A 72,089-nucleotide genomic window follows, 5' to 3' on the forward strand; every position below is an offset into this window, starting at 1 on the left:
TGACAGGTTAGAATTGAATAGATAGAATGGATATACAAATAGAATACAGAGATATGCAGATGTCAGTGACACATATATATATATATATATATATATATATATATATATATATATTGACAAAGGCTCAGTGTGAGCCGAAACGTCGCCCAGACTTGTGGGTCTGAATAAAGTTCATCTTTTTTCCACATTGGAAAATATGGAGTGCTGCCTTCATTTCAAATTTTTGCTTATATGTATATATATATATATATATATATATATATATAAAAGCCGGCAATTCATCTGCCGTGTATTGTAAAATCACCGCAGGAGCCGGTAGGATAGAACAGATGCATTACATACAGTAAATACAAATAGAAGAGGTAGATTTAATTAATAAAAGATTATTTTTAGGGGAAAAAATTTACATGGGCTTCCGCGCAATTTTCGTAACCAGCAGAGAGAAAGCGGGCATCTTGGGGCACATGTTTATAGCCTGGGAAGCGAGTAATACCCATGGAGCTTTCCAAGCTATTAATATCAGCTCACAACTGTATACTTAGCCTTTACTAGCTATTAAAATGGGGGGACCCCACCAAAAGATGACGTGGGGTCCCCCTATAATTAAATAATAACCAGCAAAGGCTATGCAGGCAGCTGGGGGCTGATATTAATAGCCTAGGAAGGGGCCAGGGATACTGGCTTCCCCTCAGGCTAAAAACATCAGCTCTCAGCTGCCCCAGAAAAGGCGCATCTCTAAGATGCGCCAATTCTGGCACTTAGCCTCACTCTTCCCACTTGCCCTATAGAGGTGGCAAGTGTGGTGATAGTTGGGGGGAGGTTGATGTCATCTTTGCATTTTTAGGTGACATCAAGCCCCAAAGTGTTAGGAGTCGAGTTTCCTCTGCTGCACAGGGGGAATCTCGATCCGTGTCTGCTGCGGTCTCCCATTCGGTATCGGCCGCAGTGGGCTCTGCTCAGCTGAGACGTCTCTCCCAGCGTCTCGCTGGGGCTGATTCGGTGCATAGGGTCACTACTGCCTTTTCTGGCTTTCCTATGGTACCCTGCACTGATCTGCGGCGAGCGAGCCTCTCTGGGACTAAGTCCTTGTTTACTCACACTGAGCATGCCCAGGGCAGGGTCTCCCATTGGAGGTCGAGGGCCACATGTTCGGTCACATGCTCAGGTGCTGCAGTACATTCCATTGGTCCTTCTGGAAGGTCCTGAAAGGGCAAAACATGCTCAGGTACTGCAGCACTTTCCATTGGTCCTTCTGGAAGGTCCTGAAAGGGCAAAAACTTCAGTAGCAGCTTCCTGTGCTGCAACTATATAAGCTGCACATGACCGCACGGCCATGCGCTAGTATTGTCTTATGTTATGTGCTTTGCGCCAGTGTGGTCACATGTATGTGTGTTCAGGGACCCGGCTGAAATAAGCCCCTAGAATGCTGGCTCCTCCGGCGAGGAGATTGAGTCTGAGTGTATTCAGGGACCCGGCTGAAATAAGCCCCTAGAATGCTGGCTCCTCCGGCGAGGAGTTTTGTGTGTTTGTGTGACCACTGACTGCTCTCTGTTTGGGCAGTTAGCCTGTGCCTCTGTGGAGTCTAACAGGGCACAGTGCTTTCCTTTCACGGCTACTCAGTGAATTAACTGAGTTAGTCTATACCGCCATATAGCTCCGCCGTTTGCTAGCAGCAGGTACTCCTGCACGGTGGACCCCGGGCTGCGAACGCACCAATATCAATAAACATCTCTATTTACTCGGTGCGTTCCGCTAGCCTTAACTGAATACTAGCGCCAGGGTCTGGCTAGTAAATGGCGGACATTCAGCAATCTTTGCGGTATATCCAGCAGCTGGAGGGTAGGTTGGCGGCTCTCGAGAGCTCAACCTCAGCTGTGGATGTTACCGCAGTTGCTGTACAGGCTGCTAGCGTGGCTGCAGCAACCTTGTCCACTGCCACCCCTGTTCCGACGTTATCTCGCCTCCCGCTGCCAGAAAAATTTTCTGGAAATAGCAAAACTTGTAGGGGATTCGTGAGTCAGTGCTCTATTCACCTCGAGCTCCTGGCTGCACGTTTTCCTACAGAGCGGGCTAAGGTGGGATTTATTGTGTCTCTTTTGTCGGACAGGGCGTTAGAGTGGGCTACGCCGCTGTGGGAGCGTGCTGATCATGTGGTGCAGAGTGCTCCGTTGTTCCTGAGCACTCTGAAAAAGGTCTTTTTAGGACCTCAAGTCACCCATGACACAGCGCTCCAACTACTGGCATTAACTCAGGGTGAGTCCTTGGTCAGCCATTTTTCCGTCCGCTTCCGTACTTTAGCTTCCGAGCTGGAGTGGTCGGATAAAGCCCTTATCCCCATATTTTGGAAGGGCCTGGCTGACCACATTAAGGATGCTCTGGCCACTAGGGAGATTCCTGCCACACAGGAGGAGTTAATAACTGTCTCTACTCGTATTGACCTCCGTTTTAACGAGCGGAGGTTGGAGCGAGCCCAGTGTAGGCAGAGGTTTCGGCTGGCTCCCACCTTTACCAAACCTTTGGAATCCCCAGTCCAGGCATCCGAGTCACATGAGGCCTTAGAGGTGACACGAGCGGGATCCAAGTCTCAGTCTGCCCGTGCACATCAGGTCCGTCATGTTTGCCAGCAGTCAGGACACCTTGCCTCCAAGGGTCCTCAGCGGTCGGGGAAACGTCAGCGTCTAGTGGCAGTTGGAGGAGGTACACTAGACACGGCGACGTTTGCCTCAAAGTTGTCCTTCAAGGGGACAATTACCATAGGCCCATCCACTCTTATGGTCGAGCTATGCGTGGATTCTGGGGCAGAGGGTAACTTTATGTCTTCCGCTTTTGCCCAGCGTCACGCAATACCCTTGGTGATGCTCGCCAAGCCGGTAACCGTTCGAGTGGTAAATGGGTCAACACTACCTTCACAGATTACCCACCAAACCATTCCTTTCACGCTATCTGTGTCTCCATCACATCAGGAGATAATCTCCCTATTAGTCATTCCTGAGGGAATTGATGAGGTCCTGTTGGGGATACCATGGCTTCGCTACCATTCTCCTCATATTGAGTGGTCCTCTGGGAGAATTTTGGGATGGAGTAAATCTTGCGAGGGTAGATGTCTGAGGGAGTGCGTTCAGGTTGCTACTACACAGGTACCCGCAGATCTTTCCTCTCTCCCCAATCACTATTGGCCCTATGCAGACGTGTTCTCCAAAAGAGCTGCGGAGACCCTTCCGCCTCACCGCCCCTATGACTGTCCTATTGACCTCTTGTCTGGTGCTGAGCCTCCCCGGGGTCGAGTCTATCCGTTATCTCTCCCGGAGACGGAGGCAATGTCCCAGTACATCCAGGAGAATCTGGCAAGAGGATTCATTAGGAAGTCAGTGTCACCGGCAGGGGCAGGGTTCTTCTTCGTACAGAAGAAGACTGGAGACTTACGTCCATGCATAGACTACAGGGGTCTTAACGCCATCACCGTTAAGAACAAGTACCCACTACCCCTGATATCTGAGCTGTTTGATAGGCTACGTGGAGCGAGGGTATTTACAAAGTTAGATCTGCGGTATGCTTACAACCTGATTCGCATCCGTGAGGGGGATGAATGGAAGACGGCTTTCAACACCAGGGATGGGCACTATGAATATCTGGTGATGCCCTTCGGGCTCTGTAATGCCCCAGCCGTTTTCCAAGACTTTGTGAACGACATCTTTCGGGATATGCTCACCACCTCGGTCGTAGTCTATCTGGATGATATTCTCATCTTCTCTCCAGATATTGACTCCCATCGGAGAGATGTTCGCAAAGTCTTCGACCTCTTACGGGCAAACCCCCTCTACGCCAAGTTGGAGAAGTGTGTGTTTGAGCAGGAGTCCTTGCCTTTCCTTGGTTATACCATCTCTGCCCAGGGTTTGGCTATGGATCCTGCCAAGCTACAGGCTGTAATGGACTGGCAGGAACCCCATTCTCTTAAAGCGGTGCAGCGCTTTATGGGGTTCATTAATTACTATCGCCAGTTCATTCCACACTTCTCAACTTTGGTAGCTCCCTTGGTTGCCCTCACTAAGAAGGGAGCAAATCCCAATTTGTGGTCAGAGGAGGTCTCCAAAGCCTTTCTCTCGATCCAGTCACACTTCGCTAGCGCTCCCATCCTACATCGCCCCGATGTTGATAAGCCATTTATCTTGGAGGTGGATGCCTCATCCGTTGGTGCTGGAGCAGTCCTTTTCCAAAAGGATGCTCAAGGTCGGAAGCATCCTTGCTTCTTCTTCTCCAAGACCTTCACACCAGCGGAGAGGAATTATTCCATCGGGGACAGGGAGTTGCTGGCCATGAAGTTGGCTTTTTCGGAGTGGAGACATCTCTTGGAGGGAGCTCGCTTTCCCTTCCAAGTCTTCACTGACCACAAGAACTTGGTGTATCTGCAAACGGCCCAGCGGCTGAATTCTCGCCAGGCTAGATGGTCCCTGTTCTTCTCCCGGTTCCATTTTACTCTCCATTTCCTCTCCGGGGAGAAGAACGTTCGTGCTGACGCTCTCTCCCGCTCCATGGTGTCATCGGAGGAGGAGGAGGAGGAGCCTCGGCTTATTGTCCCTTCTGAGAGCCTGAGAACTGTAGCTCCGGTTTTGCTAGAGTCTGTGCCCCCGGGTAAGACTTTCGTACCAGCTAACTTGCGACCGGAGGTTCTCTCTTGGGCTCACTCCTCCAGAGTGGGTGGGCATTTTGGGACCAAGAGGACATCTGAGCTTCTGGCGAGAACATACTGGTGGCCGCATATGGCCTGAGATGTCAAGGACTATATTCAGGCGTGCGTTTCTTGCACCCAGAATCGGTCTCCTCGGCAACGGCCTGCTGGGTTGCTTTACCCTCTACCGGTGGCAGACAGGCCCTGGGAGATGGTCGGGATGGACTTTGTGGTGGGTCTACCCAAGTCGCGTGGCTGCTCCATTATTTGGGTTGTCACCGACCATTTCTCCAAGATGGTGCATTTGGTGCCGCTTCCTCGGTTACCCTCAGCACGGGCCTTGGCGGTGTTGTTCATTAAACACGTTTTCCATTTGCATGGTATGCCTGATAAGATTGTCAGCGATCGGGGTCCCCAGTTCGCATCTCGGTTTTGGAGAGAGCTCTGCCGTTTACTCAGCATAGAGTTAAACCTCTCCTCTGCATACCATCCCGAGACGAATGGGTTGGTGGAGAGAACTAACCAGACTCTGGTGACATATTTGCGACATTTCGTCTCTGCTAGGCAGGATGACTGGGCATCTTTGCTACCTTGGGGCGGAATTTGCCCTGAACAACGCCGTAGCCGATTCCACTGGTCAAACTCCTTTTCTCCTTAATTACAGCCAGCATCCGCGTGTCCCTGTGCCCATGCCCGTGTCATCCACCGATTCTAGGGTGGCAGACTGGGCGGTGGAGGCACGTGACATCTGGGACCGCACACAGGATGCCATCCGGGCCTCCAAGGAGAGAATGAGAGTTTCGGCTGATACACACCGGCGCCCCGCTCCGGTCTTTGCTCCTGGCGACTTAGTGTGGCTCTCCGCCCGTAACATCAGGCTGCGAGTTGAGTCCACTAAGTTTGCTCCTCGCTACATTGGCCCGTTTAAGGTTCTGGAACAGGTCAACCCTGTGGTCTACCGTTTGGCTATTCCTCCACGCCTTGGTATCACCGATACTTTCCACGTTTCCCTCTTAAAGCCCGTTCATTTGTCCCGGTTTTCCGAGTCATCTGCTGGGACATCGGGTTCATCCACGGATGAGTTTGAGGTGAATGCTATTGTGGGGTGCAAGGTAGTACGTGGCAAGAAATTTTATCTGGTGGACTGGAAGGGTCACGGCCCAGGGGATAGAACCTGGGAGCCTGTGGAGCACATTCGGGCTCCGCTGCTTATCGCAGCTTTTGAGCGTAGTGAGGCTCAAGGGGGGGGGGGGCCCTAGGAGGGGGGGTAATGTTAGGAGTCGAGTTTCCTCTGCTGCACAGGGGGAATCTCGATCCGCGTCTGCTGCGGTCTCCCATTCGGTATCGGCCGCAGTGGGCTCTGCTCAGCTGAGACGTCGCTCCCAGCGTCTCGCTGGGGCTGATTCGGTGCATAGGGTCACTACTGCCTTTTCTGGCTTTCCTATGGTACCCTGCACTGATCTGCGGCGAGCGAGCCTCTCTGGGACTAAGTCCTTGTTTACTCACACTGAGCATGCCCAGGGCAGGGTCTCCCATTGGAGGTCGAGGGCCACATGTTCGGTCACATGCTCAGGTGCTGCAGTACATTCCATTGGTCCTTCTGGAAGGTCCTGAAAGGGCAAAACATGCTCAGGTACTGCAGCACTTTCCATTGGTCCTTCTGGAAGGTCCTGAAAGGGCAAAAACTTCAGTAGCAGCTTCCTGTGCTGCAACTATATAAGCTGCGCATGACCGCACGGCCATGCGCTAGTATTGTCTTATGTTATGTGCTTTGCGCCAGTGTGGTCACATGTATGTGTGTTCAGGGACCCGGCTGAAATAAGCCCCTAGAATGCTGGCTCCTCCGGCAAGGAGACTGAGTCTGAGTGTATTCAGGGACCCGGCTGAAATAAGCCCCTAGAATGCTGGCTCCTCCGGCGAGGAGTTTTGTGTGTTTGTGTGACCACTGACTGCTCTCTGTTTGGGCAGTTAGCCTGTGCCTCTGTGGAGTCTAACAGGGCACAGTGCTTTCCTTTCACGGCTACTCAGTGAATTAACTGAGTTAGTCTATACCGCCATATAGCTCCGCCGTTTGCTAGCAGCAGGTACTCCTGCACGGTGGACCCCGGGCTGCGAACGCACCAATATCAATAAACATCTCTATTTACTCGGTGCGTTCCGCTAGCCTTAACACAAGGTTAGTAATGGAGAGGCATCAATAAGACACCCCCATTACTAACCCCATAGTCACATTGTAAGAAAACAGACACCCAGAAAAAAAATCCTTTAATTGAAAGAATGACACAGACTGCTTTAATATTCTTATTAAACCATACTTATTACCTCGCCCCTTCCCCCGATGCCTTCAAATCTGCAAAAGAGGTGAAAAAGACATTTTCCAGTAAGGAGGGAAATAGGATAGCAGGGCAGGCCAGACAGGTGCTGGTAGTGGGGGACTCAATTATTAGGGGAACAGATAGGGCAATCTGTCACAAAGACAGGGATCGTCGAATGGTGTGCTGCCTACCTGACGCTCGAGTCCGACACATCGCTGATCGGGTGGACAGATTATTGGGAGGGGCTGGTGAGGACCCAGCTGTCATGGTGCACATTGGCACTAATGACAAAGTTAGAGGTAGGTGGAAGGTTCTTAGAGATGATTTCAGGGAATTAGGCTGCAAGCTGAAAGCAAGGACCTCCAACGTGGTATTTTCCGAAATATTGCCTGTACCACGTGCCACGCCAGAGAGGCAACGGGAGATTAGCGAGGTTAATAAGTGGCTAAAGAATTGGTGTAGGAAGGAGGGGTTTGGGTTCCTGCAGAACTGGGCCGACTTCTCAGTTGGCTACAGGCTCTACAGTAGGGATGGGCTGCACCTCAATGGGGAAAGTGCAGCTGTGCTGGGGGAGAAAATGGCTAGAAGGTTGGAGGAGTGTTTAAACTAGGGATTGGGGGGGAGGGTATTCAATTTATAGGAGGGGAAGATAGTGCAGACAGAGACCTGGGCACAAATAAGGAAGTTGGGGGTGGCGGTGGCATGGGGGGTGGGATTAGAACAGTTAATAATTTAAGAAAGAATAGAGGTACAGAGAGGAACATCAAGTGCATGTATACTAATGCCAGAAGCCTCGCCAACAAAATGGACGAATTAGAACTAATGTTGTTGGAGCATAATTATGACATGGTGGGGATATCTGAAACATGGCTGGATGAGAGCCATGACTGGGCTGTTAACTTGCAGGGCTATAGCCTGTTCAGAAATGACCGTACAGATAAGCGAAGGGGTGGGGTGTGTCTATATGTAAAACCCATCCTGCGTGATAATATAGGTGAATTTAATGAAAATGTAGAATCCCTGTGGGTGGAGATAAGGGGAGGGGAAAAAATAATAAATTACTGATAGGGGTTTGTTATAAATCTCCCAAAATAATGGAAGCAATGGAGAATATCCTTGTAGAGCAAATTGATGAAGCTGCAACTCAAGGAGAAGTCATTATTATGGGGGACTTCAACTACCCTGAAATAGATTGGGGAACAGAAACCTGCAGTTCCAGCAAAGGTAATCGGTTTTTGACAACTATGAGAGACAATTACCTTTCACAACTGGTTCAGGACCCAACAAGAAGGGGGGCACTGCTAGACCTAATATTAATCAACAGGCCAGACCGCATAGCAAATTTAAGGGTTGGGGGTCACTTGGGAAATAGCGATCACAAAATAATAATTTTTCATGTATCCTTTAAAAAGATGTGTAATAGAGGGGTTACAAGGACACTAAACTTCAGGAGGACAAATTTCCAACGGATGAGAGAGGATCTTGGTGCAATTAACTGGGACGATATCCTGAGACACAAAAATACACAAAGAAAATGGGAGACGTTTATTAGCATCCTGGATAGGACCTGTGCACAGTATATACCGTATGGGAATAAACATACTAGAAATAGGAGGAAACCAATATGGCTAAATAGAGCTGTAAGGGGCACAATAAGTGACAAAAAGAAAGCATTTAGAGAATTAAAGGAAGTAGTTAGTGAGGAGGCATTAAATAAATACAAAAAATTAAATAAATTCTGTAAAAAGCAAATCAAGGCAGCAAAGATTGAGACAGAGAGACTCATTGCCAAAGAGAGTAAAAATAATCCCAAAATATTCTTTAACTACATAAATAGTAAGAAACTAAAAAATGATAGTGTTGGCCCCCTTAAAAATAGTCTGGGTGAAATGGTGGATGAGGATGAGGAAAAAGCCAATATGCTAAATGACTTTTTTTCATCAGTATTTACAAAAGAAAATCCCATGGCAGACAAAATGACTAGTGATAAAAATTCCCAATTAAATGTCACCTGCCTAACCCAGCAGGAAGTGCTGCGGCGTCTAAAAATCACTAAAATTGACAAATCTCCGGGCCCGGATGGGATACACCCTCGAGTACTGCAGGAATTAAGTATAGTCATTGATAGACCATTATTTTTAATCTTTAAAGACTCCATAATAACAGGGTCTGTACCACAGGACTGGCGTATAGCAAATGTGGTGCCAATATTCAAAAAGGGGACAAAAACTGAACTCAGAAATTATAGGCCAGTAAGCTTAACCTCTACTGTGGGTAAAATCCTGGAGGGCATTCTAAGGGATGCTATACTGGAGTATCTGAAGAGGAATAACCTCATGACCCAGTATCAGCATGGGTTTACTAGGGACCGTTCATGTTAGACTAATTTGATCAGTTTCTGTGAAGAGGTAAGTTCCGGACTGGTCCAAGGGAACCCAGTGGATGTAGTGTATATGGACTTTTCAAAAGCTTTTTATACGGGGCCACACAAAAGGCTGACACAAAAAATGAGAATAATGGGCATAGGGGAAAATATGTGTAAGTAGGTTGAGAGCTGGCTCAGGGATAGGAACCAAAGGGTGGTTATTAATGGAGCACACTCAGACTGGGTAGCGGTTAGCAGTGGGGTACCACAGGGGTCAGTATTGGGCCCTCTTCTTTTTAGCATATTTATTAATGACCTTGTAGGGGGCATTCAGAGTAGAATTTCAATATTTGCAGATGACACTAAACTCTGCAGGGTAATCAATACAGGGGAGGACAATTTTATATTACAGGATGATTTATGTAAACTAGAAGCTTGGGCTGATAAATGGCAAATGAGCTTTAATGGGGATAAATGTAAGGTCAAGCACTTGGGTAGAAGTAATAAGATGTATAATTATGTGCTTAATTCTAAAACTCTGGGCAAAACCGTCAATGAAAAAGTGCCACCAAGGTATCTGACCCTGGATCTCTTGACTACTCAGCCTAATTATAGCTGATGGGTTAGCTCAACAGAGTGGAGTTTGGGCTGGAGCTGAAGAGAGGTATTTGTTTGGTGAACAGTTTTATACTCCTCTAGCTGATACTGCCTGGAATGCTGAGATGGTGTGACGCAAGTCACTACTCATGGACAAGCCGTGAGGCTGGGTAGACATGGAGTCGGGGTCAGATTCCAAGATGGCTAGTCATAAAAAGAGGTAAGGCAGATGTGCAGTCAGGTCACAGTCCAAGGTCAGAATTCCAGGAAGGCAGCTGATCAAGACAAATGGCTAGGCAAGCTGATGGTCAGAGACAAGGTCCAAGGTCATGCAGAGTAAAGGGACCGTCACACTAAGCGACGCTGCAGCGATACCGACAACGATGTCGATCGCTGCAGCGTCGCTGTTTGGTTGCTGGAGAGCTGTCACACAGACAGCTCTCCAGCGACCAACGATAACGAAGTCCCCAGATAACCAGGGTAAACATTGGGTTACTAAGCGCAGGGCCGAGCTTAGTAACCCGATGTTTACCCTGGTTACCGTTGTAAATGTAAAAAAACAAACACTACATACTTACATTCCCGGTGTCTGGTCATGTCCCTCTCCTTCAGCTTCCCGCACTGACTGAGCGCTGGCCGTAAAGTACAGCGGTGACGTCACCGCTGTGCTGTGCTTTACGGCTGGCTGGCGCTCACAGTCAGTGCGTAAAGCTGACGGCGAGGGACCTGACCAAACACCGGAATGTAAGTATGTAGTGTTTGTTTTTTTACATTTACAACGGTAACCAGGGTAAACATCGGGTTACTAAGCGCGGCCCTGCGCTTAGTAACCCGATATTTACCCTGGTTACCAGTGAAGACATCGCCGATTCAGCGATGTCAGCGGGAGATCCAGCGACGAAATAAAGTGCTGGACTTTCCCCAGCGATCTCCCAGCAGGGGCCTGATCGTTGGTCGCTGTCACACATAACGATTTCGTTAACAATATCGTTGCTATGTCACAAAAAGCAACGATATCGTTAACGATATCGTTATGTGTGACGGTACCTTAACTGAGATAAAAGACTGAAGAACAAGGAAAACATGCACCACCGAGCTAAGGCTGCAACTGGCACTAGTCAAAGGCAGCCAGCCAGCTAAATAGCCAGGGAATAGCTCAGAACAGGAGAGATCTGTAGGAAACCCAGCATGCCCCGAGCCTGATTGGGCGACTGGACTGTCACTAACAACACTGACAGCTCAGCATGCCCCTGCCCCAGATTGGACGGCTGAGCAGTCTATCACAATACTGATAGCTCAGCACACTCCAGTCTCAGATTGAATGGCTGAACTGTCTATCACAATACTAGCAGCTCAGCACGCCCCACACTCAGATTGGAAGGCTGAGCTGTCTATCAAAATACTGGCAGCTTAGCACACTCCAGCCCTAGATTGGATGGCTGAGCTGCAACTCCCCACTCTAGTAACATAGTAACATAGATAGTTAGTAAGGCCGAAAAAAGACATTTGTCCATCCAGTTCAGCCTATATTCCATCATAATAAATCCCCAGATCTACGTCCTTCTACAGAACCTAATAATTGTATGATACAATATTGTTCTGCTCCAGGAAGACATCCAGGCCTCTCTTGAACCCCTCGACTGAGTTCGCCATCACCACCTCCTCAGGCAAGCAATTCCAGATTCTCACTGCCCTAACAGTAAAGAATCCTCTTCTATGTTGGTGGAAAAACCTTCTCTCCTCCAGACGCAAAGAATGCCCCCTTGTGCCCGTCACCTTCCTTGGAATAAACAGATCCTCTGAATGAAGGAATCATGATATATGGCTTGTTTTTTGCATTATAGAGCTTTTATATGAATTTGTAGATTCCATGGTGAACTGTGTTCACAGACAGTGGGTGCTGCAAGTATTCCTTAGCTCATGTACTGATATGCATGACTAAATCATGCCTCATTTTAAATAAGTGCTGCCTGAGGGCCGTAGATCACGAGCATCCAATATTAACATTCAGCCTTGTCCCTTGTACACATGGAATTCTCCAGAATCTCTCAATCATTTGGTGATATTATGTACTGTAGATGGGGGGATAGTCAAAGACTTGGCAGTTTTTGATTGAGGAATGTTTTCTGAAATTTTTAGACATAGCTGTTCACAGATTAGTGAACCTCTGATCAACCTTGCTTCTTACAGACTCTGTCTCTCTAAGGCTAGTTTCACATGTGCGTCTATCTACGCAGCGTATCATCCACAACCGCAAACACATGCAAAAACGCATTCAAACGCATACTAACGCAGCGTTATTTATCCGCATCAGCTTACGCATGATGGCAAAAAAACGCAACGTTTGCATGCGTTTTTGCTTGCGATTGTGATTTTTATGCACATGCGTTCAATATTTCCAGGAGGGCGTGTCTCAAAACAGTTCCTGGACATGCACAGTCCAAAGTATGCAAGCGCATTGAACGCATGCGTACGCATGTTCTTGCGTACGCATTGCATTCCCATAGACAGTAAGGGTGGTTTCACATTTGCGTTTTTTTTTGTGTGTGTTTTTGCGGTAAAAACGCAGAAAAAGCATGTGTTTTTTTCCCTATATTTAACATTAAAAACGCATGCGTTTTTTTGTATGCATTTTGACGCGTTTTTGCAACGCATGCGGTTTTTTCTGCATGTGTTGTGTTGCAGAAATGCAACATGTAGTATTTTTAGCGGCGTTTTTTTGCCGCAAAAAAATGCATGCTTTTTTTTGCGGCAAAAAAATGCATTGCTGTCTATGTAAACGCATGCGTTTTTAACCACATGCATTTGCATGCGTTAAAAACGCATGTGTTTAAAAAAAAAAAAAACACACTGATAAACCACCCCACACCATAAAATTGATAAAGGGATCCTAACCCTAAACCTACCCCTAACCCTACCCCTAACCCTACCCCTAGCCCTACCCCTAACCCTACCCCTAACCCTAATCCCTTTAAGGGTAGGGTTAGGGGTAGGGTTAGGGTTAGGATCCCTTTAGGGGTAGGGTTAGGGTTAGGATCCCTTTAGGGTTAGGGTTAGGATCCCTACCCCTAACCCTAACACTAGCTCTTTCTGTTTATAGTGGGTTTTTTACTTTATTTTGATGATTGGCAGCTGTCACACATTTATCTGCATACATTTAAAAAACGCAAACGCATGAAAAACACATGTAAATGCGTCAAAACGCCGCGTTTTTTTCACCACATGCAAAAACGCAGCGTTTGCACGCGTTTACATGCGTTTTTTCACCATGCGTTTTTTTTAAACGCATGCGTTTTGAAACGCAAGTGTGAAACCAGCTTTATACGTTTTTTTAATGCACTCATCCGTATGCGCATGCCTGCGCATATTTGACTGATTTTTGACGCTTCCAAAAATGCAACATGTTGCGTTCGCCACGCCCCGCCTCACACCTTGAAAAAACCCATGCGTACACCATGTTAAAGATAGGTACGCATAACTATATAATTGTCTAAGGGTCACTTCCGTCTTTCTGTCTGTCTGTCTTTCTGTCTGTCTGTCACGGATATTCATTGGTCGCGGCCTCTGTCTGTCATGGAAATCCAAGTCGCTGATTGGTCGTGGCAAAACGCCCACAACAATTGCCATGACCAATCAGCAACGGCCATAGTCTGGCAGCGAAATGGCCGCTGTTACTGCCCTGCTGTCAGCGCTGAGTGGTCACACAGGGTTAATGCCAGTGTTAACGGACCGCGGTGTAACCCACTCCGTTAATGCAGCTATTAACCCTGTATGACCAACTTTTTACTATTGATGCAGCGTATGCAGCATCAATAGTAAAAAGATCTAATGTTACAACTAATAATAATAATAATAAAAAAGGTTATTCTCACTCTCCGACGTGGTGCGCTGTCCTCGGCAGTGCAAGCGGCAGGTTCCGGTGCTAAGGATGCTATGAGAGAGGGACCTGCCATGACGTCACGGTCATGTGACCGCGAGGTCATCACGGGTCCTGTGCTCATACCATCCCTGGGACCGGAAGCTGCCACGTGCACCGCACACAGGCGCCAGGACTTCAAGGGATCTTCGGAAGGTGAGTATATGATTATTTTTTATTTTAAGTCTTTTTTAACCACGCATATAGTGCCCATGTATATACTACATGGCTGTGTTACATAGTGCATGGGCTCTGTTATATACTACATCTCTGTGCTATAACGATCAATACACAATTCCCATGAATTCCCAGGGAAAGATGAAGGCATACAAAGTAAATAAAATGTAATATTTTATTGAAGAAAAATGATAAAGTTTAAAAAGACCAAGACATCTATACAAGACTAGATAAATCCCAATAAAAACAAAGGCGGATACAAAGCAGTGATAAATGTACAAAATGTACAAAATTGACCTACTATGCAAATATTGCCAAAATAAATGCAAAAAGATTGCCAAAACAGGCTAATATAAGAGCACAGTATATACGGATAGATGTACATAGAAACCATATATTAATAGTAAAGTGCAAAACAGTGCTAAAGACATATACTGTAGCCATATGAAGGCCAAATAGTCACAATACTTATACACTATATATGGAAACTACTGAAGCACAGTACCATAGTATATAATCCTATAAAAATCAATGAACTATAGGTACCTATGTGTAATACAAATGAAATAAAGGGCCCAGTCCTATATCTATATTACTATCTACACATCTGTGCAGCAACTGCATATACGTACTATACTAATAAGGCATAGAGCATGAGGACAAATGGATGAATAACTTACATGAATGATAGCAAACTATGTATCACGCTTGTACCGCCACCCCGACAGCGCCGTTTCGCCTATCCGGCTTCTTCCATATGTTACTGCCCTGCTGTCAGCTCTGAGCGGTCACACAGGGTTAATGCCAGTGTTAACGGACCGCGGTGAAACCCACTCTGTTAATGCAGCTATTAACCCTGTATGACCAACTTTTTACTATTGATGCAGCGTATGCAGCATCAATAGTAAAAAGATCTAATGTTACAAATAATAATAATAATAAAAAAAAGGTTATTCTCACCCTCCGACGTGGTGCGCTGTCCTCGGCAGTGCAAGCGGCAGGTTCCGGTGCCAAGGATGCTATGCGAGAGGGACCTGCCATGACGTCATGGTCATGTAACTGCGACGTCATCACGGGTCCTGTGCTCATACCATCCCTGGGACCGAAAGCTGCCACGTGCACCGCACACAGGCGCCAGGACTTCAAGGGGTCTTCAGAAGGTGAGTATAAGATTATTTTTTATTTTAAGTCTTTTTTAACCACGCATATAGTGCCCACATTGCTATATACTACATGGGCTGTGTTACATAGTGCATGGGCTCTGTTATATACTACAAGTGGCAGATGAGGTTTAACAATGATAAATGTAAGGTTATACACATGGGAAGAAGGAATCAATAACACCATTACACACTGAACGGGAAACCACTGGGTAAATCTGACAGGGAGAAGGACTTGGGGATCCTAGTTAATGATAAACTTACCTGGAGCAGCCAGTGCCAGGCAGCAGCTGCCAAGGCAAACAGGATCATGGGGTGCATTAAGAGAGGTCTGGATACACATGATGAGAGCATTATACTGCCTCTGTACAAATCCCTAGTTAGACCGCACATGGAGTACTGTGTCCAGTTTTGGGCACCGGTGCTCAGGAAGGATATAATGGAACTAGAGAGAGTACAAAGGAGGGCAACAAAATTAATAAAGGGGATGGGAGAACTACAATACCCAGATAGATTAGCAAAATTAGGATTATATAGTCTAGAAAAAAGACGACTGAGGGGCGATCTAATAACCATGTATAAGTATATAAGGGGACAATACAAATATCTCGCTGAGGATCTGTTTATACCAAGGAAGGTATCTCTGGAGGAGAGAAGGTTTTTCCACCAACATAGAAGAGGATTCTTTACTATTAGGGCGGTGAGAATCTGGAATTGCTTGCCTGAGGAGGTGGTGATGGCGAATTCAGTCGAGGGGTTCAAGAGAGGCCTGGATGTCTTCCTGGAGCAGAACAATATTGTATCATACAATTATTAGGTTCTGTAGAAGGACGTAGATCTGGGGATTTATTATGATGGAATATAGGCTGAACTGGACAAATGTCTTTTTTCGGCCTTACTAACTATGTTACTATGTTACTATGTTACATCTCTGTGCTATATACTATGTAGCTGGGCAATATACAACGTGACTGTGCAATATACAACGTGACTGTCCAATATACTACATGGCTGTGCAATATTCTACGTGCTCTGTGTTATATACTACGTAGCTGTGCAATATATTATGTGGCTGTGTCGGTTCTGTTATATACTACGTGCCTCTACAATATACTACGTGGCTATGTTATATACTACGTGGCTCTGCTATATACTACGTCGCTGACAAATCTACTATATAATTGTCTAAGGGTCACTTCCGTCTGTGTCTTTCTGTCTGTCTGTCACGGATATTCATTGGTCATGGCCTCTGTCTGTCATGGAAATTCAAGTCGCTGATTGGTCGTGGCTAAACACCCACGACCATTGCCACGACCAATCAGCGACGGCCATAGTCTGGCAGCGAAATGGCAGCTGCTTTACTGCCCTGCAGTGTAATGCATTCCGTTAATGCTGCTATTAACCCTGTGTGGTCATTTCTTGAATGGGTTCTCTTATTTTTTTCTTCTGAACTCCTGATATTCACCAAATTAGACCTCAAGTCTGCATTGTACATTCAATCTTGATCCCTGTTACAGTGGGGAAAGTACAGGTAAGTAGGAGCAGTGTCTGAACGTCAGCAGAGTAGCCCGCCTGTGAAACTAACTATACCACCTGTGCTTCTCAATTTTTACGGCATCTAACCCAGTTAATAGTTTGGGGCCTAGGAGCAGTGTCTGCACGTCAGCAGAGTAGCCCGCCTGTGAAACTAACTACACCGCCTGTGTATCTAACTTTTTACTGCATCTAACCCAGTTAAGAGTTTTGGGCCTAGGAGCAGTGTCTGCATGTCAGCAGAGTAGCCCGCCTGTGAAACTAACTAAACCGCCTGTGTATCTCTATTTTTACTGCATCTAATCCAGTTAATAGTATTGGGCCTAGGAGCAGTGTCTGCACGTGGGCCTTGAACCACAGTTTGGCCACTCAGTTCTGTTCGGTTTTCATCCATCGGTTGTTGTGCCAACAACTGCAGATACAATAATGCAGTAATGCAGTTCAAATTTCGTATTTCAAGTTTGTATGTTCTAGCGCTGCAGTGTGCTGCCTTATTTACTTAACTATATACGAGTTGGCGACTCTAGGTTCAGCACCTGTTCACACTGTGTCTATGTTTGGATGTGCAGGTCAGGTTTTTGAAATGTATTCTATAGCCTTCTGATCGTGCACTCCGCCTCCTAGCCTACAGGTGTTTTAATTACAGCAAGTCCAATACCCCTCCATAGATAGAGAGAATTTTAGTCTAGGAAGAGGTTTCACATGTACCCATTCAGATGGAGACGTTTATTCTCAGCGAGGTAACGCAAGCGTAGGACCTGGTATAAGAGAGATGCCGTAAAGGGGCTACCAGGTACACATAAAATTGGCCATTTTTATGCGCTAAACGCTCTCATTTTTCATATTTCTAGTGCAGTAATGCAGTTCAAATTTCGTATTTCAAGTTTGTATGTTCTAGCGCTGCAGTGTGCTGCCTTATTTACTTAACTATATACGAGTTGGCGACTCTAGGTTCAGCACCTGTTCACACTGAGTCTATGTTTGGATGTGCAGGTCAGGTTTTTGAAATGTATTCTCTAGCCTTCTGATCGTGCACTCCGCCTCCTAGCCTACAGGTGTTTTAATTACAGCAGGTCCAATACCCCTCCATAGAGAGAGAGAATTTTAGTCAAGGAAGAGGTTTCTCTGAGTTCTAACTTGCCAACCATGGGACTATCGAGTCATCACTCAAACTGTAACAGTAACATCGTATCTGGTGGTAACAGCAATTTTTTCCAATCGTTTCAAGATTTTTTTAGACCATCCTTTGCAAGGCCACAGGAGACAAGAAGTCTGACGCACAGCCAACGCCTAGAGAGGATGGTACAAGAGTATCTCCAAGTTAACATTGATGCCATGACTGTGGAACTGGACCCTTGCTCATTTTGGGCTTCCAATCTTGAAAAATGCCTGAGGTCGCCACTCACGCCTTGGAGATCTTGTCGTGCCCCACAGCCAGCGTTCTCTCTGAACGTGTGTTCAGCGCTGCTGGTGGTGTGCTGACAGATAAGCGCACGCGGCTGTCCAGTGACAATGTAGACAGACTAACGTTCATCAAGATGAACAAATCCTGGATCCACAAGGACTTTTCAACCACTGTGTCATCTTAGGGAGACTAAAAGCTTGATGATTTTTGAAAATCACCTCACCAACTGTTTTAAAAAAAACTATGGCGAAATTGATGCCACTTAAGTGGTGTCTGTGGCCGAATTTTTGGAAAAAATGGAGACTCTTTATTTAGTCCCCTTGCTGAGTTTTACATGACGTTGCCATCGTCAATTCCAGGTGGGTGGGGTCGTCTGCAGTGTTGTTTCCTCATACTATGGCCTGGGATTCAGAGGTCTGCTCCAAAGCTTCAGTGTCTGCTAGTCAGCAGAGTAGCCCAGCCACCCACCGCCTGTTTACCTAAGTACTATTTTTAACGGCATCTGGCCCAGGAAATCCTTTTGGGCCTAGTAGAATTTGGTGCTACTCAGCAGCGTACCCCACCCATGAAGCAAGCTACACCGCTTGTTTACCTATCTACTATTTTGTAACGGCATCTAGCCCAGCAAATCCTTTTGGGCATAGTAGAATTTAGTGCTACTCAGCAGCGTACCCCACCCATGAAGCAAGCTACACCGCCTGTTTACCTAAATGCTATTTTGTAACGTCATCTAGCCCAGGAAATCCTTTTGGGCCTAGTAGAATTTGGTGCTACTCAGCAGCGTACCCCACCCATGAAGGAAGCTACACTGCCTGTTTACCTATCTACTATTTTATAATGGCATCTAGCCCAGGGAATCCTTTTGGGCCTAGTAGAATTTAGTGATACTCAGCAGCGTACCCCACCCATGAAGCAAGCTACACCACCTGTTGATCTAATTACTAATTTTAACTGCATCTAGCCCAGGAAATTGTTTTGTACCTAATAGCATTTTGTGCCACTCAGCAGAGTATCCCACCATCATGTCCTCCCTCTATCTGAAACTAAACCTGTCAAAAACTGAACTCCTCGTGTTCTCTCCCTCTACTAACCTACCTTTGCCTGACATTGCCATCTCCGTGTGCGGTTCCACCATTACTCCAAAGCAACATGCCCGCTGCCTTGGGGTCATCCTTGATTCTGACCTTTCATTCACCCCCTACATCCGATCACTGGCTCGCTCTTCTTACCTGCATCTCAAAAACATTTCTAGAATTCGCCCTTTTCTTAATTTCGACTCTGCAAAAACTCTGACTGTTTCACTTATTCATTCTCGTCTGGACTATTGTAATTCTCTACTAATCGGTCTCCCTCTTGCAAAACTCTCCCCGCTCCAATCTGTCCTGAATGCTGCAGCCAGGATCATATTCCTCACCAACCGTTACACCGATGCCTCTACCCTGTGCCAGTCATTACACTGGCTACCCATCCACTCCAGAATCCAGTACAAAACTACTACCCTCATCCACAAAGCACTCCATGGCTCAGCACCACCCTACATCTCCTCCCTGGTATCAGTCTACCACCCTACCCGTGCCCTCCGCTCCGCTAATGACCTCAGGTTAGCATCCTCAATAATCAGAACCTCCCACTCCCGTCTCCAAGACTTTACACGTGCTGCGCCGATTCTTTGGAATGCACTACCTAGGTTAATACGATTAATCCCCAATCCCCACAGTTTTAAGCGTGCCCTAAAAACTCATTTGTTCAGACTGGCCTACCGCCTCAATGCATTAACCTAACGATCCCTGTGTGGCCTATTTATAATAAAAAAAAAAAAAAAAAAAAAAAAGGTTCCTCGCATCATGTTCTCATACACTTTATCAGTATTAGCCCTCTGTGTCTGTACTGCTACATACTTAGGCAGGTAACTGGTTCATGCAGCTTTACATGAACACCTGAGCCTTACACTATAGCTGGTCCGAATAACTAAAGCAATTGTTACCATCCACCTCTCGTGTCTCCCCTTTTCCCCATAGTTTGTAAGCTTGCGAGCAGGGCCCTCACTCCTCCTGGTATCTGTTTTGAACTGTATTTCTGTTATGCTCTAATGTCTATTGTCGGTACAAGTCCCCTCTATAATTTGTAAAGCGCTGCGGAATATGTTGGCGCTATATAAATAAAATTATTATTATTATTATTATTATTATGAAGCAACCAACACCGCCTGTTGATCTAATTACTAATTTTTAATTGCATCTAGCCCAGGAAATTGTTTTGTACCTATTAGCATTTTGTGCTACTCAGCAGAGTACCCCACCCATGAAGCAAGCTACACCGCCTGTTTACCTAACTACTATTTTGTAACGGCATCTAGCCCAGGAAATAATTTGGGCCTAGTAGAATTTAGTGCTATTCAGCAGCGTACCCCACCCATGAAGCAAGCTACACTGCCTGTTTACCTAACTACTGTTTTGTAACGGCCCCGGAAGAAGCAGAGGGCGAAACGCGCGTCGGGGCGCCAGAGGAGGACATCCACTAGACGGGCACTTTCCTGGTAAGATGCGCACGGCTTTATATATCATCTTGGGCTGTTAATACACCCTAGTTTAGGCACATGTTATGATCCCCGTCGGTCCAGTACTATGGAGATGCGGTTTTCTGCACTCATTATAGATTAAGTACCGATGGGCATGGTATGCTTATATGTATAGGTGCTTCGGCCTGTGTTTACCATATGTGATCGCTTTCTTTCCAGTAGATCTACAGACTATTCTTGTGTATATTTACATGTGTATTGGCTTGTGGGTGGATGTTCCCCTCTGATATGGGGTTATTGTTTGTGTCCTTATATGTGGCCTTTTGGATCTTTTTAAATATTCCTCAATAAATGTTACATTTTAATAAGTAATTTTTGATTGGTGAGCTTCATTGAGTTGACCATATTTTACGGTCGCTCAGGTGTGTTTTGTATTGAGAAGTACCAATATCTCTATGTAGTAGGACATTTGTGGTGATTTATGTTTTGTAACGGCATCTAGCCCAGGAAATCCTTTTGGGCCTAGTAGAATTTAGTGCTACTCAGCAGCGTACCCCACCCATGAAGCAAGCTACACCGCCTGTTTACCTAAGTACTATTTTTTAACAGCATCTGGCCGAGGAAATCCTTTTGGGCCTAGTAGCAATTTCTGCTACTCAGCAGAGTACCCCACCCGTGAAGCAAGCTACACCGCCTTCTTTCTTTCTCAATCTAACCCCTCGGCTCTGGGGTGTCCACTCTCCCTCCAGCTCTCTCCTTCTCACAGATGGACTACCGCGTGTTTTCACACTGTTGCGAATCTTTTCGGCCCAGGCATAAGAAGTCATCGAGGTAATGGATAATATGTGCCGCCTTACAAACGTCCATTACGACACATTCGAGGAAGCAACTAAACGCCTCAAATAGTGAGCAGGATATGGAGCACCCCATGGGCAAACAGCGATCTATGTAGTATGCTCCTTCACAGAAGCAGCCCAATGGGAGGACACTATTTGGAGGCACAGGTAGTAACCGGAACGCCCCCTCAATGTATGTTTTGGCCATTAAGGTGCCCCTTCCCAACTTCTTGACCTGCCTGATTGCCTCGTCAAAGGAGGTACAGTACATAGTACTGTACTTGGTTCCGCGTCGATGTTGACGTTTACTGATTTGCCCCTTGGATATGACAAATGATGGATTAGTCTGAATGTATTGGGTTCATTTTTTGGCATAACTCCCAACGGGAGTACCACTACATCTTCTAAGGAAAGTGTTCTGAATGGACCCGCCGCCATTCTACCTGAAGATTTTTTTTTTTTGTCAAGAAGTCTGGGTGATTTTAGATTTTTACTCCAGCCTTTCTTGACTTTAGAAGGGCATGACATGCCTATATCTGTGTCTCCTCCTCCTTTTACTCCTCCACCTCTTTTCTTTTCGCATGACTATATGTAGTTGTGACTTTTCCATGTGTTTGTTGTGTTTTCTGAGCAGTTTGTCAGCTTTTGGACACCTTTTAAGGTGTTTTCTATGTGTTTTCCATGTGTTTGTATGTGTTTGTGTTTGCCTGCCATTGGTTTCAAAGGGGTTCGACGGTGTTCAATGAACGTTCGACGAACATTCGTCGAACACGTCCCTGTTCGACGAATTGAACCGAACCCGAACACTAGGGAGGTGGCTCAACACTATTTATAATATGTTGGATAAGTTGTGTGAAAAACTTCAGGCTAAGAAATGGTGTTGTATTAACATGGTAAAACCAAATTTTATTAATTCATTGATATGTGTACGCTTTCAAGCAGGGCCGGACTGGCCATTTGGCAATTCTGGCAAATGCCAGAAGGGCCTGTCTGGTTGTGGGCTGCCTTGCTGCTGCATTGTTAACAAAATCTGTGTTATCAGGACACCCATATAGTTAAGAGTGGTGATGGAGCACCAAGTCGCTGATTCCTTTACTTACCCCAGCAGGCCACGGGTATCATGAGACATATTGGTCTTGTAGTAAATCTTGTTTTCCCTCTATCCAGGGTATTATTAGTAATATGTCCCATCTGGTGCTTGGTGATGGGGACAACATGGGCCTGTGTGATTTCAAATGCCAGGGCTGAATTTCAGCCCCAGTCCGTACCTGCTTTCAAGCAATCCTTAATGCAAAGGCCATGTTTTCTATTGCTGGTTTGTCATTGGCAAATTGTATCTTTTCATATTCCCCTTTTATAACATATTCTGCATTTTTTCTGTGTTCTTCCCTTCCTTACAGTTTGGTGGACCTAACCTGGGAATTGTTGCCCTGGTACAATATGGGCACATTTACTTTTAGAAGTACTGGAACCTTCAGCTTCTTGACTTCCAAACATTAGGTCCTTGATAACTTTCTCTTGAAACTTAAGAAAGGTATGTGTATATCGTCCGAGACTCACCAATGCAAGCCTATGGGTGCAAGAAAAACTCGGATACCACACGGACCATCCATACAGTGTGCAACAATTACGCACACATTTTCCTGAAGCCAGGAAATTCCATCAGTCAAGAACAAGAAGCTTGGCATGTAGATTCTCCTGTCAACATATAAAAATCCTTGATTAGGTTTTTATTCATTTCAGACCATTGAGCCAGTTAATTTAATGGGACTGTACATAGGGAAAATCATTGAGAATTTGAAAGCCATACGGATAAATGGCTGAGAGACAATCGCATAATCGCATTGCAAACGCATTACACACAGTTTATCATACAGAGAACACTTGTGCGACTCTCGGCAGTGAGACTCGGACCGATTTTTATACATTTAGTGTGAATCCAGGCTAACAATGAGGATGTTTACAACAACTGCTCTGCATGTCATTTCTGAGTGAAATATAGCGTGCCGAACAGTGATCATTAATATACATGAACCCTTTTGGTTCCAATTGGTCATTCAGTATTTTACCACTGCTTTGAGGCACATATAAATTACTGGGCAATTTATATACCATAATCTTTTTGAAATGTAAATATTGGAAAAAGCCATTTTTTTGCTCATATATTCTGTTGTCCATGATTTACACAAAAAAACCTGTTGAACATGTTGTAGTTTTTTTTCTTGCATGTATGTAATAAAATGTATTTTACATAGAATATAAAAAAAATCTGTTTTTTTTCCATATTTTTTGCTGAGGGGACTTTTTGCTTTTTATTATCCTTTATATATATATATGTTTTACATAATTTGTTCCCCTAGAGATCATCAAAGATTTCTGTAGAACATTTGATTTTTTTTTACTTTATTGATTTTATTTTTTCCCCTATAACTGGGTCATTCATAGCAATCCCAGTTACAGTGGTAACCGCACAATATAGTGACATAAGTCACTGTCAGAGCTATTCTGCTTCTACTAAAACCCGGCAGCTATGCCAGCAGACACCCAGTAATCATGTGATCGCCAGGTCCTACAGAAGCATTAGGGGGCGGGTGCCATTCAACTTACCTATTTTCCCTCCATGAGGAGATTGTGAGATGACAATTGCATTTGCTGAAGACTCCCATGCCTGCCATCACAGCATTCAATTAAGAGCCTGGGCATCAGAGGAGATTGTAATTTTTGGTATATTCAGCCATACTGTAATATCTAGTATAGTCAATCAGACACTCGCAGGTTAAAGTCCCCTGAGGAGGCTTACAAATGCAATAAAAATAAAATACATTTTTTTCAAATCACCCTCTATTTTCCCTATTAAACACTTAATGACCAGGGGTAATTCCATTTTTGCGTTTCCATTTTTTGCTCCCTTTCTTCCCATGGCCATAACTTTTTTATTTTTTGGGCAAAATGGCCATGTGATGGCTTGTTTTTTGTGGGACGAGTTGTACTTTTTAAAGACACCATTGGTTTTACCATGTCATGTAGTTGAAAACGGGAAAAAAATTCCAAGCGCGGTGAAATAGCAAAAAAAGTGCAATCCCACACTTGTTTTTTGTTTTGCTTTTTAAAAGGTTCACTAAATGCTAAAACTGACCTGCCATTATGATTCTCCAGGTCATTACGAGTTCATGGACACCAAATATGTCTAGATACTTTTTTATCTAAGTGGTGAAAAAAAATTCCAAACTTTGTTAAAAAAAAGTCCCATTTTCTGATACCGTAGGGTCTCCATTTTTCGTGATCTCTGGTTGGGTGAGGGCTTATTTTTTGTGCTCTGAGCTGACGTTTTTAATGATACCATAATGGTGTAGATACAATTTTTTTATCGCCCGTCATGTTGTTGAAAACGGGAAAAAAATTCCAAGCGCGGTGAAATAGCAAAAAAAGTGCAATCCCACACTTGTTTTTTGTTTTGCTTTTTAAAAGGTTCACTAAATGCTAAAACTGACCTGCCATTATGATTCTCCAGGTCATTACGAGTTCATGGACACCAAATATGTCTAGATACTTTTTTATCTAAGTGGTGAAAAAAAATTCCAAACTTTGTTAAAAAAAAGTCCCATTTTCTGATACCGTAGGGTCTCCATTTTTCGTGATCTCTGGTTGGGTGAGGGCTTATTTTTTGTGCTCTGAGCTGACGTTTTTAATGATACCATAATGGTGTAGATACAATTTTTTTATCGCCCGTCATTGCATTTTAATGCAATGTTGTGGTGACGAAAAAAAACGGAATTCTGGCGATTTGACTTTTTTTTCTCTCTAAGCCTTTTAACGATCAGGTTAATCCTTTTTTTATTGATAGATTGGGCGATTCTGAACATGGCAATACCAAATATGGTGTATTAATCCAGAAATAAGAAGAAAACAGCCACACAACTCGAATCTTCTGTGAAATAAAAAACCTTTGTCCTTTATTTCATTTGCACAATGTGGACAAGGTTATAGGGAAGAGACGTTAGCAGAACATGCAGAAAAAACAAAAGAGGACTACGGCCTTTTTGCATCTTAAACGCTTCAACGGGTCCTATGATAGGACCCGTTGAAGCATGTAAGACGCGAAACGGCCTTAGTCCTCTTTTGTTTACTTCACATGTGTTTTTCAGCAAGCACCTCCATACCCCGTGAATATACCGTGAAGGGTGTCATTGATTCAGAGACCATCATCTCCACCAGTAAGTCGATTTTTTTTGGCTTTGTGCCATTCAATGTTTTCTTTTTTTCTTTGTGATTCCAAATATGTGTATATTTGATTTTATTTTAACTGTTTTATTTTGAATGGAGCGAAAGGGGGGTGATTTGAACTTTTATATATTTTTATATTTTTTAAAACTTTTTTTTTACCTTTGGCATGCTTCAATAGGGAGACTAGAAGCTGCCATATCTCGATCGGCTCTGCTACATACAGGTGATGAGCAGATCACCTGTATGTAGCAGAAATACACACTTGCTATGAGCACCAACCACCGGGCAGCACTCACAGCAATCCGGCACTGACAACCATAGAGGTCTCCAAGAGACCTCTGTTTGTCATGCCGACCCATCGGCGACCAGCGGTCATGTGACACGGGCGCTAATGGGAGGAGGTAATGATGTGCTTCCTGCGCGTGCATGTTAAATGCCACTGTCAAAGTTTGACAGCGGCAGTTAACAAGTTCACAGCCACGGGTGGATTGCGATTCTACCCGCGGCTGTTAGGGGCACATGTCAGCTGATCAGATCAGCTGTCATGTGCCGGAAAAGGTGCGGGCTCATCACCAGAGCCTGCACCAAATGGGGGTAGGCATACAATGAAGGTCTCTGTCCGTCATTGGACGTTAAAGGGTTAAAAATAAAAGTATTAAAAATAAATATATTTTGTGTCACTGCATCTATAAAAGTCCAATCCATCAAAATATAATCCATCAAAATAAAAACGTATGCTTTCCCCATTAAAAAAATTCCTCAATCAGCTCCATAGGATGAAAACATCACAGGTCACGGAAAATGTCAACACAAGCACTCTCCTTCCCGATTTTTTTCACAAGTTTCCTTTTTTTTTCACCTCTAAAATAATGAGAAAAAATGGACAATTTTGGTATCTCTGACTCATACTGACTTTAATAATTATGAGAAAAAAGGAGAAAAACCGAACTACAAAGATCAACACAGTAATAGAAAAAACCACAAAATGATGTATAAAGTTGTCCAAAAAAAGTATTTTTATTGGTAACAAATAGGGACAAAAAAAGAAGAAAAAGGATGGCAAAGTGGCGCTAACCACACACAATGTGTATCAGCCCACACGAACACCGCATATGTTGTATAAAAATATATAATACTCAAATGTACATAGTGTTACAAAGAATAACAAAAACAATAGCATATATCAAATACTATATATGTATAACCCGTAGAATGTACTAGAGGGGCAAATACATGTACATAGAGGTACATCAGGAAACCAAAGAACCGCAATGATCAGTGCACATATATCTAAATAGAATCAATTGCTTAATGTAAGACCGAATCAATTGCTTAATATAGGACCGAAACATATCGTGTTCTGCAGCTGCATGGATTATCAGTCACAACATGTGACTGTAGATACCATGGTTTACGTAATGTAGCGGTGAGTGTGAGCAGACGCGCCCCGAAGCGCGTTTAGGATCAGAAAACGAAGGATTTCTGATCCGAAACGCGCATCGGGGCGCGTCTGCTCGCACTCACCGCTACATTAGGTAAACCATGGTATCTACAGTCACATGTTGTGACTGATATTCTATGCAGCTGCAGGTCACGATATGTTTCGGTCCTATATTAAGCAATTGATTCGGTCTTACATTAAGCAATTGATTCTATTTAGATATATGTGCACTGATCATTGCGGTTCTTTGGTTTCCTGATGTACCTCTATGTACATGTATTTGCCCCTCTAGTACATTCTATGGGTTATACATATATAGTATTTGATATATGCTATTGTTTTTGTTATTCTTTGTAACACTATGTACATTTGAGTATTATATATTTTGATACAACATATGCGGTGTTCGTGTGGGCTGATACACATTGTGTGTGGTTAGCGCCACTTTGCCATCCTTTTTCTTCTTTTTTTGTCCCTATTTGTTACCAATAAAAATACTTTTTTTGGACTACTTTATACATCATTTTGTGTTTTTTTCTATTACTGTGTTGATCTTTGTAGTTCGGTTTTTCTCCTTTTTTCTTGTATTCCTTATTTACCGAATGGTCTGCCATTTTTTGTTTTTTTATCTTTTCCTTTATCAAGCTTTGCGATATACTGTTGTCTTTACGTATTCTACTACATTGCTTGTGAAGTGTGCATTTCCTTTTATCTTTAATAATTATGATGGCAGGTATTTTTTTTTACCTTACAATGAACATTGTAAAAACAAAATCCAGAAAACTAACTATGAATTGTGTTTTTTTTTTAAATTTTACCACTCTTGGAATTCTTCTCCATTTTTTTCAGTACATTATATGGTAAAATGAACGATGCCATTCAAACATACAACTTGTCACTCAAAAAACAATGAGGTCAGATGTAAAAATAAAAACATGATGGCACTTAGAAGAAGAAAACTCAAAACCGAAAATTGATCGTGGTGGAAAGAAGTTAATATAGCTGATGGCTATCAGTCTTGATGCCAACAATAATCATGTAAAATCAGCTATGCATGAGATGTGCCTATGAAGGAGAAGGGGTAAATGGAAATGAGTAAGAGGAGATATGGGGACCAGCTAATGAAGGTGGGGCTTATAAGTTGTGATTTTAGGCATTAGCCAATCATCTAATCCTTGGATTATACCTGAAGCATGTTGAGTAATAGGTTAATTATGGTTCCTTTCCAATAGCTTTTTGAATTATCTTAAACACCTGGATCATGTTTTATTTCCACTAGCTTCCTGTTGGTAATATAAAATCTATTTATACTGTGTGGCTTTGTTGACACTACTTAAAAGGTAGACTGTGGTAACTATATCTTGTCTGTCTTACACCTTCCCCTAATGCACCTGTGCTGACAACTATATCAAGACATCAGAAAAGAACTATGTGTGTCAATGACCTTTCATACATAGCAAAACGTTAATATCCTCATTATAATGTAATATGTATTTCGTAGTGAACTGAAATGTAAATGTCTCATATTTGAGCATATTTTGATTTATACTACGCAGGACTGACAATTGAGCAGAAAGTTACTTAAGAGCAAAGGTTCATCAACACAAGTGTGTTCCTTTTGACCTATTAGAGCTCTTTCACATGTCCTGATATTACTGGTACCGGAAAAACTAGTACCAGAGATATCAGTATGTCTGTTGTAGAGGTTGGTACTCACACGACTGCAGTTGAGGTAGGCACAGGAAGAGAGCGGTATTGCTGCAATGTCCAGGCAAGTTTATTCAAAGCTCATAAACCGCTCCGGATGGCAAAACAAAAATAGAGCCTTTTCTGGCACAAAGTGAAAACAGAAAGTATAAAGTCCATACAACATATAGCGGGTTCCCCCGATCGGAAGATAGTGTCTGGTTCTTAGGCCTCAGCACAGACCAACACAGGATATCCACACATCTCCAGATCCAGACCCTGAATGAGACACTCAGTCTCAATTTTATCTGCCAAACAACGCCCCTGAAGTTGGGATATGTGAGCAGTCATTCCCACTCATCTCCTATGACTGCTCGTAAAACACGGCCCTGGATTGGCCTGTAAGGGGGTGACTTGGTACGTCACTTGCCTCCCCTCCTTTGGTTGCTATGCACATGTAATGTATATACTGTGATGCTAATGTAATGTGCTGTTCCCCATTGTTCATTAATGTGTGTCATGCATTGTAATGTGGTGTATTCAATATGTCTAGGATTAGGGATAAAATAGGATAGAGGTTAGTATAGGATAATAGTGCGGTTAGCTTAAGGGGGCACATTAGAGAAAGGTATATAATAGAATAGGTTAGAATAGGCAGCACAGGGGTTAAGCAGTTGGGAGGGGCAACAGAGCAGAGCAGCACAGAGCAGGGATATAGGAGAAGCACTTCCTGATTAGAGGCAGAGCCTGGGCATCTTGCCCAAGGGCAGAAAGCATGCTTCTTATGGGACAGCCTTAGGCTGCGAAAATAGAGCTGCTATGGAGAAGAGTGTCCTTAGGCCTTGAGACAGATTGGATGGGCACCAGCTTAGTGGTACTATCTCTAGGAAAGATCCAGGGTCTATGACCAGGACGGGAGCAGCTATGATAGTGATTACAGCACCTTTTCCTGTGGGAGTCGGATAAGGGGATTACAAGGAGCTGGTGACGCAGAAAGCACAGATTGGTCAAGAATTGTCCACTTGTTACAGAGAGAAAGGAAGGAGAGGTCACAGGAGAGTTGAAGTTCGCTTGGAAGCCAGGGAAAGGACAGGAGATGAAACCTTGTTTGAAATGTGCTGCCAAAGTGTTATGTGCCTGTGTTTCCGGTAAAGTTTAAATGTTTGCAATGGGCTCTGCAGTGATTCTTGGAACTTGGAACCCTAAAGCCAGAATGGCAGAAACCAAAAGTGTTATGCTGCATGTGCAGCTGACGGAACTTTATACTTCACCTGTGAGGCGCCAGGGTGCGGGAACGCTAACCCCTGTTGCCACAGCTACCACCCTGGTCCCCTTACAGGCCCAATAACTCTCTCAGCACTATACACTGTGTTCCAAATTATTATGCAAATAGGATTTGTGTCATAAATATTTAATTGTTTTGTTTTTCAAATAACCTCATGGATGGTATTGTGTCTCAGGGCTCAATGGATCACTGAAATCAATCTTAAACACATGTGATAATTAGTTTTTCAGGTGATTCTAATTAAAGGAAAACTACCGTATATACTCGAGTATAAGCCAACCCAAGTTTAAGCCGACCCCCCTAATTTTGCCACAAAAAACTGGGAAAACTTATTGACTCGAGTATAAGCCTAGGGTGGAAATGCAGCATTTACCGGTGAATTTCAAAAATAAAAATAGATCATTCTTGCCCCATAGCTGTGCCATATAGTGCTCTGCACCGTTCATTATTGCCCCATAGCTGTGCCATATAGTGCTCTGCACCGTTCATATTTCCCCATAGCTGTGCCATATAGTGCTCTGCACCGTTCATATTTCCCCATAGCTGTGCCATATAGTGCTCTGCACCGTTCATATTTCCCCATAGCTGTGCCATATAGTGCTCTGCACCGTTCATATTTCCCCATAGCTGTGCCATATAGTGCTCTGCACCGTTCATATTGCCCCATAGCTGTGCCATATAGTGCTCTGCACTGTTCATATTTCCCCATAGCTCTGCCATATAGTGCTCTGCACCGTTCATATTTCCCCATAGCTGTGCCATATAGTGCTCTGCACCGTTCATATTTCCCCATAGCTGTGCCATATAGTGCTCTGCACGTTCATATTTCCCCATAGCTGTGCCATATAGTGCTCTGCACCGTTCATATTGCCCCATAGCTGTGCCCCATATAGTGCTCTGCACCGTTCATATTTCCCCATAGATGCTCCACATATATCTGTGCCATTGCTGCTGCTGCAATAAAAAAAAAATGCCATACTCACCTTTCTTGCTTGCAGCTCCCAGCGTCCGGTCCCGGCGTCTCCCCGCTCTGACTGATCAGGCAGAGGGCGCCGCGCACACTATATGCGTCATCGCGCCCTCTGACCTGCACAGTCAGAGCGCAGAGACGCCAGGAGGATGGAGCGGCGCCCGGCGACTGGAACGGGGACAGGTAAATATGCAATACTTACCTGGTCCCGGCGTCCGGCTCCTTCCCCCATACAGCTGTCTTCGGTGCCGCAGCTTCTTCCTCTATCAGCGGTCACCGGCACCGCTGATTAGAGAAATGAATAGGCGGCTCCACCCCTATGGGAGGTGGAGCCGCTTATCCATTTCTCTAATGAGCGGTCCCACGTGACCGCTGAAGAGGAGAAGAACTGCAGCACCGAAGACCGTGGGACAGGCGGGGAGCGCCCGGATCGCTGGAAGCAGGTAAGTATGCCTCAGCGCCCTCACCCGCCGACCCTGCCACCCACCTTGACTCGAGTATAAGCCGAGAGGAGCACTTTCAGCCCAAAAATTTGGGCTGAAAATCTCAGCTTATACTCGAGTATATACGGTACTTAAAAAATGATGTTCCACATTATTAAGCAGGCCACAGGTTTCAAGCAATATGGGAAATAAGGATCTCTCTGTTGATGAAAAGTGTTAAATAGTGCAATGCCTTGGACAAGGTATGAAAACATTAAATATTTCACGAAAACTTAAGAGTGATCATCATACTGTGAAGAGATTTGTGACTGAAACAGAGCACAGACAGAGTTCATGCTGATAAAGGCATAATGATGAATGTTTCTGCTAGACATATTCATTGGATTAAGAGAGCAGCTGCCAAAATACCATTACAAAGCAGCAAAGTTATTTGAAGCTGCTGGTGCCTCTCGAGTCTCTCGAACCTCAAGGTGTAGGATCCTTCAAAGGCTTGCTGTGGTGCATAAACCTACTATTCGGCCACCCCTAAACAGTGTTCACAAGCAGAAACTGTTGCAGTGGGCCCAGACATACATGAAGACTAATTGGCAAATAGTCTTGTTTACTGATGAGTGTCGAGCAACCCTGGATGGTCCAGATGGATGGAGTAGTGGATGGTTGGGGGATGGCCACCATGTCCCAACAAGGCTGCGACATCAGCAAGGAGGTGGAGGAGTCATGTTTTTGGTCGGAATCATGGGGAAACAGCTGGTAGGGCCCTTTAAGGTTCCTGAAGGTGTGAAAATGACCTCTGCAAAGTATATAGAGTTTCTATCTTCCATGGTTTAAAAAGCAGAAACATGCCTTCAGGAGCAAAATCATCTTCATGCATGACAATGCACCATCTCAGGATACCTTTGAATCATTGGCTGCTATGGGCATAGAAGGAGATAAACTCATGGTGTGGTCACCATCTTCCCCTGACCTCCACCCTATAGAGCAGAGGTCCCCAACTCCAGTCCTCAAGGCCCACCAACATGTCATGTTTTCAGGATTTCCTTAGTTTTGCCCAGGTAATAATTGCATCACCTGTGCAATGCAAAGGAAATCCTGAAAACATGACCTGTTGGTGGGCCTTGAGGACTGGAGTTGGGGACCTCTGCTATAGAGAACCTTTGGAGTATCATCAAGAAATAGATCTATAAGCCTCTCACCTAGCCAAATTAGTTCTCATACTACGCAATGATGAGGGCCAACAGCCCGAAACACTGTGTCTGCGAATTGAGATACTGATTTGGCTTTTATCCTAAGTCATATTGCAAGACTCGTGAAAGAGTTGATTGTAACTTGTAGGATTGCTACTTCCAACAGGTGGCACTGTAGAGTTTATGTCCTCTTTTTCTCTGAAGAGGCAATTTGCATGTCTTATTTAAAAGCATTTTTTAGAAAAGTATCTTATTTCTGTTTTTTTTTGTGTGAGATTTATATAATGTATTATGTATTTTTTGTTTTACCTAATGTGAACATAGACTCTATCAATGCATCTGAGCAACATGCTGGTGGTGGAAGAGCCCAAATTTCACCCTGGGGCCAACAGGACTCTAGTTATGTCAATGTATTTAACAGTGTGCAAGGTCCTATTGTAAAGCAAACACCTGACTTTATCCTTATTCCTGTTATGTAGATCCTCCAAAAAGCTTGTGAAACTTTATAGTACTATAAGGGAGAGTATTTTATATGCATATTGTAGAGATTCACTCGCTTTCTGGCAGCTGAGTAGCGTTCACACAGGCCCAAAGTTCTTGTCTCAAACAGGAAGGTTTATTATTATTATTATTTTTTATTACTATACATTTTTATAGCGCCATTTATTCCATGGCGCTTTACATGTGAATACGGGGCAAACATCATTTACTCAAAAATCCATAATACTTCCAAAGCAAAACAAATTAAAAAAAACAAGCACATTTAAACGTGCCTCAGTCTACCTTCTCCTGTCCAGCATAACATATAGAAAGACCAGCATATAGACTTTGTAACATGAATACTAACTCAATTATGACATGTTGAATATAGGAGGACTAGAGTTATTTGTATTAAAAATATCATTTATTACATATAAAAAGGAAAAACATGAAAATACAAAAAACTTTCTTAATATCACGTATAATATACAAGCATGGAAATATAAAGAACAGTGTGATCCCTATGGTGCAAAAACGCAAAATGGTCGCAATCCTGGGCAGCACAAGGCAGCAATGAACGATGTAACAATACAATGAATGGCATGGAATGAAGTAAATTTGTGCTGCACATGTATTGGCAGGGAAGGTAATTTCCTTCCTTTTTTTTTTTTTTTTGACGCGCGTTTCGCGAGAATGAGTCTTGCTTCCTCAAGGGGGCATGGTCTCAACCAAGTAAACGTCAGCGTTAAATACACGGCCGTTCCGGTCATATGACCTATAACAAGCCTATAGCATCCCATGTTTAATGCGCATGTGTGGACGCCGTCACCGGGACCAATGAATTGCCACCCCACGCCGCCAATGCCCATGCCGGATACAGCGGCCGGCACCAAGCCGCATATTACCCGGCATGGGACATGGAGGCACAGAGCACGCAAATGTGCCCGGCGCACAGCGGACACGCAGGTAAAGCATGCCAAGAAAATAAACCAGCCATATAATAAATATAAGTGAAAATTGTGCAATAAATTGCAGTAATGAATATAAATTGTTGAAAAATAATAAAAGAAAAGTGAATTAAATTAATAAAGCTTTGAATTACTGCATATAAGATGGTGATGTAAATTATATAAACATGATCATGTGCTTCATATTTGTTAATATGCCGTGAATCTACATGTTTAAAAACATACAATAATATACACACACATATATATATATATATATATATATCTATATATACAGTGGGGCAAAAAAGTATTTAGTCAGTCAGCAATAGTGCAAGTTCCACCACTTAAAAAGATGAGAGGCGTCTGTAATTTACATCATAGGTAGACCTCAACTATGGGAGACAAACTGAGAAAAAAAAATCCAGAAAATCACATTGTCTGTTTTTTTAACATTTTATTTGCATATTATGGTGGAAAATAAGTATTTGGTCAGAAACAAAATTTCATCTCAATACTTTGTAATATATCCTTTGTTGGCAATGACAGAGGTCAAACGTTTTCTGTAAGTCTTCACAAGGTTGCCACACACTGTTGTTGGTATGTTGGCCCATTCCTCCATGCAGATCTCCTCTAGAGCAGTGATGTTTTTGGCTTTTCGCTTGGCAACACGGACTTTCAACTCCCTCCAAAGGTTTTCTATAGGGTTGAGATCTGGAGACTGGCTAGGCCACTCCAGGACCTTGAAATGCTTCTTACAAAGCCACTCCTTCGTTGCCCTGGCAGTGTGCTTTGGATCATTGTCATGTTGAAAGACCCATCCACGTTTCATCTTCAATGCCCTTGCTGATGGAAGGAGGTTTGCACTCAAAATCTCATGATACATGGCCCCATTCATTCTTTCATGTACCAGGATCAGTCGTCCTGGTCCCTTTGCAGAGAAACAGCCCCAAAGCATGATGTTTCCACCACCATGCTTTACAGTAGGTATGGTGTTTGATGGATGCAACTCAGTATTCTTTTTCCTCCAAACACGACAAGTTGTGTTTCTACCAAACAGTTCCAGTTTGGTTTCATCAGACCATAGGACATTCTCCCAAAACTCCTCTGGATCATCCAAATGCTCTCTAGCAAACTTCAGACGGGCCCGGACATGTACTGGCTTAAGCAGTGGGACACGTCTGGCACTGCAGGATCTGAGTCCATGGTGACGTAGTGTGTTACTTATGGTAGGCCTTGTTACATTGGTCCCAGCTCTCTGCAGTTCATTCACTAGGTCCCCCCGCGTGGTTCTGGGATTTTTGCTCACCGTTCTTGTGATCATTCTGACCCCACGGGGTGGGATTTTGCGTGGAGCCCCAGATCTAGGGAGATTATCATTGGTCTTGTATGTCTTCCATTTTCTAATTATTGCTCCCACTGTTGATTTCTTCACTCCAAGCTGGTTGGCTATTGCAGGTTCAGTCTTCCCAGCCTGGTGCAGGGCTACAATTTTGTTTCTGGTGTCCTTTGACAGCTCTTTGGTCTTCACCATAGTGGAGTTTGGAGTCAGACTGTTTGAGGGTGTGCACAGGTGTCTTTTTATACTGATAACAAGTTTAAACAGGTGCCATTACTACAGGTAATGAGTGGAGGAAAGAGGAGACTCTTAAAGAAGAAGTTACAGGTCTGTGAGATCCAGAAATCTTGATTGTTTGTTTCTGACCAAATACTTATTTTCCACCATAATATGCAAAAAAAAATGATAAAAAAACAGACAATGTGATTTTCTGGATTTTTTTTTCTCAGTTTGTCTCCCATAGTTGAGGTCTACCTATGATGTAAATTACAGACGCCTCATCTTTTTAAGTGGTGGAACTTGCACTATTGCTGACTGACTAAATACTTTTTTGCCCCACTGTATATATATACAATAATATACACGAGATCTACATACAAAACATTAAAATGTGACCAAAATATGGTGACAATATATTTTTCATTATTAAGACAATAGTGACTGTTGTGGCTACTTCGATATTGTACATTAAATGAGAAAAAGAGAAAAAAAAGATACAAAAATATATATGAACAAATAATAAGTGCAATCATGGCTGTTATGGGGTGTTTAATTGAAGTTTTCTTGAGCATAGTTGCTTGCGCCAATTAATTTTTCAATCGTCATTCAAAACTGCTGGATATGCTGATCACAAAAGGTTATAGAACTATGAGCAAAAAAGAAAGACAAACAATGAGGATTAAAACACTGAATTGAAAAAAGGAAAAAATAAGAGACCAATTTAAAAAGGAGAAGGAATATCTAGAGAAGGGTCTCACTATTACCAAATATGGGGAAACGGAGAGCGTAATTTATATGGATGTTATAAGAAGGAAGAGTAACCTGTGGTTTCATTTAATCCATCAGGTACCATAGTGCCAAGGGTAAAAATCCATCTGCACTCTTTTTGTGCCAGGAGACGTTTAATGTCACCTCCTCTTATACCACACTGAACGTGTTCAATGCCCCTCACAGAAAGATACTTCGGATTACAGTTGTGGAATAACCGAAAATGGCGAGGCAATGTTTTTAGAAGTGAAATTTCAGATTCTGATTCAGCAGCCACATTGTCTCGGACATGCTCGCGTGTACGAATGCCCAAACGTCTTGAAGTAAGACCTACATATATTTTTGGGCAGGTACACGTTGCATAATAAATTACCTGTGTTGTTTTACAAGTAATATGTTGTCTAATATTAAATAGTTTTTTTCCATCAGCTGATTGAAACGTTGTGGCACGAACGATATTCTTGCATGCTATGCAATTTCCACAAGAAAAACATCCTTTAGTGGGACCACCTGAGTTGAAAAAGGGGCCATTGCCACTGTCTATGACCGGGACATAATGGCTGCTCATCAGTAGATCTCCCAGATTTTTACTGCGTCTCGAAGTCATAAGGGGAACATCCGGTAGACTCTTTGCCAAAGTTGCATCAGTTTTTAATACATCCCAATGTTTCAATATGCAGGCTCTCATATCCTGCCATTGTCCATTATATGTTGATATAAAACGGATTTGATTTTCCCTTTTAGTTGGCTTAAATTTTGGGCGTAGTAATTCGTCTCTGATGCATGATTTTGCTCGATTGTATCCTGCTTTAATACATTTTTTCGAATATCCCCTCTCCAAAAATCTTGTACGAAGGTCATTGGCCTGGAGTTGGAATTTGGACTCGGAGGAGCAGATCCGCCTCATCCTGAGAAATTGATCAACTGGGATGGCCTTAATAGTGCTGTAAGGATGACTGGATCTAGCATGCAGCAATTAATTTGTTGATGTAGGTTTTCTATAAACATCAGTTTGTAAAAATAGATCTTGATCAACAAAAATGTTGATATACAAAAAATTGATTGAATTTTTGCTGGCAAATTATGTCAATTTGATGTTAAAGTTCTTAACATTCAATTGCTGCATGAAGTCCTGTAATTGTATTTCTGTTCCTTGCCAAATAATAAATAAATCATCAATGTAACATAACCAGCACTGCACATGGTCCGCGCCCCGGGGGCCATCCCCGCCGAACACGCCCCGCTCCCAGTATCCCAGGAAGAGGCCGGCGAAGGATGGCGCACAGGCCGCGCCCATGGCAGTGCCGCGTTTCTGTAAATAAAAAATATCCTTAAACACAAAAAAATTTTGGGTTAAAACAAAATCCAACAATTCCATGATGAGTTCACATGTTTGGCCATCCCAGTTGCTCATTCCCAGGAAGAAGCGGACCGCCTCCAACCCATCTTCATGACAAATACACGTATAGAGGGTTTCTATGTCTGCAGTCACCAACACCATATCTCCCTCTAATTGGATATTATTAATTCTAGTTAGTACATCAGATGTGTCTCTGGCATAGGAGGGGAGCGACTCAACAAGTGGTTTCAAATAGAAATCAATAAATTTGCATACCAGGTCGCTCAACCCTCCTATGCCAGAGACAATGTGACGCCCCGGGGGGTTCAATGGGTCTTTGTGCACTTTAGGGATGAAATAAAGTGTAGGTATCTTGGGAAATTTAGTCAAGAGTCGGTCAAATATTTTTCTAGGAATAATACCTTGTTCCACAGCTCTCTCAAGAATTTCCTCAAGTTGACCCTGAAATTTGTTAACAGGGTTGCTGTCTAATCTGACATAGGTATCACCATCCCTCAAGTGTTTGCTGGCTTCTCGTTCATACATAGATCGAGGCCAAAGAACAACATTTCCCCCCTTGTCGGCTGGTTTGATTATAATATAATCCAAGGATTGCAATTCATGCAATGCTCGGCGTTGTGTGGCAGTCAAATTGTCATGTACACGTCTGGTAGAAATTTCCTTAAAATCCTGAGCCACCAGACGTGTAAAAATATCCACAGCTGAAACAGCCGACAAGGGGGGAAACTTCGTTGATTTTGGACAAATATTTTGTGGGAACCTACCCATATTATCTGGTTCTTGTTCATGTAGGAGGTCCTCGAGATCCCTCAATGCCTCCTGTTCCACCTGATCAGTTATGGGTAATAATGTCCTGTCCTGAGACATGAGTTTTTTCATTACTAGTTTCCTTGAGAAGAGGAAGAGGTCTTTGGTTGCTGTGAAGAGATTGAAATTATTAGTAGGGGAAAATGTTAATCCCTTTTGGAGTACTTCCACATGTGCCTTAGTCAGAATGTGATTAGATAAATTAATTACCTCAGACCCATATTTGCTTTTCTTCTCATGGAAACCAGACTGAAATTTATTGTATCTAGTTGTCATTCTCTCATAATTAGACTTCTTATTTTTAGGATCAGGCATTTTGGTTTTAGATCTTACTGAATCTTCACTTGACGCTATGGAGACTGAAGAGGCAGATCGAGAACGTGGGGACCTCCTATAGCGATTATAGTTTTTATTCCATTTGTAAGTGGAATTGGTTTGATGATCAGAGACATCACGTTGGAACTTTTTAGCTTTGGTCTCACAAATCGTTTTCTCCCACTTAGCATATTCTGCATCCAATTCTTTGTTTAATAAAATTAAACACTCACTAGATAGTTCCTGTTTCAAAGTCACTTGAATATCTTCGATTTCCTTGTCTAATTCATCCAAAGAAGTCTGATTCATCTGGGCTAATAGCCCCATAAACCCCCTGGAGCAGACATTCGCCAGATCCTCCCATTTCTCCCGAAACACAATATCCTCAACCTCGAAGGACGGAAAGACCTGGACCCTTGGTCCCCTTGGTATGAGGCCCTTCTCCAGATATTTATTAAGGAAGGCCCGATTCCACCAAATTCGTGTACGTTTATTAAGCATATCTTTTAGTTTTTTAGTTAGCTCCTGTAAGTCTTTACCACCTCCTGAAAATGACACATTGGGATCATCAATAAATACGTCTCTAAGCTGTGTAAGCCATGTTTGTTCTCGGGCTTTAAAATCCATTCTAATGCTGGATTTGGATGCTGTGAAAACACACAGAAAAACTTAGCATAACATATAGAAAGACCAGCATATACTGTAGACTTTGTAACATGAATACTAACTCAATTATGACATGTTGAATATAGGAGGACTAGAGTTATTCGTATTAAAAATATAATTTATTACATATAAAAAGGAAAAACATGAAAATACAAAAAACTTTCTTAATATCACGTATAATATACAAGCATGGAAATATAAAGGACAGTGTGATCCCTATGGTGCAAAAACGCAAAATGGTCGTAATCCTGGGCAGCACAAGGCAGCAATGAACGATGTAACAATACAATGAATGGCGTGGAATCAAGTAAATTTGTGCTGCACATGTATTGGCAGGGAAGGTAATTCCCTTCCCTGCCAATACATGTGCAGCACAAATTTACTTGATTCCACGCCATTCATTGTATTGTTACATCGTTCATTGCTGCCTTGTGCTGCCCAGGATTACGACCATTTTGCGTTTTTGCACCATAGGGATCACACTGTCCTTTATATTTCCATGCTTGTATATTATACGTGATATTAAGAAAGTTTTTTGTATTTTCATGTTTTTCCTTTTTATATGTAATAAATGATATTTTTAATACGATTAACTCTAGTCCTCCTATATTCAAAATTTCTCCTGTCCAGGAAACAAGGTCCAAGGGGTCTTTCACCTCTCACTCATAGACCTAACCACCAGAGATGTACAAACTCTAAACCCAGACAGTCATAAGCAGATCAGCTGCCCTTTTAACCCAGCTGCACCTGATTGATTGGAGGATGGGAATAACTGGTCCCACCCTTCTCTTACCAGCCATTCCTGAAATATAGACCCATGCTACTCCATTTAACAAACCTCTCAGCACTCTTATCAGTGATGGAGCCTTCTTTCCAGGTTTCATAACACCGAGGCCCAGCACCTTGGTGATTTATACACTACGTTCTGGACTTGTCTAGCTGCCTGTCTTAATATCTTCCCCTTCTGCCCAAAGCTGGGAACTGGGCACCTTCTGCCTTTACTTCATAGGGTCCATGCCACTTGGCAAGGACCTTACTTACCATTATGGGAACTATCACAAACACACAACTCTAATTGTCTCATATAGGCCAACCATCTATGCACCCTGGATTGTGTCTCTTGTGCCTCAACACAAACTATAAATTAGACTATGAGGGTGGGGATCTGGTGTGGGAGGGGAAACTGGTGCAAGGATTCAGATGAGTAGGGGTGAGCATTGTAAGGGGGCTGGTATGAGGAGGCTGTGATTGGCCATGAGGACCATGCCCACTTAGCCCACATGATTGGTCATGGAAATGCTGCTGATGTTGTGGATACTGCATTGGACCAGCACTGTATGTCTTAGTGCCAAATTTCTGATGGTACCATGAATTAACACTGGTCGGTGTCACGGTGTGGGCTGCAGGATGCCCATATTTTGATGTTGCTGGAGGTGGTGGTGGTGGTGCTGCCAGAGAGGCGCCGGAACTTGTTGGTTGTGGCAGGTTTCATCTTCTCATCTGCATCCGTTCCAGAAGCTCAAAGACATCCTGAGGGTCATTTGGTGTGATTGCCAAGTCCAGGAGGAGGAGCATTGCTTGACTTGATGCACAACTGTCTTTTCTCTTAGACCATGCACAAATGGTGGACCATGCTGTCACAAAACACCTTGTTCCCCATCATAATTGACAGTGTGAAATAGTCAATTAATCGACTATCTACCTCTCGTGTCTTGTGGGTGAGGGCCTCCTACTACACCCTCCTTTATTTTTCTCTTCTGCTCAAGGACCAGGAGCATCTTTGGGTCTCCATGGATTTGGTTACAAGTTCTGTCTCAGTTTTGGGAGGGTGCAAACGCTTCCCTGTTTTCTCGATGGTGTCACGTCCCCCTATGAGTTAAAAGGTCACAAAACAATGGGTAATAAACTGCAGGTCCTCTTTAGGCCCTGAAACCAAGATCTATGCTGCTCCATATAACAAACCTTTCAGTACACCATCAGTGCTGGAGCCTCCTATCCAGATTTCATAACACCGAGGCCTGGAACCTTGATAATACATACATTCATTTCTGGAATTGTCCAGCTGCCTGTCTAGAATACATACATCCATAATGTATAATCTATGGACCCTATCAATGTATTTAAACAGTGCTTATGTAATGCCGGCAGACACCCTAGCTGAAGGATAAATTAAACCTTTAAATATCACTTGCAACAGTAGCATCTAGTTGGTTAAAATAGAGGTGTCCCTTTCTCTTTAACCCTGGAAGATGGGCAGAACATTCAATGCCCATGGCAGAATGTGCCTTCCTATTCTTCTAAATAACTATCTATCTGGGTCAGATGATAATCCAACGCTTCATCATCTGGAGGAAGCTAATTTGACCCAGTTATTATTTCTCCAGCAAGCTTTAAAGACTCCATAATAACAGGGTCTGTGCCACAGGACTGGCGTATAGCAAATGTGGTGCCAATATTCAAAAAGGGGACAAAAACTGAACTCGGAAATTATAGGCCAGTAAGCTTAACCTCTACTGTGGGTAAAATACTGGAGGGCATTCTAAGGGATGCTATACTGGAGTATCTGAAGAGGAATAACCTCATGACCCAGTATCAGCACGGGTTTACTAGGGACCGTTCATGTCAGACTAATTTGATCAGTTTCTATGAAGAGGTAAGTTCCAGATTGGACCAAGGGAACCCAGTGGATGTAGTGTATATGGACTTTTCAAAAGCTTTTGATACGGTGCCACACAAAAGGTTGATACATAAAATGAGAATAATGGGGATAGGGGAAAATATGTGCAAGTGGGTTGAGAGCTGGCTCAGGGATAGGAAACAAAGGGTGGTTATTAATGGAGCACACTCGGACTGGGTAGCGGTTAGCAGTGGGGTACCACAGGGGTCAGTATTGGGCCCTCTTCTTTTTAACATATTTATTAATGACCTTGTAGGGGGCATTCAGAGTAGAATTTCAATATTTGCAGATGACACTAAACTCTGCAGGGTAATCAATACAGAGGAGGACAATTTTATATTACAGGATGATTTATGTAAACTAGAAGCTTGGGCTGATAAATGGCAAATGAGCTTTAATGGGGATAAATGTAAGGTCATGCACTTGGGTAGAAGTAATAAGATGTATAATTATGTGCTTAATTCTAAAACTCTGGGCAAAACCGTCAATGAAAAAGACCTGGGTGTATGGGTGGATGACAAACTTAAATTCAGTGGCCAGTGTCAGGCAGCTGCTACAAAGGCAAATAAAATAATGGGATGCATTAAAAGAGGCATAGATGCTCATGAGGAGAACATAATTTTACCTCTATACAAGTCACTAGTTCGACCACACTTAGAATACTGTGCACAGTTCTGGTCTCCGGTGTTTAAGAAAGACATAGCTGAACTGGAGCGGGTGCAGAGAAGAGCGACCAAGGTTATTAGAGGACTGGGGGGTCTGCAATACCAAGATAGGTTATTACACTTGGGGCTATTTAGTTTGGAAAAACGAAGACTAAGGGGTGATCTTATTTTAATGTATAAATATATGAGGGGACAGTACAAAGACCTTTCTGATGATCTTTTTAATCATAGACCTGAAACAGGGACAAGGGGGCATCCTCTGCGGTTGGAGGAAAAAAGGTTTAAGCATAATAACAGACACGGATTCTTTACTGTAAGAGCAGTGAGACTATGGAACTCTCTGCCGTATGATGTTGTAATGAGGGATTCATTACTTAAATTTAAGAGGGGACTGGATACCTTTCTGGAAAAGTATAATGTTACAGGGTATATACACTAGATTCCTTGATAGGGCGTTGATCCAGGGAACTAGTCTGATTGCCGTATGTGGAGTCGGGAAGGAATTTTTTTCCCCAATGTGGAGCTTACTCTTTGCACATGGGTTTTTTTTGCCTTCCTCTGGATCAACATGTTAGGTTAGGCTATGGGTTGAACTAGATGGACATATAGTCTTCCTTCAACCTTAATAACTATGTAACTATGTAACTATGTAAGTGGAGACTTTAATTTAGTCCACTAAAAAAGTCTGCAAAAAGTTGGTTTCCTTTCTATTAATAAAGTCCCGCTGTGACGGTCTTTGGTAAGGAAGGGGGGGCCTCAAACTGTCCCTGGAACTGGGACCCTAACTATCCCTGTTCTGGAGGTACTCTTAAAGGTAGAGAGGCCCGAGTCTCTGACTTTACTATGCTCCTGTTAATGTCCTAAGCTGTCCCCTCCCCCAAGAGGCCTGGCACAGACATGTTAGTGTATATACATGTAAGACAAACAGATAACAAAATAACAAAAAAGCAACTTACATACAAAAACACTCACCAATGGTAGAGAGGAATAAAGGGAAGCATAGGAATGTACAAACCATATGGGAATAGGATAATAGAGAAAGCATACATCCAAAAATAGCAGACACCAATCTCCAGCAGCTACTACGAACACCAACTTCAGCACACTAACTCCAGCAAGCCAGGAAGCAAAACTTTCAAGTAGGAATGAGAATGTCTTGTCAGGTTTTATAGAAAGAGAAAACAAGCAGGTCAGGAGCAGATGTGAGATGGAGCTGCATGTTTCTAACCAGACAGCAAAGGAAACAAAGTCCATTTAATATGAGGAACAAAACACACAGGCTAAATGGAAGACATGCAATTCACAGTACATAAAGATTGCCTAACCTCAGTTCTCCCAGGAGGACGTGACACACTCTTAAAAGTACTCCCCTTCTACGAGGGGCCACAGGATCCTCGGGACTGTGTTTATCTGGATGGACCAAATGAAAGCACTGTATCAACCTACCAGCATTAACTTCAGATGCCGGCACCCACATCCTCTCCTCAGGACAATACCCCTTCCAATGCACCAGGTACTATACAGAGTGTTGAACCTTACGGGAATCAACGATTCTCACTACCTGGAATTCTAAATTACCATCAATAATAACACTGCGCAACAAATTTCTGTGAAGTTCTTGTCCCCTGAGAAAATTTTATTGTATCTTATAGATTTTGATATGATGAACATGAATATGTGCTCCAAAAGTCTGTATCATGTAAGCTTTTTTCGATTTTTCGTTTTTCGGTGCCGTTCTTTCCAGAGCCATACCTTTTTTATTCTTCCGGCAATATGGCTGTGTGAGTGTTTATGTTTTGCGGGACGAGCTGATGTTTTTAATGATACCACTTTTGTGCAGATACGTTCTTTTGATTGCACATTATTACATTTTAATTCAATGTCGCGGCAACCAAAAAAAATGCAATTCTGGCATTTTGATTTTTATATCGCTACGCCATTTAGCGATCATGTTAATTCTTTTTTTAATGATAGATCGGGCGATTCTGATACCAAATATGTGTAGGTTTGATTTTTTGTTTTATTTTGATTGGGGCGAAAAGGGGGTGATTTGAACTTTTATTTTTTTTATCCTTTTTTTTTTTGCTTTTGGCATGCTTCAATAGCCTCCATAGGAGGTTAGAAGCTGCCATAGCGCGATCGCCTCTGCTACATAGAGGTGATGCTCAGATCACCTCTATGCAGCAGAATTACAGGCTTGCTATGAGCACCAACCACAGAGTGGCGCTCAAGGCAATCTGCCATCAACAACCATACAAGTCTCGAGGAGACCTCTGGTTGTGATAACAACGCAGCGATGATCCCCGATCACATGACAGGGTCGTCGCTGCACGTATTTCCGGACCGGCGTCCGGAAGTGGATTTAAATGCCCGCTGTCAGATTTTGACAATGACATTTAACTACTTAATAGGCGTGGGCGGATCGCGATTCTGCTCGCGCCTATTGCGGGCACATGTCAGCTGTTAAAACCACCTGACATGTCGCTGCTTTGAGGTGGGCTTACCACCAGAGCCCACCTCAAAGCGGGGGACACTGCCAGCTGTCGTACTATTCCATCAGCTGGCAGTAAGGGGTTAAGAAACATCAGTTTATAGTCTACATTATGATGTCCGAGACACTACCTACATGTGCATCGATGTCAGTAGCAAAAGCAATTGTTCAAAAGTATTTTGCATAGAGATGATCTGAGCATCACCTCTATGTAGCAGAGGTGATTGCGCTATAGCAGCTTCTAGCCTTCCATAGAGGCTATTGAAGCATGCCAAAAGTTAAAAAAAGTGTTTAAAAATATAAAACAAATAAAACAAACATAAACGTTCAAATCACCCCCCTTTCGCCCCAATCAAAATAAAACAATAAAAAAACAAACCTGCACATATTTGGTATCGCTGTGTTCAGAATCGCCTGATCTATCAATTAAAAAAAGAATTAACATGAACGCTAAACGGCGAAGAGATAAAAAAATCAAAACGCCAGAATTACATTTTTTTTTTGTTGCCGCGACATTGCATTAAAATGCAATAACGGGAAAAAGAACGTATCTGCACAAAAGTGATATCATTAAAACATCAGCTCGTCCCACAAAAAATAAGACCTCACACGGCCATATTGACAGAAAAATAAAAAAGCTGGAGCTGGAGTCCTGGGGAACTACGGATCATCTTTACACTAGTACCAGTATTTGCTTAGAGACTTTTTATGCACTTTATTTGGTCATTTTAGACCGTTCATGATACACTTGTGCACTTATAGGTTTGTCCCTTTGGAGACCATTCTCCAGTATGTATATTTGATCTGTACCCTACATGATGTGCTTCTTTGCACTGTGATATTTATTGTGTATTATTTTGTCAGTTTCTCCATTTTTAAATTTTAAATTATATTTAATAAACTATTTGAACATTGGTTTCTGATGTTTTGGTTTAATGTTCACTTTTGGGAGGTTTTGAGATAGTTTAGTGGACATTATGCATTAAACTGAGATTTTCTCACCGAGTTGTGTTTAGAAAAATAAAAAATTTATGGCTCTGGAAAGAAGGGGAGCGAAAAACGAAAGTGAAAAATTGAAAAAAGCTCTAGTCATGAAGGGGTTAAAAACCTTACGGAGCACATATTCGTGTTCAGCATATCAAAATCTCTAAGATGCAATAACATTTTCTCAGGGGACAAGAACTTCCCTGATATTTGTTGCGCAGTGTAATCCGTGTTTTTAAAATTATAACAGAACATTATAATGTTTCGTATCATTTTTCAAAAACCTTACCTAATAGAAAAAATCTGAAGTCATTTCTGAGATCAGCATGAAAAAATCAGTTGTGAAAAAATCTGAAATTTGGCAAAAATTTTGAAAATTTTGCAATTTTCAAACATTTAATTTTTATTACCTTAAACCAGAGAGTCATGTTACACAAAATAGTTATTAACATTTCCCACATGTCTACTTTACATGAGCACACATTTTGAAATATATTTTTTTCTTGCTAGGAAGGTATAAGGGTTAAAAAGATGACAAACGATTTCTCATTTTTACAACAAAATGTACAAAATCATTTTTTAGGGACCACATCACATTTGAAGTTACTTTGAGGGGCCCATATGACAGAAAATACCCGAAAGTAACACCATTCTAAAAACTGCACACCTCATGGTGCTCAAAACCACATTTAAGAAGTTTATTAACCCTTCAAGTGCTTGACAGAAATTAATGGAATGTGGAAAGAAAATATAAACATGAATATACTTATACATGAAAGTAATTCTAAATTCCTTACCAGCTGGAAGGAAAGTATTGTTGATGATGCAGACTGTGCATGCGGAATGTTCATTTACATACAGTTTGTTGCAAATAAATGCCACAGTAAATGGAAACACAACCATGTAGCGCAACTACTTATTGAATTTGAGCATGCACGGTTGTGTTTCCACCTAGTATGACATTTATTTGCAACAAACTATATTTGGCCTCTTTTCCACTTGCGAGGAAATGGACGAGTGCAATCTGATATAAAATCGGATTGCACTCGGACCAATGTTATTCAATAGGTTTCTTTTCATTCACATGCAAGTGCTGTCCGATTTTTACGCATTGGTGTCCTTTGAAAAGCCGGCAATTATGCGCGGTGTACAGTAAAATCGCACTGACAGGTTAGAATAGAATAGATATATACACATAGAATAGGTATATATACATATATATGTCAGTGAGACACCTATATACAGTGGGGCAAAAAAGTATTTAGTCAGTCAGCAATAGTGCAAGTTCCACCACTTAAAAAGATGAGAGGCGTCTGTAATTTACATCATAGGTAGACCTCAACTATGGGAGACAAACTGAGAAAAAAAAATCCAGAAAATCACATTGTCTGTTTTTTTAACATTTTATTTGCATATTATGGTGGAAAATAAGTATTTGGTCAGAAACAAAATTTCATCTCAATACTTTGTAATATATCCTTTGTTGGCAATGACAGAGGTCAAACGTTTTCTGTAAGTCTTCACAAGGTTGCCACACACTGTTGTTGGTATGTTGGCCCATTCCTCCATGCAGATCTCCTCTAGAGCAGTGATGTTTTTGGCTTTTCGCTTGGCAACACGGACTTTCAACCCCCTCCAAAGGTTTTCTATAGGGTTGAGATCTGGAGACTGGCTAGGCCACTCCAGGACTTTGAAATGCTTCTTATGAAGCCACTCCTTCGTTGCCCTGGCGGTGTGCTTTGGATCATTGTCATGTTGAAAGACCCAGCCACGTTTCATCTTCAATGCCCTTGCTGATGGAAGGAGGTTTGCACTCAAAATCTCACGATACATGGCCCCATTCATTCTTTCATGTACCCGGATCAGTCGTCCTGGCCCCTTTGCAGAGAAACAGCCCCAAAGCATGATGTTTCCACCACCATGCTTTACAGTAGGTATGGTGTTTGATGGATGCAACTAAGTATTCTTTTTCCTCCAAACACGACAAGTTGTGTTTGTACCAAACAGTTCCAGTTTGGTTTCATCAGACCATAGGACATTCTCCCAAAACTCCTCTGGATCATCCAAATGCTCTCTAGCAAACTTCAGACGGGCCCGGACATGTACTGGCTTAAGCAGTGGGACACGTCTGGCACTGCAGGATCTGAGTCCATGGTGGCGTAGTGTGTTACTTATGGTAGGCCTTGTTACATTGGTCCCAGCTCTCTGCAGTTCATTCACTAGGTCCCCCCGCGTGGTTCTGGGATTTTTGCTCACCGTTCTTGTGATCATTCTGACCCCACGGGGTGGGATTTTGTGTGGAGCCCCAGATCGAGGGAGATTATCAGTGGTCTTGTATGTCTTCCATTTTCTAATTATTGCTCCCACTGTTGATTTCTTCACTCCAAGCTGGTTGGCTATTGCAGATTCAGTCTTCCCAGCCTGGTGCAGGGCTACAATTTTGTTTCTGGTGGACTTTGACAGCTCTTTGGTCTTCACCATAGTGGAGTTTGGAGTCAGACTGTTTGAGGGTGTGCACAGGTGTCTTTTTATAGTGATAACAAGTTTAAACAGGTGCCATTACTACAGGTAATGAGTGGAGGAAAGAGGAGACTCTTAAAGAAGAAGTTACAGGTCTGTGAGAGCCAGAAATCTTGATTGTTTGTTTCTGACCAAATACTTATTTTCCACCATAATATGCGAAAAAAAATTATAAAAAAACAGACAATGTGATTTTCTGGATTTTTTTTTCTCAGTTTGTCTCCCATAGTTGAGGTCTACCTATGATGTAAATTACAGACGCCTCTCATCTTTTTAAGTGGTGGAACTTGCACTATTGCTGACTGACTAAATACTTTTTTGCCCCACTGTATATATATATTTATATTTAATGCAGCGCTAGATAGCTTAAAAGCCGGTAATTCAATTGCCGGCTTTTGCTATCTCCTTCACAAACCCGACAGGATATGAGACATGGTTTACATACAGTAAGCCATCTCATATCTATTCTTTTATTACATTTTCCTCTTTAGTAATGTAAGAAGTGTCTTTCAGTCAAATTTGGTGTTTGTAGCTATTAAAATAAAGGGTTAAATCACGGAAAAAATTGCCGTGCGCTCCAGCGCAATTTTCTCTGCCAGAGTGGTAAAACCAGTGACTGAGGGCAGATATTAATAGCCTGGAGAGGGTCCATGGTTATTGCCCCCCCCCCTGGCTAAAAACATCTGCCCCCAGCCACCCCAGAAAAGGCACATCTGGAAGATGCGCCTATTCTGGCACTTGGCCACTCTCTTCCCACTCCTGTGTAGTGGTGGGATATGGGGTAATGAAGGGTTAATGTCACCTTGCTATTGTAAGGTGACATTAAGCCAGATTAAGAATGGAGAGACATCAATTATGACATCTATCTATTATTAATCCAATAGTACAAAATGGTTAATAAAACACACACACACATTATTACAAAGTATTTTAATTAAATAAATACACAGGGTGTTTTAATATTTTATTATAATCATAATCCACCTGAAGACCCTCGTTCTGTAAAAAAGGAAAATAAAAAATCAACAATATCCCATACCTTCCGTCGTTCAGTCACGTCACACGATGTAAATCCATCTGAAGGGGTTAAATCATGTTACACCCAGGAGCTCTGCTAATGCAGCTGTGCTCGTGGCTGTAAAATTCTATGAATTAATGGAATGCAGGGGAATGACCTGTAGTTACCTTGAGTTGCGGTGATGCGCCCTATGCTGGATGTCCTCATATGAACTTGAGCCTGGGAACTTTTCTGAATATTTTCCCACGCTCGAGTTCATATGAGGACATCCAGCAGAGGGCGCATCACCGCAACTCGAGGTAACTACAGGTCATTCACCTACATTCCATTCATTCGCCAGGTTTTTACAGGCAGGGGCAGGTATTCTTTGCAGCATGAGATGGTGCATTGTCATGCATGAAGATGATTTTGCTCCTGAAGGCACGTTTCTGCTTTTTATACTATGGAATAAGGTTGTCAGCCAGAAACTCTATATTCTTTGCAGAGCTCATTTTCACACCTTCAGGAACCTTAAAGGGCCCTACTGTTGTGAATTCTGCTCCTCGGCTCCCTCCGGTGGTTGTAAGTGGCACTTTTGTGAGTTCTGCTCTTGGGCTCCCTCTTGTGGTTTCAAGTGGTATGGCTGCTCCTTGGAGTTAGCTGTGGTCAGCTGCCTCCACTTATCATCTCCTCTCTCGCCTAATTAAGCCTGGCTGTTCCTTCAGCTAGTGCCACTTGTAAATGGTTCCTGGTTGGATTCACATCTCTTTGGAGTTCCCTGTTATCCTGACCAGTTCTGCTAAGCTAAGTTTTTGCTTACTTTTTCTGTCCATAGTTTGTGGTCTTATCCATTCTGTGCTTTCTTTGTTTGTCCAGCATTATCAGTTTGGAAGTATTTTCTGTCTTGCTGGAAGCTCTGGGAAGCAGAGTTACCCTCCACACCTTTAGTCAGGTGTGGAGATTTTTTGTAAACTCTGCGTGGATTTTTGTAGTGTTTTATACTGACCGCACAGTATTCCATCCTGTCCTATCTATCAAGCTAGACTGGCCTCCTGTGCTCATCCTGGTTTCATTCTGTGTATGTCTTTTTCCTCTCCACTCACAGTCATTATTTGTGGGGGGATAATCTATCCTTTGGGGATTTTCTCTGAGGCAAGATAGTTTTCCTGCTACTGTCTTCAGGGGTAGTTAGCTCTTAGGCTGTGACGAGATGCCTAGGGAGAGTTAGGAGCATTCCACGGCTGCTTCTAGTGTTGTGTTGAGCTTAGGGTCTGCGGTCAGTACAGTTACCACTTCCCTCAGAGCTCGTTCCATGTTGCTCCTAGACCACCGCATCATAACACCCTACCAGCTGTTTCCCCATGATTCCGGCCAAAAACATGACTCCTCCACCTCCTTGCTGATGTTGCAGTCTTGTTGGGACATGGTGGCCATCCACTAACCATCCACTACTCCATCCATCTGGACCATCAAGGGTTGCTCGACACTCATCAGTAAACAAGACTGTTTGAAAATTAGCTTTCATGTATTTCTGGGCCCACTGCAACCGTTTCTGCTTGTGAACACTGTTTAGGGGTGGCCGAATAGTAGGTTTATGAACCAAAGCAAGCCTTTGAAGGATCCTACACCTTGAGGTTCAAGGCACCAGCAGCTTCAAATATCTGTTTGCTGGTTTGTAATGGCTTTTTAGCAGCTGCTCTCTTAATCCGATGAACTTGCCTGGCAGAAACCTTCCTCATTATGCCTTCATCAGCACGAACACGTGTGCTCAGATTCAGCCACAAATCTCTTAACAGTACGATGATCACGCTTAAGTTTTCGGGAAATATCTAATGTTTTCATCCCTTGACCAAGGCATTGCACTATTTGATACTTTTTGGCAGCAGAGTGATCCTTTTTCTATCCCATGTTACTTGAAAACTGTGGCCTGCTTCATAATGAGGAACATCATTTTTAAGTAGTTTTCTTTTAATTAAAATCAGCTGGAAAACTAATTATCACATATGTTTAAGATTGATTTCAGTGATCCATTGACCCCTGAGACACAATTCCATCCACAAGTTTATTTGAAAAGCAAAACAATTAAATATTGATGACACTTAAATCCAATTTGCATAATAATTTGGAATCCAGTGTATATACATATATATTTGGGACAGATCACACAACTGAATTACCCTTGGGGAAGCCACAACTCTGGTGGTGATACGCGTGGGGCTTTTCTTCCCACCTCCATTACCTGTCCGGACTCTGCATGGATGACCTTGATTTTTAGCCAACATCGAGGACTGTCTGTGATCATCACTTTTCTATATTGTGCTGGTAATATACTGTATATCTAATGTGATTTTTGGACCATACATTTTACATCTTTGGATTATTAGGCAGGTTGGGATCTGACATTGATCTGTGTATTTACACATTATTGTTTTCATTATTGTTTTCCCTTTTTGTTGCACAAATGTTGTTTCACATTTATGCCAATTGGTTTATCGCTTTGGTTCAAGGGATATAACATTTGATATTGTTCATATTTATATTCCTCTACCATGTATTATATATCTATATAGGAACTTAGTTGATATTTTTGGTATATTATTATAGGAGATGTTGGAGGCTTTGATATTAGCTCTATTATGAGCAGGTCAAGGATCATGTTTATGAAGATTCCGGTTCTGACTTTTTAATTGTTTTTATTGCCGTAAGCTGTCTTTTTTGTTTGCATAACTTTAAAGAGAAAGACCGTGCTGCGGGTACCTGTATCAAGCCGGGTCCGGAACTGTCGGGGCTGCGTCCCATGTTACCTAGGGGAAAGAATAGGCGACCAGACAGGCCCCTTGACCTGGGAAGAGGGGGCGTGTCTAGACAGAATACAGAGCAGGAAGCACACAAAGGTGCAGACAGTTTCCCGCCGTTGGGGAGAGTGCAGGAGGGTGAGCAGCGTGCTACGCACCCAGAGCAGCAGCGCCGCAACGCATTACGGCCAAGACCTCCTGGACACTTCAGCGTGGCATTGAGAGTGGGTATCGCCGTGCACTTGGATGAGGGTAAGACCGTGCTTGTGCAGGAGAGCGTGAGCCGGTTACAGGGCATTAAGTTGCGGTCCCCCCTACTGGACAGCGCGCATCAGCCCACATTTGATACCGGGATCTCTGCAGCTCTCTTTAGCTGCACAGGCTTGTGGACTAAGGGTTTTGGGACCCCATCTGAGGACACTACGTCGGCCGTTGCCTGTACTACAACCTCCAAGGGATCATATGCGGCTGAAGAACCAAAGGACATGATAAGTTTTATTACTGGACTCTTGTTACAGTATAACTTTCTCTTTCAATTTAACTATTATCTCCCTGCGAGGAGCCTCTTCATTATACCAAATATTAAATTGTTAATCTGTTAACCCTTGCTCTTGCTCTGCATCCCTCAACCTGCTTACATAACCAATAAATAGTTGTTAACCCCTTTCTGTCATTGGACGTACTATTCCGTCCATGTGGGGTGGGCCTAAATTCCCAAGGATGGAATAGTACATCCAGGGCGATTGGCCGCGCTCAAGGGGGGAGCGCGGCCGATCGCAGCTGGGTGTCAGCTGCCTATCGCAGCCGACATCCAGCGCTATGTGCAAGGAGCGGTCATGGACCGCCCCCAGCACATTAACCTCCGGCACACCGCGATCAAACATGATCGCGGTGTGCTGGCGGTGCAGGGAAGCATCGCGCAGGGAGGGGGCTCTCTGCAGGCTTCCCTGAGACCCCCGCAGCAACGCGATGTGATCGCGTTGCTGCGAGGGTCTCCTTACCTCCCTCCCTGTAGCAGGCTCAGATCCAAGATGGCCGCGGCATCCCGGTCCTGCAGGGAGGGAGGTGGCTTACCAAGTGTCTGCTCAGAGCAGGCGCTTGGTAAGCCTGCGGTGCTCTCAGACAGATCGGTGATCTGACAGAGGGCTGTGCAAACTGTCAGATCAGCGATCTGTGATGTTCCCCCCGGGACAAAGTAAAAAAGTGAAAAAAAAAAATTCCACATTTGTAAAAAAAAATAAAAAAAATAATTCCTAAATAAAGAAAAAAAATATTATTCCCATAAATAAATTTCTTTATCTAAATAAAAACAAACAAACAATAAAAGTACACATATTTAGTATCGCCGCGTCCATAACGACCCAACCTATAAAACTGTCCCACTAGTTAACCCCTTTAGTGAACACCGTAAACAACGCTTTATTATCATACCACCGAACAAAAAGTGGAATAACACGCGATCAAAAAGACTGATATAAATAACCATGGTACCGCTGAAAGTGTCATCTTGTCCCACAAAAAACGAGCCGCCATACAGCATCATCATCAAAAAAATATAAAAGTTATATTCCTCAGAATAAAGTGATGCAAAAATAATTATTTTTTCTATAAAATAGTTTTTATCGTGTAAAAGTGCCAAAACATAAAAAAATGATATAAATGAGGTATCGCTGTAATCGTACTGAGCCGAAGAATAAAACTGCTTAATCAATTTTACCAAACGCGGAATGGTATAAACGCCTCCCCCAAAAGAATTTCATGAATAGCTGGTTTTTGGTCATTCTGCCTCACAAAAAACGGAATAAAAAGCGATCAAAAAATGTCACGTGCCTGAAAATGTTACCAATAAAAATGTCAACTCGTCCCGCAAAAAAAAAAAAAACTCACATGACTCTGTGGACTCAAATATGGAAAAATTATAGCTCTCAAAATGTGGTAACGTAAAAAATATTTTTTGCAATAAAAAGCGTCTTTCAGTGTGTGACGGCTGCCAATCATAAAAATCCGCTAAAAAAACCCGCTATAAAAGTAAATCAAACCCCCCTTTATCACCCCCTTAGTTAAGGAAAAATTAAAAAATTAAAAAAATGTATTTATTTCCATTTTCCCATTAGGGTTAGGGTTAAGGCTAAGGTTAGGGCTAGGGTTAGGGTTAGGGCTAGGGTTAGGGCTAGGGTTAGGGCTAGGGTTAGGGTTAGGGCTTGGGTTAGGGCTAGGGTTAGGGCTAGGGTAAGGGTTAGGGTTGGGGCTAGGGTTAAGGCTACAGTTAGGGTTGGGGCCAAAGTTAGGGTTAGGGTTTGGATTACATTTACGGTTGGGAATAGGGTTGGGATTAGGGTTTGGGGTGTGTCGGGGTTAGAGGTGTGGTTAGGGTTACCGTTGGGATTAGGGTTAGGGGTGTGTTTGGATTAGGGTTTCAGTTATAATTGGGGGGTTTCCACTGTTTAGGCACATCAGGGGCTCTCCAAACGCGACATGGCGTCTGATCTCAATTCCAGCCAATTCTGCGTTGAAAAAGTAAAACAATGCTCCTCCCTTCCGAGCTCTCCTGTGTGCCCAAACAGGAGTTTACCCCAACATATGGGGTATCAGTGTACTCTGGACAAATTGGACAACAACTTTTGGGGTCCAATTTCTCTTGTTACCCTTGGAAAAACACAAAACTGGGGGCTAAAAAATAATTTTTGTGGGAAAAAAAGATTTTTTATTTTCACGGCTCTGCGTTACAAACTGTAGTGAAACAATTGGGGGCTCAAAGTTCTCACAACACATCTAGATAAGTTCCTTGGGGGGTCTAGTTTCCAATATGGGGTCACTTGTGGGGGGTTTCTACTGTTTAGGTACATTAGGAGCTCTGCAAACGCAATGTGATGCCTGCAGAACATTCCATCTAAGTCTGCATTCCAAATGGCGCTCCTTCCCTTCCAAGCCCTCCCATGCGCCCAAACGGTGGTTCCCCCCCACATATGTGGTATCAGCGCACTCAGGAGAAATTGAACAACAACTTTTGGGGTCCAATTTCTCCTGTTACCATCGGAAAAATACAAAACTGGGGGCTAAAAAATAATGTTTGTGGGAAAAAATTTTTGTTTTATTTTTACGGCTCTGCATTATAAACTTCTGTGAAGCCCTTGGTGGGTCAAAGTGCTCACCACATATCTACATAAGTTCCTTAGGGGGTCTACTTTCCAAAATGGTGTCACTTGTGGGGGGTTTCAATGTTTAGGCACATCAGTGGCTCTCCAAACGCAACATGGCGTCCCATCTCAATTCCTGTCAATTTTGCATTGAAAAGTCAAATGGTGCTCCTTCCTTTCCGAGCTCTCCCATGTGCCCAAACAGTGGTTTACCCCCACATATGGGGTATCAGCGTACTCAGGACAAATTGTACAACAACGTTTGGGGTCCAATTTCTTCTCTTACCTTTGGGAAAATTAAAAATTGGGGGCGAAAAGATAATTTTTGTGAAAAAAAATGATTTTTTATTTTTACAGTTCTGCATTATAAACTTCTGTGAAGCACTTGGTCAATCAAAATGCTCACCATACCTCTAGATAAGTTCCTTAGGGGGTCTATTTTCCAAAATGGTGTCACTTGTGGGGGGTTTCAATGTTTAGGCACATCAGTGGCTCTCCAAACGCAACATGGCGTCCCATCTCAATTCCAGTCAATTTTGCATTGAAAAGTCAAATGGCGCTCCTTCGCTTCCGAGCTCTGTCATGCGCCCAAACAGTGGTTTACCTCCACATATGGGGTATCGGCGTACTCAGGACAAATTGTACAACAACGTTTGGGGTCCATTTTCTCCTGTTACCCTTGGTAAAATAAAACAAATTGGAGCTGAAGTAAATTTTTTGTGAAAAAAAGTTAAATGTTAATTTTTATTTAAACATTCCAAAAATTCCTGTGAAACACCTGAAGGGTTAATAATCTTCTTGAATGTGGGGTGCAGTTTTTAGAATGGTGTCACACTTGGATATTTTCTATCCTATAGACCCCTCAAAATGACTTCAAATGAGATGTGGTCCCTAAAATAAAATGGTGTTGGAAAAATGAGAAATTGCTGGTCAACTTTTAACCCTTATAACTCCCTAACAAAAAAAAAATTTGGCTCCAAAATTGTGCTGATGTAAAGTAGACATGTGGGAAATGTTACTTATTAAGTATTTTGTGTGACATATCTCTGTGATTTAACTGCATAAAAATTCAAAGTTGGAAAATTGCGAAATTTTCAAAATTTTCGCCAAATTTCCATTTTTTTCACAAATAAATGTAGGTAATATCAAAGAAATTTTACCGCTATCATGAAGTACAATATGTCACGAGAAACAATGTCAGAAGCACCGGGATCCGTTGAAGCGTTCCAGAGTTATAACCTCATAAAGGGACAGTGGTCAGAATTGTAAAAATTGGCCCGATCCATAACGTGCAAACCACCCTTGGGGGTAAAGGGGTTAATCTAAAGTGATTTTCTTTTTGGTATGTCTCTTCTAATAGCACAAGTCCACAAACCCAACAGGACCCTCACCTTAATGTAACATGCCAGGACGTAAGAAATGAGTACCTTGCCCATGGCTACCGACCCGCACCACATTACATTACAATAGCAATTGCAATTTGTGTGAGTGGCATATTAGCTGACTGTTGTTACAGGGTAATATGGAATAAGGTTGCAATTGCACTCACATATCAAATATAGGACGGTGCTCAGAGGAAAAAAAACAATATCAAGAAAAAATGTAACCTCAAGCACTCAATTATGATATAGTCTTTATGTTTATTTAGTGGATCTTTTTGCTAACCAGACTCCAAAAGAAAAAGACATGTCCTAAAAGATCACCAAGTAAGAAGTATAAAGATTACCAGAATACCTGTGGGTGAGAAGATCGGCGAGTGTACCGTGTGATAACTCCGGTGTGGAAAGGAGTGTGAGCCATGCTGGAGGGAGCTCCTTTTATGTGCCGTGACTGCTACAACTTCCGGGTGCACCATGTGACCGACGGCAGCCGAGAACTGCCGAAAAAGCACGAGTGAAAAGAGGGTAAGTGCGCAATCGCAAAGAGAGGCACAGTGCACATGCGCTAACAGTAAGGACCGGACAAAGCCGAATTAAGCCGAGACTAAGGCTGAAAAAGGGGAATATGCAATCGCGGTGGTAAGAATTAGTGCGTTAATGTGCAAATACGCCGGTAAAGACTGGAAAATGCAGCGTGCATACCGCTATCCAGTCGCAAAAAATAAAAATAATCCTGCCCTAGTAAAATTAAGATGAGAACAATAAACATAATAAAGAAAGAAAAAGATGAAAAAGATGAAAAAGAAGATGGGGACATTAAGGAGGAGAGCATAGCCAGATTCACTAGGTGACCTAAAATAAGAAAAGAAAATTTATTAATATCTCAATGTAACATTGAAAAAAGCACAAAACGTCAGTATATCAATATCCAATATATTTATGAACGGATCACTTCGTATTCTCTATTGAGACCCCATGGCCCAAGGATCTGCAACGTATATATCCAAAAAGCCTCCCGTAGCTTCAACCTCCTGATTCTATCAACCCCGCGTCTCAATAAAGGAATTTGCTCAATCACTTGATACTTTAGCTGGGATATGTTGTGTCCCATTTTTATAAAATGGGCTGGAATGGGTAACATGAGCCTTTGACATCTTATCGCTGACTTGTGTTGTGAAATGCGGTCCCGGATATGCTGGGTGGTTTCCCCAACATACCCGAGACCGCAGGGACATTTTATGAAATAAACAACAAAAGATGAGTCGCATGTAAAATAACCATTGATTGTAAAAAATTTTCCAGAACGTGGATGAGAAAAGGTATTTCCTTTAGAAATATTAGAGCACTGCAAACAATGCAAACATGGAAACGTACCACGTTTCTGTGTTACCAATGTTCTCTGAGTTATTGTCTTACTAGAACCAATATCGGCTCGAACCAAAATGTTCTTGATGTTGGATGGTCTCCTATAGCACATCATAGGTAATGTGTTAAATTCTTCAACCTCTGGGTATGACTGACTGAGAACATGCCAATGTTTGTAAATACAATTCTTTATAATCTGAGTATATGGATGATACGTATTCACAAAAGGAATCCTACATTTTTTCTCAGTTCTAATGGTGGTATCAATATCGGTATTTAATAAAACCTCATCCGGATAGCCACGTTGTTGAAATTTATACATCATTTCCTTCATGCGTATGGACCGTTTAGACGTATCTGATACAATTCGTGCGACTCTTTTAAACTGAGATTTAGGCAGAGATTTTTTTGACATGTTTAGGGTGGCAACTGGAATAAAACAACAGACTATTCTTGTCCGTTGGTTTGGTATACATGTCGATATCCAAAGACCCATTCTCATCAAGACTAATTAATGTATCCAAGAAATTAATCTGGACAGTACTCTTCTGTAAAGAAAAAGTCAGGCCAGGAACACATGAATTAATCTCATTGAAAAACTGTGTTAAAAGAGACTCATGACCATTCCAAATTAAAAAAACATCATCTATATACCTTTTCCATAAACGTGAATGTGCCTGAAACAGAGGATTAGTGTAAATATACATTTCTTCAAAAACTGACATGAAAATATTGGCATACGGGGGTGCCATGTTAGATCCCATAGCCGTACCGGTTTTTTGTACATAAAACTGATCGGAAAAAAGAAAAAAATTCCGATGCAAAATAAGATGAACCCTCAAACAAAAATCCACCTGTAACGCAGAAAAAGTAGTATTTTTAAATAAAAATTGTTGAACTGCTTCAGTACCTCGATCATGAGCTATACAGGTATAAAGTCTATTTACGTCTAAAGTTACCAAAGTACACCCCGGGGGTATAGAACCAATCGAATTTAATTTGGTCAGGAAATCAGATGTATCTTTTAGATAGGTGATCTTTTAGATAAGTGATGCATGGTAATAAAGGAGTCGAAATGCGGTCTAAGGTAATTGCAAGAGGTGACAAAATAGAATTTGTTGACGCCACTATGGGCCAACCAGGTGGATTCCAAAGGTCTTTATGTACCTTCGGGAGAACATAAAATACAGGGGTAATAGGATGTTGATTAATTAAGAATTCACTTAATTTTTTATCAATAGTACCCTTCATTATGAAGTAATCGACAACTTCCCGTATTTCTTTAGCTATCTCAGGAGTAGGATCTTTATCAATTTTCTCATATGTAGTCACATCTGACAAAAGAGACTGGACTATTGAAACATAATGCTCCTTATTAGTGTTGAGCGATACCTTCCGATATCGGAAAGTATCAGTATCGGTTTGGATCGGCCGATATTCAAAAAATATCGGATATCGCCGATACCGATACCCGATCCCAATGCAAGTCAATGGGACCAAAATATCGGAATTAAAATAAACCCTTTCTTTCCTTGTAGGTTCATTCTACATGAAGGAAAACAACTAAGAATAATGTAGGATGTATGGGGGAGGTGGCGGAGACATTAAAGGCAATGAGGATTAGTCCAATCAAATAGAATAGCATGATTTTTTTTTTTTTTAAAGACGTTCGGATTGAAAAAGATATTGACTATGTAAATTTTTTTTATTTTGTCAGAAATTGATGTTTCACTATTCCACGACCTTCCCCTTCTTTTTTTTCCTTTTCCCACACTTTCATCTTCATCATCATCAGCATCTTTGACATCAACTTCTTCACCTTATTCATCTTCTTCTTCATCTTCTACCTATATTTTTTTTTTTATTACATTCTTCATATTCATTTTCTTCAACTATTATTATTCTTCCTATTCTACATATTCTTTTTATTCCACTGTTATTATTCTTCCTATTCTACTTCTTCATCATATTCTCATTTGTGACAGGCATTCCCGTAGTTGTTATCTATAAAAGTTGGAAGATTACACCTTCCGTTCTGCCAGTCACAAAAGTTACATTTGTCCGCGTTCAGTTTGGCCTGCAGCATCAGGCTTTATCCAGGGGCACCACGAGGAGGAACGGACTCACCCCCATACACTGCTTAGTCTTCTTCTGCATATAATTTAGATAATATCTTTTGCTCTGATATTAAGTCTTATGCTTAATGTTCTTCTGCTCTTTGTTCTGCAGCCTCTTGTTCTTCTGCTTCTCGGTCTTCCATGTTGTCGTCTCCAGGGTCGTCGTCTCCAGTGTCGTCATCTCCGCCGTCGTCGTCTCAGCCGTCGTCGTCTCCGCCGTCGTCGTCTCCGCCGTCGTCGTCGTCGTCATCGGGGTGGTCTTCCGGGTCGTCGTCATCGGGGTGGTCTTCCGGGTCGTCGACGTTAGGGTCTTCAACTTGGAAATGTAGCAGAAGGTACAAGAAGGCTGAGAAAATGCCAAGAACCAGCTGATGGAACTGGAACTCGGATGGCTACCCGAAGGTTCAAGAGCCTATGGAACTACCGAGGACCAGCTGACGTTACTGGAACCCGGTTACTAAGCAGGAGGTACCCGTGCTAAAAAGCACTACCAAGGACCGCCTGACGTTGGCGGAACTCGGATACCCAGAAGGAGGCACCTAAGCCAAAGGCTCTGCCCGGAACCAGCTGACGTTACTGGAACCAGGATGGGGAGCAGAAGGTACAAGAGCAAAAGACACTGCCGAGAACCAGCTGACGGTACTGGAACCCGGATGGGTAGCCGAAGGTCCAAGAGCCAATGGAACTACCAAGGACCAGCTGACGTTACTGGAACCCGGTTACTAAGCAGGAGGTACCCGTGCCTGAAAGCACTACCAAGGACCACCTGACGTTGGTGGAACTTGGATACCCAGAAGGAGGCACCTACGCCAAAGGCTCTGCCCGGAACCAGCTGACGGTACTGGAACCAGGATGGGGAGCAGAAGGTACAAGAGCAAAAGACACTGCCGAGAACCAGCTGACGGTGCTGGAACCAGGTGGTGGACCCGAAGGCCCACAGGAGAGGAGAGAACAGCTAGGCCGCGAGGCAGCCGCAGTTACCGAACCCCAACAGTCCTACAGGGGGAGCTGGGCCTACTGGCACTACAGAACCAGCCTTGACTACCAGTTCACGCAGCCCACATAGGAAGCTCCTAAACTGGAGGCACCCTGGAGTTGGCTAACTCGACCGCACCACGACGGGGCAAGCATAGGCGTCTCAGTGAAGTTGACACAACCCGGAAACAGCTGACGGTGCTGAAACCAGGCTTGGCACGAGGGAGTACCTGTGACAAGAACACTGCCGAGAACCAGCTGGCGGTGCTGGAACCCGGATGCGTTGCCCCAGTGTGCAAGAGCCAATGGCACGACCGAGGACCAGCTGACGGTGCTGGAACCCGGTTACTAAGCTGTAGGTGCCCGCGCTTAAAAGCACTACCAAGGACCGCCTGGCGTTGGCGGAACTCGGATACCCAGGAGGAGGCACCTAAGCCAAAGGCTCGGCCCGGAACCAGCTGACGGTGCTGGAACCAGGTGGTGGACCCCAAGGCCCACAGGAGAGGAGAGAACAGCTAGGCCGCGAGGCAGCCGCAGTTACCGAACCCCAACAGTCCTACAGGGGGAGCTGGGCCTACTGGCACTACAGAACCAGCCTTGACTACCAGTTCACGCAGCCCACATAGGAAGCTCCTAAACTGGAGGCACCCTGGAGTTGGCTAACCCGACCGCACCACGACGAGGCAAGCATAGGTGTCTCAGTGAGCTTGACACAACCCGGAAACAGCTGACGGTGCTGAAACCAGGTTTGGCACGAGGGAGTACCTGTGACAAAAACACTGCCGAGAACCAGCTGGCGGTGCTGGAACCCGGATGCGTTGCCCCAGTGTGCAAGAGCCAATGGCACGACCGAGGACTAGCTGACGGTGCTGGAACCCGGTTACTAAGCTGTAGGTGCCCGCGCTTAAAAGCACTACCAAGGACCGCCTGGCGTTGGCGGAACTCGGATACCCAGGAGGAGGCACCTAAGCCAAAGGCTCGGCCCGGAACCAGCTGACGGTGCTGGAACCAGGTGGTGAACCCCAAGGCCCACAGGAGAGGAGAGAACAGCTAGGCCGCGAGGCAGCCGCAGTTACCGAACCCCAACAGTCCTACAGGGGGAGCTGGGCCTACTGGCACTACAGAACCAGCCTTGACTACCAGTTCACGCAGCCCACATAGGAAGCTCCTAAACTGGAGGCACCCTGGAGTTGGCTAACCCGACCGCACCACGACGAGGCAAGCATAGGTGTCTCAGTGAGCTTGACACAACCCGGAAACAGCTGAGGGTGCTGAAACCAGGCTTGGCACGAGGGAGTACCTGTGACAAGAACACTGCCGAGAACCAGCTGGCGGTGCTGGAACCCGGATGCGTTGCCCCAGTGTGCATGAGCCAATGGCACGACCGAGGACCAGCTGACGGTGCTGGAACCCGGTTACTAAGCTGTAGGTGCCCGCGCTTAAAAGCACTACCAAGGACCGCCTGGCGTTGGCGGAACTCGGATACCCAGGAGGAGGCACCTAAGCCAAAGGCTCGGCCCGGAACCAGCTGACGGTGCTGGAACCAGGTGGTGAACCCCAAGGCCCACAGGAGAGGAGAGAACAGCTAGGCCGCGAGGCAGCCGCAGTTACCGAACCCCAACAGTCCTACAGGGGGAGCTGGGCCTACTGGCACTACAGAACCAGCCTTGACTACCAGTTCACGCAGCCCACATAGGAAGCTCCTAAACTGGAGGCACCCTGGAGTTGGCTAACCCGACCGCACCACGACGAGGCAAGCATAGGTGTCTCAGTGAGCTTGACACAACCCGGAAACAGCTGACGGTGCTGAAACCAGGCTTGGCACGAGGGAGTACCTGTGACAAGAACACTGCCGAGAACCAGCTGGCGGTGCTGGAACCCGGATGCGTTGCCCCAGTGTGCAAGAGCCAATGGCACGACCGAGGACCAGCTGACGGTGCTGGAACCCGGTTACTAAGCTGTAGGTGCCCGCGCTTAAAAGCACTACCAAGGACCGCCTGGCGTTGGCGGAACTCGGATACCCAGGAGGAGGCACCTAAGCCAAAGGCTCGGCCCGGAACCAGCTGACGGTGCTGGAACCAGGTGGTGGACCCCAAGGCCCACAGGAGAGGAGAGAACAGCTAGGCCGCGAGGCAGCCGCAGTTACCGAACCCCAACAGTCCTACAGGGGGAGCTGGGCCTACTGGCACTACAGAACCAGCCTTGACTACCAGTTCACGCAGCCCACATAGGAAGCTCCTAAACTGGAGGCACCCTGGAGTTGGCTAACCCGACCGCACCACGACGAGGCAAGCATAGGTGTCTCAGTGAGCTTGACACAACCCGGAAACAGCTGACGGTGCTGAAACCAGGCTTGGCACGAGGGAGTACCTGTGACAAGAACACTGCCGAGAACCAGCTGGCGGTGCTGGAACCCGGATGCGTTGCCCCAGTGTGCAAGAGCCAATGGCACGACCGAGGACCAGCTGACGGTGCTGGAACCCGGTTACTAAGCTGTAGGTGCCCGCGCTTAAAAGCACTACCAAGGACCGCCTGGCGTTGGCGGAACTCGGATACCCAGGAGGAGGCACCTAAGCCAAAGGCTCGGCCCGGAACCAGCTGACGGTGCTGGAACCAGGTGGTGGACCCCAAGGCCCACAGGAGAGAAGAGAACAGCTAGGCCGCGAGGCAGCCGCAGTTACCGAACCCCAACAGTCCTACAGGGGGAGCTGGGCCTACTGGCACTACAGAACCAGCCTTGACTACCAGTTCACGCAGCCCACATAGGAAGCTCCTAAACTGGAGGCACCCTGGAGTTGGCTAACCCGACCGCACCACGACGAGGCAAGCATAGGTGTCTCAGTGAGCTTGACACAACCCGGAAACAGCTGACGGTGCTGAAACCAGGCTTGGCACGAGGGAGTACCTGTGACAAGAACACTGCCGAGAACCAGCTGGCGGTGCTGTAACCCGGATGTGTTGCCCCAGTGTGCAAGAGCCAATGGCACGACCGAGGACCAGCTGACGGTGCTGGAACACGGTTACTAAGCTGTAGGTGCCCGCGCTTAAAAGCACTACCAAGGACCGCCTGGCGTTGGCGGAACTCGGATACCCAGGAGGAGGCACCTAAGCCAAAGGCTCGGCCCGGAACCAGCTGACGGTGCTGGAACCAGGTGGTGGACCCCAAGGCCCACAGGAGAGGAGAGAACAGCTAGGCTGCGAGGCAGCCGCAGTTACTGAACCCCAACAGTCCTACAGGGGGAGCTGGGCCTACTGGCACTACAGAACCAGCCTTGACTACCAGTTCACGCAGCCCACATAGGAAGCTCCTAAACTGGAGGCACCCTGGAGTTGGCTAACCCGACCGCACCACGACGAGGCAAGCATAGGTGTCTCAGTGAGCTTGACACAACCCGGAAACAGCTGACGGTGCTGAAACCAGGCTTGGCACGAGGGAGTACCTGTGACAAGAACACTGCCGAGAACCAGCTGGCGGTGCTGGAACCCGGATGCGTTGCCCCAGTGTGCAAGAGCCAATGGCACGACCGAGGACCAGCTGACGGTGCTGGAACCCGGTTACTAAGCTGTAGGTGCCCGCGCTTAAAAGCACTACCAAGGACCGCCTGGCGTTGGCGGAACTCGGATACCCAGGAGGAGGCACCTAAGCCAAAGGCTCGGCCCGGAACCAGCTGACGGTGCTGGAACCAGGTGGTGAACCCCAAGGCCCACAGGAGAGGAGAGAACAGCTAGGCCGCGAGGCAGCCGCAGTTACCGAACCCCAACAGTCCTACAGGGGGAGCTGGGCCTACTGGCACTACAGAACCAGCCTTGACTACCAGTTCACGCAGCCCACATAGGAAGCTCCTAAACTGGAGGCACCCTGGAGTTGGCTAACCCGACCACAACACGACGGGGCAAGCATAGGCGTCTCAGTGAGCTTGACACAACCCGGAAACAGCTGACGGTGCTGAAACCAGGCTTGGCACGAGGGAGTACCTGTGACAAGAACACTGCCGAGAACCAGCTGGCGGTGCTGGAACCCAGATGCGTTGCCTTGCCTATTAAAGATTGTCTTCCTAGAGCCCCAACTAGCGGTGTTGGAGCAAAGGGTAAGCAGGGGGAGATGAGTGTAGGCCGAAGCCTGCACTGGAGGCAGCTTTGTGTCTGCGTTGCGTTTGCAGGACACTTTGCCGGCTACACACTGGGGGAACAGCTGGCGTTGCTGAACCCCACTAACACAATGGCGTGTGTTTTTCTCTGTGCAGCTAGCACTTGCGGGCAAAAACTAGCGATGTTAGAGCCCGTGTTGAAGCAGGAGGAGGAGGAGAGGAGCAGAGTGTAGGCCGAAGCCTAGTTGAACCAATTTCAAAGGAAACCTTTAACCCCCCCCTCAGGTGTTACAAAGTACAAGAGACACACCTTGTGCAGTATTAATGCTGCACAAGTGAAAGGTTGCTCTATTAATTTGTCTACTTGCACACGCTGAATGAAAGACATACACAATTTACCCCATTCTACAGTCAAACTGTAGTGGATGCGTGACTTGGTTTTTTGATGAGACGCAGCACAGGTGTCCAAAATAACGCCTTGGTGCTTGGCGCAGCTTCCTGAGCGTTGTTATTTGCTGTACAGGAGTCTGCGCTCTTGTGTTATCCCTTGGCAATGCCCTGTTAGCGCTGCCCATCTTATGACATCATTTCATGTTGGCCGGTGCGGTTAACGATGGCCATAAATCCCAGACCCACAGTGTCTTTTCATAAAGCCACACTGCGGTGCTGGGATTCGTGGCCTTGAGCAGTAAATATTTTGGCCGCTCACACACGTCCTTACACCTGCTTCAGACTGGGCGGCCTCTGCTGATCCCTTCTCGCATGCCGCGGCCATGAGGCTGCACAGTCTGAAGAAGGCGGAAGGAGATGAGTTAAGACAGGCGAAGATATGCACTGCTCGTGCCCATCAATCACACCCTCGCAGTCAAAATAATTAAGACAACGAGGAGCATTTTATTCAGGCAGGGCGGACGAACAGGCGCAAGTAGCCAACCAATGATGTCAGAAGACGGGAAGCGCTACCAAGGGGGGTGCTGCGTATCATTAGAAAGGAAAGTCACACCTCAGGGACAGTGGAATGGTCTCAAAGAGACACATTTTGTACGTGTTGAGTTCCACGTGGGCAAGGAGAAAACATCAGCCACCTTGTACAAATGCAGCAGTACTGCTGTACAAGGTGGCTGTTATACATAGAAACACCTGGGGGTGGGGGCCAGGCTCCCTTCAATTTCAGTTCATGTGCCTGCGTGGCGTTTGCAGGTCACGTTGCAAGCTGCACAGCAGGGGAACAGCTGGCGGTGCTGAACCCCACTAACACATTGGCTGGTGTTTTTCTCTGTGCAGCTAGCATTTCCGGGCAAAAACTAGCGGTGTTTGAGCCCAGGGTCAGCAGGAGGAGGAGGAGAGGAGCAAAGTGTAGGCCGAAGCCTGCACTGGTGGCAGCTTTTGGTCGGTTGTGCCAGCGTGGCTTGTGCTGGACACGATGCCGGCTACACAGCGGGGGAACAGCTGGCGGTGCTGAACCCCACTAACACATTGGCTGGTGTTTTTCTCTGTGCAGCTAGCATTTCCGGGCAAAAACTAGCGTTGTTAGAGCCCAGGGTCAGCAGGAGGAGGAGAGGAGCAGAGTGTAGGCCGAAGCCTAGTTGAACCAATTTCAAAGGTTACCTTTAACCCCCCCTCAGGTGTTACAAAGTACAAGAGCCACTCCTTCTGCAGCATTAATGCTGCACAAGTAAAAGGTTGCTCTATTAATTTTTCTACTTGCACAAGCTGAATGCAACACGTAGACTATTTAGCCCATTATACTGTTAATCAGTAGTGGAGGCGTGACTTGTCTTTTTAAAGAAAAGCAGCACAGGTGTCGAAAACAACACCTTTTTGCATGGGCGCAGCTTCCTGAGCGTTGTTAGTTGCTGTACAGGAGTCTGCGCTCTTGTGATCCTTTGGCCATGCGCTGTGAGCGCTTCCTGTCTTATGACCTCATTTCATGTTGGCCGTTGCGGTTAGCGATGGACATGAATCCCAGACCCACAGTGTGTTTTTAAAAAATCACACTGCGGTGCTGGGATTCGTGCCCTGGTGCACTAAATATGTTTGCCGCTCACACATGTCCTTACACCTGCTTCAGACTGGGCGGCCTCATCTGATCCCTTATCGCCTGCCGCGGCCATGAGGACACCCAGTCTGAAGAAGGCGGAAGGAGATGAGTGAACACAGGCAAACATATGCACTGCACATGCCCATCAATCACACCCTCGCTGTCCAAAAAAATAAGACACCGAGGGGCGTTGTTTCGAGCAGGGGAGATGCACAGGCGCAGCCAGCTAACCAATGATGTCAAAAGACGGGCAGCGCTAACAAGGGTGGTGCTGCGTGTCATTACAAAGGAAAGTCACACCTCAGGGACATTGTAATGGTCTCTAATGAGACACATTTTGTACGTGTTGAGTTCCACGTGGGCAAGGAGAAAAAGTCAGCCACCTTGTACAAATGCAGCAGTACTGCTGTACAAGGTGGCTGTTATACATAGAAACACCTGTGGGTGGGGGGCAGGCTCCCTTCAATTTCAGTTCATGTGCCTGCGTGGCGTTTGCAGGTCACGTTGCAAGCTACACAGCAGGGGAACAGCTGGCGTTGCTGAACCCCACTGACACATTGACTGGTGTTTTTCTCTGTGCAGATTGCATGTCCGGGCCAAAACTAGCGGTGTTAGAGCCCAGGGTCAGCAGGAGGAGGAGGAGAGGAGCAAAGTGTAGGCCGAAGCCTGCACTGGTGGCAGCTTTTGGTCGGTTGTGCCAGCGTGGCTTGTGCTGGACACGATGCCGGCTACACAGCGGGGGAACAGCTGGCGGTGCTGAACCCCACTAACACATTGGCTGGTGTTTTTCTCTGTGCAGCTAGCATTTCCGGGCAAAAACTAGCGGTGTTTGAGCCCAGGGTCAGCAGGAGGAGTAGAGGAGCAGAGTGTAGGCCGAAGCCTAGTTGAACCAATTTCAAAGGTTACCTTTAACCCCCCCCTCAGGTGTTGCAAGGTACAAGAGCCACACCTTGAACAGCATTAATGATGCACAAGTCAAAGGTTGCTCTATTTAATTTTGCTCCTTGCACACGCTGAATTAAACACGTACACTATTTAGCCCATTATACTGTCAAACAGTAGTGGAGGCGTGACTACTAGTCTTTTTAAGGTGACGCAGCACAGGTGTACAAATTTACACCTAGGTGCTGTGCGCAGATTCCTTACCATTGTTATTTGCAGTACAGGAAACTGCGCTCTTGTGTTATCCCTTGGCAATACCCTGTTAGTGCAGGCCGTCTCATGACCTCATTTCATGTTGGCCGGTGCGGTTAACGATGGCCATAAATCCCAGACCCACAGTGGCTTTTCCTAAAGTCACACTGCGGTGCTGGGATTCGTGGCCTTGTGCAGTAAATATGTTCGCCGCTCACACATGTCCTTACACCTGCTTCAGACTGGGCGGCCTCAGCTGATCCCTTATCGCATGCCGCGGCCATGAGGCCGCACAGTCAGAAGAAGGCGGAAGGAGGGGAGTGAAAACAGGGGAACATATGCACTGCTCGTGCCCATCAATCACACCCTCGCAGTCAAAATATATGAGACAACGGGGGGCGTTGTGTCGGGCAGGGGGGACGCACAGGCACAGCCAGCCAACCAATGATGTCAGGAGACGGGCAGCGCTAACAATGGGGGTGCTGCGTGTCATTAAAAAGGAAAGTCACACCTCAGGGACATTGTAATGGTCTGTAATGAGACACATTTTGTACTTGTTGAGTTCCACGTGTGCAAGGAGAAAAAGTCAGCCACCTTGTACAAATGCAGCAGTACTGCTGTACAAGGTGGCTGTTATACATAGAAACACCTGGGGGGGTGGGGGGCAGGCTCCCTTCAATTTCAGTTCATGTGCCTACGTGGCGTTTTCAGGACACGTTGCCAGCTACACAGCAGGGGAACAGCTGGCGGTGCTGAACCCCACTAACACATTGGCTGTTTTTTTTATCTCTGTGCAGCTAGCATGTCCGGGCAGAAACTGGCGTTGTTTGAGCCCAGGGTCAGCAGGAGGAGGAGAGGAGCAAAGTGTAGGCCGAAGCCTGCACTGGTGGCAGCTTTTGGTCAGTTGTGCCAGCGTGGCTTGTGCTGGACACGATGCCGACTACACAGCAGAGGAACAGCTGGCGGTGCTGAACCCCACTAACACATTGGCTGGTGTTTTTCTCTGTGCAGCTAGCATGTCCGGGCAGAAACTGGCGTTGTTTGAGCCCAGGGTCAGCAGGAGGAGGAGAGGAGCAAAGTGTAGGCCGAAGCCTGCACTGGTGGCAGCTTTTGTTCTGTTGTGCCAGCGTGGCTTGTGCTGGACACGTTGCCGACTACACAGCAGGGGAACAGCTGGCGTTGCTGAACCCCACTAACACATTGGCTGGTGTTTTTCTCTGTGCAGCTAGCATGTCCGGGCAGAAACTGGCGTTGTTTGAGCCCAGGGTCAGCAGGAGGAGGAGAGGAGCAAAGTGTAGGCCGAAGCCTGCACTGGTGGCAGCTTTTGTTCTGTTGTGCCAGCGTGGCTTGTGCTGGACACGTTGCCGACTACACAGCAGGGGAACAGCTGGCGTTGCTGAACCCCACTAACACATTGGCTGGTGTTTTTCTCTGTGCAGCTAGCATTTCCGGGCAAAAACTAGCGGTGTTTGAGCCCAGGGTCAGCAGGAGGAGTAGAGGAGCAGAGTGTAGGCCGAAGCCTAGTTGAACCAATTTCAAAGGTTACCTTTAACCCCCCCTCAGGTGTTGCAAGGTACAAGAGCCACACCTTGAACAGCATTAATGATGCACAAGTCAAAGGTTGCTCTATTTAATTTTGCTCCTTGCACACGCTGAATTAAACACGTACACTATTTAGCCCATTATACTGTCAAACAGTAGTGGAGGCGTGACTACTAGTCTTTTTAAGGAGACGCAGCACAGGTGTACAAATTTACACCTAGGTGCTGTGCGCAGATTCCTTACCGTTGTTATTTGCAGTACAGGAAACTGCGCTCTTGTGTTATCCCTTGGCAATACCCTGTTAGTGCAGGCCGTCTCATGACCTCATTTCATGTTGGCCGGTGCGGTTAACGATGGCCATAAATCCCAGACCCACAGTGGCTTTTCCTAAAGTCACACTGAGGTGCTGGGATTCGTGGCCTTGTGCAGTAAATATGTTCGCCGCTCACACATGTCCTTACACCTGCTTCAGACTGGGCGGCCTCAGCTGATCCCTTATCGCATGCCGCGGCCATGAGGCCGCACAGTCAGAAGAAGGCGGAAGGAGGGGAGTGAAAACAGGGGAACATATGCACTGCTCGTGCCCATCAATCACACCCTCGCAGTCAAAATATATGAGACAACGGGGGGCGTTGTGTCGGGCAGGGGGGACGCACAGGCACAGCCAGCCAACCAATGATGTCAGGAGACGGGCAGCGCTAACAATGGGGGTGCTGCGTGTCATTAAAAAGGAAAGTCACACCTCAGGGACATTGTAATGGTCTGTAATGAGACACATTTTGTACTTGTTGAGTTCCACGTGTGCAAGGAGAAAAAGTCAGCCACCTTGTACAAATGCAGCAGTACTGCTGTACAAGGTGGCTGTTATACATAGAAACACCTGGGGGGGTGGGGGGCAGGCTCCCTTCAATTTCAGTTCATGTTCCTGCGTGGCGTTTGCAGGAAACGTTGCCAGCTACACAGCAGGGGAACAGCTGGCGGTGCTGAACCCCACTAACACATTGGCTGGTGTTTTTCTCTGTGCAGCTAGCAGTTGCGGGCAAAAACTAGCGGTGTTTGAGCCCAGGGTCAGCAGGAGGAGTAGAGGAGCAGAGTGTAGGCCGAAGCCTAGTTGAACCAATTTCAAAGGTTACCTTTAACCCCCCTCAGGTGTTGCAAGGTACAAGAGCCACACCTTGTGCAGCATTAATGCTGCACAAGTAAAAGGTTGCTCTATTTGTTTTGCTCCTTGCACACGCTGACTAAAACACGTACACTATTTAGCCCATTATACTGTCAAACAGTTGTGGAGGCGTGACTTGTCTTTTTAACGAGACGCAGCACAGGTGTCAAAATTTGCACCTAGGTACTGGGCGCAGATTCCTGAGCGTTGTTATTTGCTGTACAGGAGTCTGCGCTATTGTGATCCCTTGGCCATGCGCTGTGAGCGCTTCCTGTCTTCTGACCTCATTTCATGTCGGCCGTTGCGGTTAGCGATGGACATGAATCCCAGACCCACAGTGTGTTTTCAAAAAATCACACTGCGTGGCTGGGATTCGTGGCCTTGTGCAGTAAATAGGT

Source organism: Ranitomeya imitator, chromosome 5, assembly GCF_032444005.1.
Source record: "Ranitomeya imitator isolate aRanImi1 chromosome 5, aRanImi1.pri, whole genome shotgun sequence".
Taxonomy (NCBI): Eukaryota; Metazoa; Chordata; class Amphibia; order Anura; family Dendrobatidae; genus Ranitomeya; species Ranitomeya imitator.